The 71,150-nt window shown below is 38.4% G+C and overlaps 6 protein-coding genes across 10 annotated transcripts in view; 3 read left to right on the forward strand and 3 right to left on the reverse strand.

Moving 5' to 3' along the window:
- Positions 1-1,145: 1,145 nt before the first annotated feature.
- Positions 1,146-10,286, forward strand: prdx5 (peroxiredoxin 5). The gene is made up of 6 exons (XM_053477968.1): positions 1,146-1,248; positions 3,464-3,598; positions 3,808-3,939; positions 5,412-5,450; positions 5,658-5,722; positions 9,903-10,286. Exons 1-6 carry the CDS (start codon positions 1,237-1,239, stop codon positions 10,009-10,011), a joined length of 492 nt encoding a protein of 163 aa, XP_053333943.1. The 5' UTR covers positions 1,146-1,236; the 3' UTR covers positions 10,012-10,286.
- Positions 10,287-10,337: 51 nt separating this feature from the next.
- nxf1b (nuclear RNA export factor 1b) lies at positions 10,338-27,133 on the reverse strand. The gene is made up of 21 exons (XM_053477967.1): positions 26,901-27,133; positions 22,917-23,130; positions 22,656-22,827; positions 22,088-22,171; positions 21,859-21,963; positions 21,628-21,708; positions 21,434-21,503; positions 19,379-19,467; positions 19,178-19,285; positions 18,965-19,074; positions 15,504-15,540; positions 13,921-13,992; positions 13,506-13,561; positions 13,317-13,424; positions 13,058-13,116; positions 12,200-12,315; positions 12,076-12,118; positions 11,903-11,975; positions 11,621-11,803; positions 10,738-10,798; positions 10,338-10,626 (listed from the first exon to the last, which is right to left on the reverse strand). The coding sequence occupies exons 1-21, from the start codon at positions 26,932-26,934 to the stop codon at positions 10,588-10,590; spliced, it is 1,914 nt and encodes a 637-aa protein (XP_053333942.1). The 5' UTR covers positions 26,935-27,133; the 3' UTR covers positions 10,338-10,587.
- A 7,938-nt stretch (positions 27,134-35,071) lies between these two features.
- Positions 35,072-37,738, forward strand: plvapa (plasmalemma vesicle associated protein a). Of its 2 annotated transcripts, XM_053477955.1 has the most exons (6): positions 35,072-35,244; positions 35,335-35,598; positions 35,872-35,938; positions 36,100-36,806; positions 36,912-37,170; positions 37,268-37,738. In XM_053477955.1, exons 1-6 carry the CDS (start codon positions 35,200-35,202, stop codon positions 37,312-37,314), a joined length of 1,389 nt encoding a protein of 462 aa, XP_053333930.1. In that variant the 5' UTR covers positions 35,072-35,199; the 3' UTR covers positions 37,315-37,738. The 2 variants fall into 2 exon arrangements, with proteins under 2 accessions (XP_053333930.1, XP_053333929.1); XM_053477954.1 differs by having other exon boundaries at positions 35,072-35,598.
- Positions 37,739-44,817: 7,079 nt separating this feature from the next.
- Positions 44,818-53,905, reverse strand: bscl2 (BSCL2 lipid droplet biogenesis associated, seipin). 2 transcript variants are annotated; one of them, XM_053477818.1, is made up of 11 exons: positions 53,809-53,905; positions 51,840-52,287; positions 50,316-50,397; positions 49,981-50,124; positions 49,130-49,264; positions 48,851-48,948; positions 48,067-48,196; positions 47,096-47,177; positions 46,661-46,726; positions 46,397-46,459; positions 44,818-46,296 (listed from the first exon to the last, which is right to left on the reverse strand). In XM_053477818.1, the coding sequence occupies exons 2-11, from the start codon at positions 52,037-52,039 to the stop codon at positions 46,181-46,183; spliced, it is 1,116 nt and encodes a 371-aa protein (XP_053333793.1). In that variant the 5' UTR covers positions 52,040-52,287; positions 53,809-53,905; the 3' UTR covers positions 44,818-46,180. The 2 variants fall into 2 exon arrangements, with proteins under 2 accessions (XP_053333793.1, XP_053333792.1); XM_053477817.1 differs by having other exon boundaries at positions 48,055-48,196.
- Positions 53,906-62,533: 8,628 nt separating this feature from the next.
- gng3 (guanine nucleotide binding protein (G protein), gamma 3) lies at positions 62,534-69,010 on the forward strand. Its single transcript, XM_053478687.1, has 3 exons — positions 62,534-62,728; positions 63,735-63,834; positions 66,689-69,010. Exons 2-3 carry the CDS (start codon positions 63,736-63,738, stop codon positions 66,815-66,817), a joined length of 228 nt encoding a protein of 75 aa, XP_053334662.1. The 5' UTR covers positions 62,534-62,728; position 63,735; the 3' UTR covers positions 66,818-69,010.
- A 133-nt stretch (positions 69,011-69,143) lies between these two features.
- banf1 (BAF nuclear assembly factor 1) overlaps positions 69,144-71,150 on the reverse strand; it is a 4,811-nt gene continuing 2,804 nt past the window's right edge. For all 3 annotated transcript variants that reach the window (XM_053478685.1, XM_053478684.1, XM_053478686.1), the window contains exon 3: positions 69,144-69,760. In XM_053478685.1, the coding sequence (XP_053334660.1) occupies positions 69,614-69,760 (147 nt within the window). In that variant the 3' untranslated portion in view covers positions 69,144-69,613. The remainder of the gene's footprint in view (positions 69,761-71,150) is intronic.

The following is a 71,150-nucleotide window of genomic DNA, read 5'->3' on the forward strand; positions in this document are numbered from 1 at the left end:
GTTGATCTTTCTTCCTCCTTCCTGGTGGACAAATCTTCCTTATTCATTGCAGGTCCATCCCAAGTATATTTCCTGTCCCAAGGATACTCCTGCACTTTATTTCCCTCAAGCATAACCACACAGCATAAATTGTGTCCAAAAGCGTTTTTTGGCAAACACCTTCTAAATAAATCTCATAAAAGGATCTTACGAGGACGTACTCACAGTGTAGTTGGGAGGAGATGTTCTCATATGACATTGGCGTCCAATCTTCTCCAGAAAGGGTCTGTGTGTGTGTGTGTGTGTGCAGGTCTTTCTTTCAACCAGGCAGAGGCCACATCTGATAATCACTGAAAGCCAAAACCAACTAATTAAAAAGGTGTGGCTTCTGTTTGACCAGAATGAAAACTTATGTGCAGATGTGAACCTGTTACAACAGGTTATATTGTGGTGTGAGCAAAAATGGATATCTCACTTGTGGTTTGCACAAAAGAAGAGGTGCATGCAGTGACAATTTTTTTTTTTTTGTGATCTGAGGTAGCTGGTGCCGAATCAAAATTTTGACCAACACTCCAAGAAAGGTGAAAGTTTCTTATAGAGAATTGTTACTGGTGATGATATATGGATTCATCACTACGAGCCTGAGAGTAAATGGCAGAGTATGGAACGGAAACATCCTAAATAGCCGACCGAGTTCAAAAGTCAATCGTCAGCTGAAAAATTCATCAATTCTTACAGTTTTCTGGGCCAGTATTGAAACATTATCAGGAAAAATGTTCAACAATCAACAGTGCTCGATGCTTATTTAAGAGCTGAAGCCTAAACTTCGGATTAAACACGGACGACTGCTATCCAAGGGTTGTGATCTTGCATGCACACACCTACTTATCAGGCTCCATCACTTGTTTGGTTGCCTGAAATCAGCCCTGTGAGGATGAAGATTCACCTCTGATGAAGAAGTGAAGACAGTGGTGCATTTAAGACTCACAGCTAGGCGTAAAACAATTTTTAATCAGGGATACGAAAGCTTGTTGTATTAAAAAGCAAAGAGATTTGTTTGAGATTTGTGCTTTATTTGTCTTTTCTAAAATGAATTAAAACAAATTCTACAGCCAGGGTTGTGTAAATCAGTGTGTGTGTGTGTGTGTGTGTGAGGGGGGCGGGGCCTTTGCTTCCTCTTATATAAAACCCACGTCAGGTTCAGAAAAGTTATTCTCATTTTAGACTCCACCATTTCACACCACCGCCTCAGCAAACATGCCCATTAAGGTGAGAAGCTCATTTATCCGTGCTATTGCTGTTGTTATTACTTAACTTACAATCATTTCCGGTTTATTTACAGTAATATCCGTTCCAGCGCGCGCTGACTGTAGCTCTCACTTTCTATTACCTTTCCTTATATAACTCCTTATTCGTAGTTAATTCAGAGTGTTACCGTGACCGTTCTAAACTTTATTTAGTCCAACTTTCTTATCTGACTTGACCAGGTATATTTTCCCGTCGAATGTTTTAATATTACATTACGAACTCATTATCTGTTTATCTGTTTTTTTTTCTGTTTTTCTGCTCAAAATAAGGACTGCACATGCGCGTTGTCAGTAGCAACGCATGTGTCGTCTGTAACAGCTGATCCCCGGAGGTCCTCCTCCACGTGACCTGTCAGGTCCTCATAAGGAAATCAAGAACTAATGCAGAAACAGTTAAAGGGTTAAAGCTAAAATTAAGATGATCATTGTTTAATTTAATCAGTGATATTATTGTAATTTCAGGTTGAAGCCCATGTGTACAAATCTGCCTGCAACAAAGATGAAGTCCTTAATTTTTTAAAACTGTTATTTCACAATTATATTTTGGTTTATTATATGGTGTTGGTTTTTCACAGTATTGGTGGCTAAATATTATGAAATTGTACAAAATTGACCTAGTGCTCGGCACGATTTCGAATTTTATCTTATTACAGTCAATGTGAAAAAGAGGATATGGTCACAAAGTATGTGGTTACCAAACACTCCCTGTTTACCATCAGAGAGTGAATCACAGATGAGAAAGTGGAACAGATAAAGGGGTGTCACGGTGGCTTAGTGGTGTTCCGGGGTCTGGGTTTGATTCCCATTTCTGTGTGCGTGGAATTTGCATGTTTCCTAGGTAGGTTTCCTCAACCCACAACGGTTTTCTCCCACAGTACCAAGACATGCAGATTAGTCTAATTGGCGTCCCCAAATTTGTTACAGGATAAAGCTGTATAGATGATGAATGAGTGAGTGAGATTGGATAAAGATCAAGTTTAGTCCTAAAATGACTCCAGCATGTTAAAAATCATTTATATATATATGTAACTTTACCAATGAAAATATGAACTAATCCCAGTAAAAAATATTCAGTTTAGCTTTTCTAATTAATATCTGTTGGCACAGGTGTTTGTTTTTGCGTTGAGCAAGTAGATTATTAGCAGCTTATAAGCAGATAATACACACAACTGTTCATAACATTGCTTTTACTCAACATTTTGATTTCACTTATGGATCAGGTTGAACTTGAGTCAGATATCTAAATATTGCAAAAGTATTATCCAGCCAGTTTTGTGTGATGCTGTGACATAATCTGGCTGGACAGACATACAGACAAAATTTTTAAAGACTGGATCGGGTTCTATTGAAAGAGCGAGTTCTGACCAATGTGCAGAAAAAAAACTTTTTTTATTTGTATTGATGTGGATGCAGTGCTGGTTTCAAGTCAGGATAAAAGGGGAGGGTTATGTGAGAAAGGGCATCCGGTATAAAACCTCTGCAGAACTATTATCCAATACTAGTGAGTAGGGGTCTGTAGCTAACCCATACAGCCAGACCTAACACCATTTAACTTTAGTGGTCAGTAGTTTGTTGGAATCAGTCCAGAATAATCGCTTCTCTAAAAAAGGAAATCATGTCTGCATGTAACATTATCAGGTTATTTATTCATTCATCGTCTATACCTGTACAGGGACACAGAAAGCCTGGAGTGTATCTCAGAAGACTTTGGGGCAGGAGGCGGGGTACACCCTGGACAGGGTGCCAATTCATCACAGGACACACACTAACATACCCACACACTCATTTATACACTATGGACATGACATAAGCCTACTGTGCATGTCTTTAAAATGTGGGAGGAAACCAGAGTACCTAGAGGAAACCAACCAAGCGCGCACACAGACCTGAGCCGGGAATCGAACCATCATCAGTTCTGTTGTTTTTGTATTCAGTGTATTCACAAGTTAAAGGCAGTAAATTTAATAATTTCCAATAAATTATACTTTTTAATTATTATTTTTTTTGTCTATGGATTCAGACTTTCGCACTATCCCATATAGACTGGAAGGAAATGTAACTATTAAAGCTCACTCTCATCATATTAAACCTAAATATTGACTTTGACCATGTCTGCTAGACCAAAAAAACCCTATTCTAAAATTGACAGGGCATTGAAGAATATCATTCTTTCCTAGGTTGGAGACAGTCTGCCAGCTGTGGAGGTCCAGGAAGGCGAGCCAGGAAACAAAATCTCCATCTCCCAACTCTTCAAAGGGAAAAAGGGTGTATTGTTTGCAGTGCCAGGGGCTTTTACACCTGGATGCTCCAAGGTAGCTTACACACACACATACAATGCACGCATGATAGACCATCCAGCACAATACAAATAGTTAAGTTGATCTAATTACTTGGTTAACTACGGTCCACCTGCTGCTCAAAGCACTAGCACTGTTAAGAATTTTGTTGTAGTTCATGGATTGTAAAATGTAATATATTCAGCATGTGCACACACTTATGGGGCTGTTTTTGTGTGTCTCAGACGCATCTCCCGAGCTTTGTGGCTGGTGTTGAGAAGCTGAGGAGCAAAGGTGTGCAGGAGGTGGCCTGCGTGTCGGTGAACGATGTGTTCGTCATGGCCGCGTGGGGAAAGGCACATGGCGCGGATGGCAAGGTGATCAGTGAACTCTTAGTGTATTACTACAACCTCTTATACAAGTCCGGATCCTTTTAACGCTGGTTTCTTCCTTAGGGACTGTTGGTTTGTTTCCCCCTAATTCTAAATCTGTATCAAGGTTTCTACAAAACTGCATCATGGCAATGTTTATTGTTAAAAGCGCTCTAGAGATCAAATCACACAATTGAATTTTGCTGCATCAGTCGCTAAGCACCATCAAGGCTGTAATTAGACGTCCCGTCCCAAGACGCCGTTTATCAGAACACTTTGATGCTTTGATCGGAATAGGACGGTGTCAGAAATGTGATCTTCAGCCATATAAAAGATGCTGAACTGGTTGTTCTGCGTATTGTTCCATGGAAAATGGTTAAACAATACAACGAGTCATCAACCGTAAGTTTTTGGAAACTGACTTCCTTATGAATTCCCTCAGCCAGCCCTGAGATTAGAAGCAGGTTAAGAATAGGATATAAGGAAGTCACAAGGCCATGTGTACGTTTAACAGGTTTGGCAGGATACGGTTTAATCAAGCATTGTTTTGTTGGGTCGTTTTATGGCTGTTTTTTTAGAAATTTTACTTCCTTGTAAATTCCCGTTTCTGAGCATTCAACAGGATATAGATCTTATTTAACCATTTCGAGGTAGTATGCAAGATCAGCAGGGAAAATGAAGCATTTGTAACCTTACAGTGGATTTTTCCAAATCGAAGGCATTTGAACAACAGCATGATTTGAAGAGATGTTGCCGCTGACAAAAACACAGGAAGCAGCGTTGAAAGTGGAAGAGCTGAAGATGCTGCCATTTCAAGATTCGAAATGAGTATGTAGGAGGGACAGGGCAAGTAGAGATTTGGGGGTTTGGGGACAACGTTAGAGAGGCCAGATTAAGATTAAGGTGGTTTGGACATGTGCAGAGGAGACATGAAGGGTATATCAGGAGGAGAACGTTAGAGATGGAGCTGCCAGGCAGGAGGAGATGAGGAAGGCCCAAGGGGTTTATGGACGTGGTAGGGGAGGATGTGCAGGAAGTTGGAATAACAAAGGAAGACATGGTAGACAGAGTTAGATGGAGACAAATGGTCCGTTGTGGGCACCCCTTTAAAGGGAGCAGCCGAAAGAAGAAGATTGAACAGCAAGGGGCGATCAACACTCTCTCACCTCCCTTTTTCTAATCTACACCTGGATGTATCTCTGGATTCGTTAAGCGCTTGGACGTTAGCGCTGTGTACTGTATGTGGAAGCCATGAGGATGGTAACAGTAAGGGAAAGATGAAAAGTAACACCACTAACACCTCATGGGAGTAAACTTGTGTAAAGGCTATTCATTGATCACTAGTGAGGTTTCCTCTCTTGGTCAGCACAAAGGTAACTCGATGCACGTGGGCCGCTTCAACAGAGCTCATTAAATATTAAGTGTTGTAATTTGTTTAGCGCCACACCGATACCTGAAACCTTTCCGTTTCATTCTAGGTGCGAATGCTGGCCGATCCCACAGGAGCCTTCACCGCGGTAAGGTTTGTTTTGTTTTTGATAAACCTGCCGTTCTCATTAACAATGCAGACGACAGGAAATTGTATGGAAATCTCTATGCAAACGTGTCTCGCCGCTACCTGTCTGAGCCGTGGGCCGCGGTTTGCAACGTCCATGCCGCCCCTGCTTCCTGCTTTAATGTGTGAACGTGATGTAAGTACAGATGTCTTTTTTTTCTTTTTTTAGGCAGTGGATCTCTTTCTGGACAGTGATGAACTTTTAAAGGTGCTCGGTAACAAGAGATCCAAGAGGTAAGGGTTATTTTTTGGGGGGATATTTCTGCTTGTCTAATTATAAATTGTTACCAGGCAACATTTAAGCTCTTTTAAGCTGCTAAATGATTCGGAAGGGAATAGTTGTTTATTTAATTCTTTATGCAAAGTGGGCACATAGGAAATCGGCACAGCTTAAAGGTTCATGAGTAGGTTAAAAAGTTTTCAGAAACCCTAAAAAATCTTCTTTACTCACAGCTTACACCAGAAAGTAAGGCTGTGTTCAAGTTACCAACCTGAAGTGACTCGAAATCCGATTATTTTACCCTAATGTGACACGAATCAGATTTCTTTTTTAATGGCTGTCTGAACATACAAATCTGATGTTTTTCAGATTGGATCTCATTTACTTCCTTATGTGGTCCTAGATAAGATACATATCTGTTGCACGGTCATGTGACTTGAATAAGAACGGTCAGATTGGAAGTCATGTGACATTTCATAGCAGTAGCTGCATGAACGTGAACTGTCATGACATGCAAATCTAATATGTCTGAAAAAAATATGAATTGTGCGATGTGGCTTGTATAAGGAAGCAAAATAGTCTCATTAATAATTCACACAAAAGACACGAATTGAGATACGCATGTGTGCACCGTGTCTTTTGTGTAAATTATTGAGACCATTTTGCTTCCATACTTGTAATGTGAACGCAGCCCAAATGTCTCATGTGGGACTCAAACGTGCAGCCTTTAAACAGCAACTTTGAGACTAGAATTCGAATTTACTCTAGCACAGAGCCGAAAAATATGTTTTGCAACACTAAATCAAAGCCAAAAGAGGACTAAATGATCTGAAAGAAATGAGTGTGCTGGGGTTCAAACCCAGTATCTCCTGTTTGCTAGGCAATCGTTGTAATAGCTTTGCCTAGACTACAGCGTTTAGAATTCATAACGATGCTTCTCAGATGGTCTGTCTCCAGCACGGGGGAGTCTTTTTTTTTTTTAAAGAGGGAAATATTGCGAGTGCATAGACTGCAAAACAGTCACTCTATCTGATTTGCTTCTTTCTATTAAATCGTAAGGGCAAATCCGAGTATTAGACGCGACATCATTACTGCATTACTGAACATAAAAGCTCATCAGGGTTCAATGTGCAAACCCAAGGGAAACTTTGTAGGGGGGGAGGCATATACAGGTCCTTCTCAAAAAATTTGCATATTGTGATAAAGTTCATTATTTTCTGTAATGTACTGATAAACATTAGACTTTCATATATTTTAGATTCATTACACACAACTGAAGTAGTTCAAGCCTTTTATTGTTTTAATATTGGTGATTTTGGCATACAGCTCATGAAAATCCAAAATTCCTATCTCAAAAAATTAGCATATTTCATCCGACCAATAAAAGAAAAGTGTTTTTAATACAAAAAAAGTCAACCTTCAAATAATTATGTTCAGTTATGCACTCAATACTTGGTTGAGAATCCTTTTGCAGAAATGACTGCTTCAAGGCGGCATGGCATGGAGGCAATCAGCCTGTGGCATTGCTGAGGTGTGAGGCCCAGGATGCTTCGATAGCGGCCTTAAAGGGGTCATACAGGCCTACATGCCCTTTTTTAAGCTGTTTGGACTGAACTGTGTGTTAGAAGAGTGCGTACACAACCACTCTACGATGATAAAGAGCCGCCTAGTGGTTTTCTTTTCATTGATTACAATAACATGCCCCTTCTGAAATCAGGCCAATTGCAAATGCCTGTCACTGTGACGCCACACCACAAGAGGCAGCTTCTACACTAGTTGATTGACACTGGTGTTTTAGCAAAGACCGAGTGAGAAGAAGCTGTCGGCCATTGTTTTTCGCCGCTGGAGCAAAATGTCGCCTAAGCGAGTGTTGTGTACAGTTGTTGGGTGTAATAGCGAACACAGCAGTGGTCATTCACTACCGACATCTGAGCCGCTGAGGACGCAGTGGCTGAATTTAGTTTTTAAAGCTAACGTCCCCGCCGATCTACCTAAATGCGTTCATGTTTGCACTAATCATTTTTCACCAGACTGTAATTCCTTTTTCTATGAATCTTTGCAGATCGCCTTTTTTAATAATCACGATGAATGCGAAGTGTAAGTAAACTTATACTCTCATAGAACATGGTTATGTAGTCTTCTTTATGTACATCTGTCCCTATATAATCCCTAATCGCCCGTTTATAATAAACAATGCATTAAGGTGATTGTCTAGTTGCAAACTGTGTACGTAGTCGGAAAACTATATTATGCTTACCTTTGTTACGTTAGATGGTTTATAACGATGTCTGTCGAAGATTAAGAAGTCATGTAAACACATCAGTAAACACATCGCGTCCGTATCTCTCTCAGTAAGCTTCTCTGCTTTTGTTGTTGTTGCTCGCGGCAGCGTAACAGCCCGTTAATTCATGCCCATGCAGTGATGAGAAAGACAAATCAAGTCGATGCATGTCCATTCTTTTAATTTCTGCGTTGTCAGGCGATATTACAAACTTCCGCGTAGGTTCCGTACTTAAATCAAACCAAAAACTACTTAAGAAAACAGGCTCAGGCTCTATATTCCAGCGTTTTTCAGTTTGGACTGCATTACCCACAAAGCATTACCCGTGTGGGCAATGCTTTGTGGGTAATGCAGTCCAAAGCATTGCCCGCACTGGACTACACTCCCGTGGCTATACCCCACGTGTGTTGTGAAGACACGCCCCACAGAACTGGGAACATGCACCGAAATAGGTTGCTGAGAACAGAGCTAGTTTTTACCAGTTAAAAGTAGTGTTTTTTTTACACAACCATTGAGAATTTTTAATTAAATATATTACAAACTTTTCATTAGGACCCTAAAGATCATTAACATTTAATGAAAAATGTTTCTGGATAACCCCTTTAAGCTCATCCAGAGTGTTGGGTCTTGCGTCTCTCAACTTTCTTTTCACAATATCCCACAGATTCTCTATGTGGTTCAGGTCAGGAGAGTTGGCAGGCCAACTGAGCACAGTAATACCATGGTCAGTAAACCATTTACCAGTGGCTTTAGCACTGTGAGCAGGTGCCAGGTTGTGCTGAAAAATGAAATCTTCATTTCCATAAAGCTTTTTAGCAGATGGAAGCATGAAGTGCTCCCAAATCTCCTGATAGCTAGCTGCATTGACCCTGCCCTTGATAAAACAGTGGACCAACACCAGCAGCTGACATGGCACCCCAGACCATCACTGACTGTGGGTACTTGACACAGGACTTCAGGCATTTTGGCATTTCCCTCTCCCCAGTCTTCCTCCAGACTCTGGCACCTTAATTTCCGACTGACATGTAAAATTTGCTTTCATCCGAAAAAAGTACTTTGGACCACTGAGCAACAGTCCAGTGCTGCTTCTCTGTAGCCCAGTTCAGGCTCTTCTGCTGCTGTTTCTGGTTCAAAAGTGGCTTGACCTTGGGAATGCGGCACCTGTAGCCCATTTCCTGCACAGACCTGTACACGGTGGCTCTGGATGTTTCTACTCCAGACTCAGTCCACTGCTTCCGCAGGTCCCCCAAGGTCTGGAATCGGTCCTTCTCCACAGTCTTCCTCAGGGTCCGGTCACCTCTTCTCGTTGTGCAGCGTTTTCTGCCACACTTTTTCTTTCCCACAGAGGTGCCTTGATACAGCACTCTGGGAACAGCCTATTCGTTCAGAAATTTCTTTCAGTGTCTTACCCTCTTGCTTGAGGGTGTCAATGATGGCCTTCTGGACAGCAGTCAGGTCAGCAGTCTTACCCATGATTGCGGTTTTGAGGAATGAACCAAGCTGGGAGTTTTTAAAAGCCTCAGGAATCTGAGGTTAAGTTAATTAGTTGATTTAGATGATTAAGTTTAAAGAACCTTTTCATGAGATGCTAATTTTTTGAGATAGGAATTTTGGGTTTTTATGAGCTGTATGCCAAAAGCATCAATATTAAAACAATAAAAGGCTTTTACTACTTAGTTGTGTGTAATGAATCTAAAATATATGAAAGTCTAATGTTTATCAGTACATTACAGAAAATAATGAACTTTATCACAATATGCTATTTTATTTTTTAGAAGGACCTGTATTTTGGAGCATTTAATAAAAATGTGAGATTCCACATTATAAAATGTAATTTTTAACCATGCTCTTCATGTCAAGTTCAGTACCGTTAGGAGATGATGGTTTCAGTAAAACTTCTCTGTATTGTGTAGATACGTGATGGTCGTCAAAGACGGCGTGGTGAAGAAGCTCAGCGTGGAGCCTGATGGTACCGGTCTCACCTGCAGCTTAGCCTCCAACGTCCTTTCTGCCCTGCTCTAAAAGCACCAACTTCAACAGCCATGGGGATGGGGACTTCTCCCTCATTACTCCCTTAGCTCTGGTCAATATTTTCAGCTCTTGCATCAATAAAATTAAAATGCAACTTCAGCTAGAAAGCACAGTGGTACTGTATTAGAGGTTATATGGTTTAGTTAGATATATACGCACAACGTGACCCTTGTACGCACATTAATCTGAAATGCTGTACTGCACAATACTGTTTGTTACCTTTATCATGAATTTGTTAAAAATAAACAAACTTGCAGTCTGGTGAATGTTTTCTCAGCTTCATTATGAACGTATTAATGCAACCAAGACATCAGGACTGACTTCAAAAAATATTTAATCAAAACAACATTTAGGAAGAAAGTATACAACAGAAGAAAATATGCATAGTCTACATTTTTGTACAGAATAGGTAGCTGGTAAATATTGTAGTGAATCGACATCAATAACCATGTAACTGAGTATTTAAATCAGCAATAATTACAACAGCTACAAACACAAATCTAAGCCTTGTTCTGAAGCTCATCAGACAAAACATTGTTTAAAAAAAAAAAGAAGGAAAAAAAAAGTTCACTTTATGAAAGCGACATCTGGGATCTTTCCTTGGGCCTGAAAACAGAAGTATGATTAGTGAATATCATGAACAATTAATTATTGTCCTGCAATATTTTCACATTTGTCTATTCTACAAATAAACAAATATATAACATGACTGATTACCTTAAGGTCTGTAAAAATCTGCCCGGCCCGCTCAAAATTCCAGTCGTTGTCTTGCAGGCACCTGCAAAAAAAAAGAAAAAAAGATGTACCCATGTTACAAATGTATGTGTGTTTTGGTGAAATTAACAATCTGTACAAATCAGTAAAAAAAAGAAAAGAAAAAAAAAAGCCTTTTCTGATTTCCTAAATTAGTATTCCAAGACAACAATTCCTACAGGATAATATCTGTAGGCCAGAAAAGAAAGCAGCATATTATGTAAAAGACTCTTAAGACAAAAAAATAAAAAAAATAAAAAAATTTAAAACAACTACATTTGTGACACTTTTCACAGCGAGCAGAACCACTTTGAGCATGTAGAAAAAGTGAATCTGTTTAAGTGCATTAAACATAAAAATGCTCATCCAAACGGATCAGAGGCAAGTGATTTCATTCAAAGTAAACAGTTATTGTCTAACATGGTTTGAGAAAAAGTTACAGGTGGATCTTGGACTGCTCCTCAATGCAGAACACACTCATCACTCACTCATCTTCTATACCGATTTCAGGGTCCCTGGATAGGCTTCAGGTCCTTAGGGCACGAGACAAGGTGCCAATCGATCGCAGGGCACACACGCGCAACGGGCAATTTGGGAACGCCAGTTAGCCTAACCTGCATATCTTTGGAATGTGGGAGGAAACCAGAGTACCTGGAGGAAACCCACCAAGCATGGGGAGAACATGCAAACTCCATGCACACAGAGATGGGAATCGAGCCTGGCCAGGAATCAAACCTGGACCCTGGAGGTGCAAGGCGACAGTGCTAACCACTACACCACCATATGCCGCCCCATGCAGAACAATATCCTAATACTGTGTTCTAAATTAAATCTTCTAAAATCTTACTTCTGAGACCACTCCAGATTCATGCCTGACTGCTGGGAGAAAGCAGAGAGCATTTCCTGTTGAGTGGCAGACAGCGTGGGCACAGGGCTACTGGAGGGTGTCGGGGCAGGAGCTACAAACGCTCGCCGAATCTCCTCTGTTGTGGCGTTACGGATAAACATCTCATCGTTCACAATGCACATCCTGAGGTCCAGGGGGGGAAAAAAAAAAGCATACATTAGTAATGGTATACGGTAGCTGTGTTCTTTAGATCATTTAAACGTTTTGAGAGAAGGGCCTTACATTCCATTTCCAGGGGACACTGTGATAAACACCCGAGAGAAAGCTCTGAACAAGTCACGGGAGCTGCCATCCGCTGGAGGAAACATGACAAAATAAAATCAGGTTGTAACAGAATTGCCTGTAATACTTCAGCATTTTTAAATGAATTTCTAAATTATGTAAGGAATTCATACCTTCTTTAAACACTCCACTGACCGTAAAAGACAGCAACGTGCTCTGGGGAAAAAAAGTAGAAAAGCAAGTTAAAGAGCTGCTAAGTGAAGTGAGGCTATCTGTGGATCTGTGGAGTTCACTCACTGTGTAAGTGTTGACGTCGACATTAAACGAGGCGATGTCATGCTGAGTTTTGGGAAGCTCGTTCAGAAAAGCAACGACGTTCAACCGGGTGTGCTTCAGCAAGCGAAACCTTGTAGCTGGCAGACCAAAACAATAAAGTATTACCTTATAATGGATTAAGAGCAAGTTAAAGGTCACAGGTTAAAGGCTGATTGGGCTTCTCCTTCAAGTCCAGTACAGACCATCTACCCCACAGAATAGCACGCGCACCTCCCCAGAAACGGTAACTACAGATTGCGGCGACGCAGACTCCAGGATTAATATTCGGTTTAAATTGAGGGCATGGTTACTTAATTCATGCCCTCACGCAGATCTTTGATTTAATATTGGTTTATTTTTTTAACTGGGACTGAGACATGTGGATATGCATTTGGTTTTTGACTGGTAAACAAAACTTTGTCTTTCAGATGCTTTAAATGTGTCCAATATTCAAAATCTCGTATGCCAGAAAAAGACGGACTTGACACTTATTCACTTTTTTTTAGATGTAATGTAAAAACCTAATATAATTTTTTTTTTAATGGCAGTTGAAAAAAGAAAGGCAGTTAAAAGTACAAAAATACTTGTTTATTGCAGTTTGGTTTGAGAGAATATAGTCTGGTGAAGTTCAGCATGTCTGCATTTCAAAATAACCTCACCAGAGTGTGGCTCAGCACAGTGGCATAAAAACCACCTAGTGGTTTAGCGGTGTAATTACAGAGCAACACTAACGCAGAAGTATAAACCACTTGTGTAGATTCCGTGTTGACTTGACGCAGAAGCATAAATCAGACTCAATTTAAAATTTGCCATTTAACAATAATAATCCAATATTCTTACTAGCATCCTTCACACGCTTAATGTTCCGACTGTCCTTCTGGTACTCTCCCAAACCGCCTCTACAAGAGCAATAAAACAAAATTATAATCTTCAGTACAACAGAACGAGTGGTTTTAAATATTAATACAAAAAATATTTACACAAATGCTCACTATTGACCAGATAACTAAACCCTTTTCCTCACACCTGATTTAGAAAGGACAGCACGTAAATGCACTAGTGTATTAACACAAAGCCAGATAGGAAACTGATATTTTACCTGGAGGGATTCTGTGTGGAGGATGGGATAATGAGGGAGAACGTTGCTCCATCGTGATAAGCGTCAAGCAGAGGTTGTCTGTCCGCCGAGTCATATATAGCGTAATACCTTAGACAAAAGAAACTCACTTAGCTCCAGTCATGCTTCATATCTATAAAGGTAAACTTAAAAGTTGCTGTAGTAACGTACTGTTGCAGGAAGCACGTGATGAGGCCCTTCAGTTCTTCTGAGCCAAAGTGACCAGGCTGGATTAAAAAGGATTCTAGTTAGCTCACATTTAAACAATATACATGCTAACACAAGTTGAATAAATGGTTCACAGGCTGGGAAAGGTTCTAAATCCTGGCCACTAATTACATTTCAAAATCCATGTTGTAAATCTGTTTCATTGACAAACTCAACAAACTTTGATGTTAAAATTGGCACATTTTTCAACATTTAAAAACGTTTACAGAAGGTGTGAATACTTATTACTTACATGAACCATATTTATTGCGTTTAATATTTTTAAGAAATACTAAAAATAACAAATGACACCACAAAATAAGCCTGACACCCGTGTTTAAAAAACAAAAAAAAACGAGCATAACATTAACAGGGTTACCTTGCAGGGAGGAAGCACGGCAGGAGCAACCTCTAGGTCAAAGCCTATGGGAGGAGGAAGATCGTGTCCATCCTGTGGCAGAGAGACGAAACAGTAAAACGGCCTACATTTAGATGTTCATTACAAAACTGAAGTGCATTACAAAAATGAGTCGTGTCGAGGTCTTATCTTAGAAGGTGCATTTCCACTGAAATTCAGGAACTTTCTGGAACTGTCAAGAATAAAGTCTAACCGATGCACAAGAACTTTAACATATCATTGCTGTTTAACAGTTTTGCACAAGGATGAGTTACATATGATGCGCATGCGCAAATTCAGTCTTTTTACGCAAAGCGCATATGCAAATTAGGCATTAGTTGACCCACTGCTTGCATTTGAAACATTCCACTGTGTCAGCTGAGCTTTAATGCTTCTAATACAACACACACCTGTGCTCCATTTGACTTAAACGTACAACCTCCTACCTGGGAAAAACCAAATCAGAACAGCCACTTTTACAGCACTTCTTTACTTCTGAAGCTACCTGCTTTAGACCAGCTAACATGCCGACATATTACCTTGGTAAATCTGGAACAATGACTACATATTTAACTTCTGAGCAGGTAAAGATAAATCAATCACTCATATTAGTTCTGCATTCAACTTAGTTGTAAATTTGGAATTGCCAGCCCCTCAAATAAAATTCATACATTCCTGAGAGCGCAGGATATTCAAGCAACCAGAGTCATTTTACATTCATTTACTGCACAGCAGTGTGCAAATGAAAATTCACTAAAAATTGATTAAAGATTGGTGTTTGTATTCCATACAAATACAAGGAAATGTACACAGCCATTAAAGTTCAAACTGTCCACATGTTTAACAAAGTTACTGAAAATTATCAATAAATATTATTGAAATGCTGTGGAAATTTGTTATTTAAAATTAAAGTTTGCTTTTTTACAGACTTACAATAACTCCATATATAGAGATCTAAATTCTAACACCAACATGAAATTCAGACCACAGTTCGAAAAAACATTTATTGATTGGACCTTCTTACATTTGTATATAGTATCCCCCCGGCATACATCACCACAGAAACAAATTAGCACTTTATTCGCATTAGAATGTAAATGCCTATATTTATATTTAATATAGAATCAACCAAAAGACAGACAGATAGGGTCACTTTATAAAAATTTTTTACCCTTGACTATACTGTCCACTGTTTGAGGAATGAGAAAACATACATGACTATGACAGTTAGCTAGCTTCCATAATTTGTTTGACTTTGTAGAGTGCACGGATATCAAAACTGTCCCATCTTTAAACTAACACTTAGGAGGTGAGTCAAATGCAGCATTAGAGGAATTAATTATCTATGGATATAGGTCATAAATGAGATAAAAAGAAAAAATTGACAGATTTTAAAATTAAGTAAGTTGATGTGAAGCTTGCATCTGGCCAATCTGTACATAAACAAGTTTTTTAAAGCAGATAGGTTTCATGAACCAGTTCCAAAAAAGGTACCTGTGGCGGAAATGCACCCAAGGTTTTTATCACTGATACACCTAATTAAAGCAGTAGTGTGCAGAGCCTACCAGTTTGAGCAGCCTGGGGAACCTCTCCCGTACGGCACTGTCCAACAACCACAAAGACAGAAGACAAGAGAAAGTCACCGTTATTGAAGGAAAAAAACAAAAACAAAAAAACAACAACAAAAAAAAAACTAAACAGAAGATATTTCCTCCAGCTGGCCGCATACACCACTGGCACAGTCACGCTGAAGACTCGAAGCGGGACCATTTCATCACTGAGCGTACAAAATTAAACAAGGGTTTATTTACTTCAATAAAACATAAAATACTTTACAAAATGCATGACTTGCACCTGAGGTGAGATGCTTACTTATGCAATCTGTTTTTTTTTTGCTAAATATATTTACCGCAGACAAACACTCTTCAAATAATTGTGAATGTCTTGTTATGGTCTGAGCATCAGTCACGAAGACATAGCAAAGCTCTAAGCCACAGGTCAATAGTAATAACAGTATTCATAGTGCTGGTATGTTCCCCCACCCCAACAGGAATGTAGTACTTACCCCTCCTCAATACTCACCATCAGCCCCCTACGCGCCGGAACACACTGACAAGCAGGCTCTGAGGGGTGGGGGTGAGGGAAGGGGAGTGTGTGGGGTAGAGGTGGTGGACACGATCAGTACTTTCAGGCACATAGCGAGTGGACTGAGGTCTCTCGGGGGCCGTGGTGAGTTCAAGTCAACATGTCATTACTACATAAGCGTTTTGAGTCAAATGTGAACCAGCTGCATGTAGGACAACGGTATTCTCGGTTGACATAACTATTAATATGTTAGTCTCTGTGAAGTGACTAAAATTTGGGAAAGGATCTAGGATTTTCCAATATACATAGCAGCAAGAACTACTGTGAGTGTGTTTTCTTTTTAATGAATATTTCTGCAATCAGATTTATAAGCAGACTGCCTTTGAGCAGGTCAGGTTTAATATTTAAGTAATATAATTTTTTTATTATTTAATATTTTAAAAATACTTGCATTTAAAAATTTATTCTAATGAGCACACTATCCTTCTTGATGGATGCCATTAAAAACAAGCTGAGAGAAAAAGTGACTTGAAGAGAAGAAATTTTATGGGACAAAAACAAATACAACAGTACGGAAAGTATAAAAGAAAAATAGCAGCAATGAAGTTAACCTTTGAACCTTTATAGGGAGTACTGCTATTGCTCACAATTCTGGCGCGGCAAACTATAAAAAGATATTTTGGCCTAAATCGTATATCCTAACATTTTTGGACCCAACCACAGCATTTAAAAATGGCCGGGTTCTCTTTCAAGATAACAAAAAGAATTGGAGCTAAATTTTGAACGCCCTAGTCAGTTACGTCTAATTTTTATCATACTGTGTCTTCACAATATGTTATTTATTATAAACATGATGCTTCGTCGAAACTTGATAAGAATATGGCCACAAAACCCACATTCCAGTGTTCCTCATTTTTGTAACAGCCAAGAGAGCATTCGATTTGTTTAATTGTCCACTTTACTGTCCGTGCACCATAGATGTGGAACGTCCAGTTTTGAGCCTCAAACCCCTCATTGGAGTTTTAAGGGTCCCAGCATTGCTGAGAAACACTTGGCTTGAAGGCTTTTCTTAAATCCCCCCACTCTCTTTCCTCCTCCACCCGAAAGCTTTCCTCAGTGCAGTTTTCGCAACCCAAATCTCTATCTTCTTCTTTCCTAGGGATCTTCATCATTTTTATGTTGGGTTCTGTGGCCAGCTTTGCGACTGTGCCTGCCTTAGGTTGTCCCGAGTTTATGGTGGGATCTTACCCGTCTTTGGCTAACCAGCCTTCGTCACTGGCCACACTTAGCAATCTTGGGTCGAGACCTAAGCTCGACCCCTATATGAAGGGTGGAGGGGATGGAGGTGGCACCATTACGAAGTAGTTGAGAAATCAAGCGCACTTCATCGTGCATAAAACTTTCCGCACATGCATTTTTCCCCCCCTTCTCTTAGGGTTAGGTCGGCTTAGGGCCCGATGCTCCCGCAGGGTTAAGAGGCATTGGGCGTCGAGTGGTTGGATGGCTCAGCTTTTCAAATTAGCTAAAAATAAGCAAAGTTAAAGCTATACATCTGGTATCTAATGTCTTACACTAAACTGTCTACTTCTACTAATAATATAAATATTACAGCATAAGCAGTAACCTATAAAGTCCAACACAGTCAACTGCACTGTAAAAAAGATAAAGAAAAATATAGTACAGAGAACTGAAATGGCAAACAGGCTGAGAGCATATGAAACAAGGGTAACAGATAAGCAAGCAGCTTTTATCCTTTATACTTTACAACATACGTCTACAAATAATTTATAATATGTAGAACTACTCTAAACCTGCAGTAAATGCCTGAATTTGGTGTTTTGATAGCTTGGTTTTAGATTTCATGACAGAAAATGGTTAAAACCAAGTCATGTGTGCATTAAGTTCTGTTTTCAAGCGATATGATCATTGTTCTTGCATTAATGATGGGCGAGTGGACAAAAACATCCCTTACCCATAGACATGTTTAGGATAGACTGTGTGTATTTCGTTGCCTTGGTTTACTTTTTAAAGATTTGCTAAGAACACAATGAATTGACAATTGTAAAACACAAGGTATAGTAGGAACAGGCAACAGTATTGGTATAATGGGCGAACACCCAGTCAGCTGCTTGTTACTCTAAACAGACTTTTTTGTCAGTGTATTGTTCATCAATAACAAAATCCACCAAATGTCCAAAATGCAGATTATCACCTTATACCACAGCACTGTCGAATTCTTGAATCTTATTTATTTTCTATAGAGAGCTTGTACCAGGCACTATATACTGGGTACCACAGTTGTTGTTTTTTGTTTGTTTGTTTTTTAATGAGAATGAAGAGAAAAAAAAAAAACTGGAAAGCATACCACTGGTTACAGCTGCTGTAAGGGTGAGGTATAACAGAAACTAACTTACCTTCCAGAACATTAAGCGTAACATTAAACTGATAGTATCACACAACATTCTTTAGTAAATGATATATAAAATCATATATGAAAGCATTATAACAAAAAACTGAATACTAACAATGTGTCTTGTTAAAGAAACATTTTCAAACAATGTAATTAAGCGGACAAAGATAACCTCAGTGTTTCCTATAAAAGCACACCATGTCATGTTTTATTTCTTACACTTACAGAATAAAGATAACATATTTTGTCATATCCCCCATTGCTCCCCCACACATGGTGCACTAATCTTCCATAAGCCAGCCCTACTGAAAAGGCATATTTCCTCCATTTCCTCCACTGGATGTCTACACGAGCCTTCTTTGCTTCCGTTTGGCTCAGCCTGAAAGGGTTCATTGACCTCCAGGGAGAAGATGTGTATGATGTACACACACATGCACATATACAGACACACGAGAATGGCCACTCATCAAAAATACACCCATTCAACCTTTTCCACGTCTCTCATCACTACAGGTGAGAAGAAGAACTGACCTAATGTAGTCGGCCTGGTCGCTAAAGTGATCGCAGAGGGGGTTCCGCTGGAGCGACAACTCCACCAGTCTCAGTCCCTTAAGCTTGTCCAACTCTCTCTCCGATCTTATCTGCAATACACAGAGGAATAACTTTTTGAAGAAAAAAAAACAAAAAACAAAAACAAAGCTACTCTTAATGCAATAATAATAATAAGCAGAAGGACCCCTGTACCTCGTTGTGTGAGAGATTGAGAATCTTCAGATTTGGCACTTTGCCGATGAGGTCAGCGAGATCATCGAGCCTGTACAGTCTGTTGTTGCTTAGGTTTAAACACACCAGCTGGGAAGAGAATGAAGGACAACAGTAAAGGTTTTTTTCTATCTGATCGTTGTCTTCCAGTTCCTGCTACGAATGCAAGATCCTTCTGTGTACCTCAGGGATGTTTTCCTCGATGATCTTGATGACTGCCTGCATGGAGTTTTTCCTGCCGAGAGCCACCTCAATGTTTAAGGAAACCAAATCTGTGACAGACAGAACAACAACACAACATTAGATAAATATGTTTTCTACTATTTCAACTACAATATTTAACAGCTAGACATTTCAAAGAAACTAGTCTGGGTTTTTCCTCATAGGAAGATTTCACACTTGGCTTGAGCCTTAAATGCTTAATTTTGCACTCAAGACTCATACTTGGCTCATAGGTGTTTGCTTTCACGCATCACTTGCACACTCAGGTTAGCAATATGACAAAGGTTTATCTGTCAACACTCAAAACAGTTGAAACACTGTCTTAATGTGTGGAATGACAACAGTAGCAACAATGAGATTTTATTATACACGATAAAGTGTTCCTTATATGCTGCTCTCAGCTTAAGCACATGAACCACAAAGGTGAGCCAATTATAGTGGTCGACTCCTTTTCATTCATCATTTTCCTGTACAGGGTCGAGGGGACTTGAAGCCTATCTCAGACGAAATTGCGGACAAGCCGAGATACACTCTGGACTAGTGCTGCACGATTAATGATATCGCAATCGCGATGTCAGCCTATGCGATTACATTACAGCAAATGTTGCGATTATATTAAATAAACAAATGCGTTCGCGGACGTAACAAGACATTCATTCTAAGAGCTGCATGGCCATTTCTTATGTCAAAAATAAAAAATAACCAGTCAGACTCGTGTAGCGCGCGTGCTGGTGGTCACGTGACTTTCCGCAGCGCAGTGTGGAGACGGAAGAAAATGGATACAGAAGAGACCGACGCTGAACTTGTGCCCAGAAAAAATGCAAGCTCTGTTATTTAGCGATATTTTGGTTTCAGGATATCGGACACTAAGCAGAAAGAGGTACTGCGCAAAATTGGCAAAACTAAAGTCGCTACATCAGGTGGCAACACGACAAAATTATATCAGCACCTGAAGCAACACAAAAAAGTATGATAAATGCATGGCGGTAAAAGCCAAAAGTAGTAAAGAGACCGAAAAAAAAGCAGAACCCAGTGCATGGGACGTCTGTAAGGATGGTTTGGTCGCAGTCGCAACAGACAATGGCACGAACATCGCCAAAGCGGTGGCGCTTAATTACTGGACTAGGTTCCAGTGCTTCAGGCATAGACTTCATTTGGCCATCGGTAAGTTAAATTAATTTAATCTTTTCATATTTAAAGCTACCCAACTGTATATTATACTATTTAAGAATAAATGGAAATACGGTGTATGAGAGTGTATGACTCTAAAATTAATATGTTTAAAGGACACTTTTCTTTCCTTTAATCTCTTCTTCATCATTAGATTAAAAATGGTAAGTGATTTAATAAGAATACCAATAAAGTATATGTTACATCCTCCTTAAATGTCCCTGTTTTGGGACAAAATGTAAAAAATAAAAAAAATAAATTTAAATGGGTATTTGTTTTATTTATCTGTACTTTTTACTTTTTAAGTTTTTAAGTTAATTTAATGTAATTTAATTCAATAATATAAAGAGGTTACTGTTATTTAAATTTGTACAATTTTGTTTTAATTAGAAAACATTGTTCATTTGTTCATAGTTGCTAGATTGCACTGTACACCATATCTCAGTTGAGAAATTTAAATTTCTGCATTATTAGTAATGTGGGTGGATTTTCCTTGATAACAAGCAAGTTGAGCAATACCACTTGTTTATCGTATCGCAATCGTAAATCGCAATTTTGACCTTAATAATCGCAATATGACATTTTTCCCAAATCGTGCAGCCCTACTCTGGATAGGGTGCCAATCCACTGCAGGGCGCGCGCGCACACACACAACGGGCAATTTGGGAACACCAATTAGCCTAGTCTGTAAGGCCTTGGACTGTGGGAGAAAAGGTGCGAGGGGACAGTGCTAATCGTGACGCCATCATGCCACTTGCTCCAGTCGGTTAGGCTGTCTTTACATAATCCTATAGGTTTGAGAGTTTAATTATTACATGAATGACGACATGTTAGAAATAAACTTACCTGGGTCAACTCTGATGTTGTTCAAATCAAGGGCCTGTTGAGAACCGTCAAATCGCTTGGACATGCATTGCTGTAATAAATAAATGATAAAGTGGGAAGAGTTCGTCACGACACTCTTCACTTCTACATCACAGTTACGTTAAAGATATTAACGAATTGTGTTAAAGCGGCTGCACCTCTCAAGTGTCGCTCACCTTCAAATGCTCAAGATCCTCTAGCTTCAGGTCCTGTTGGGGTAAGCTTGGAGCCTGGCACTGATTCAGCAACACTGCCACCTGTCAGACCCAAAGCAAAAAAAAACATTGGATTATAATGAAGGTGGGGTAAATAAACAAGTTAAACAATGTGGTAAATAAATTTTCATTAAATTTTAGCTAAACTCCCACAGGTATTTGAGAGCATCCATGTGTTTTATAACACTGAACCTTAAATCCATCCTTGTCTGTGATTCTTCTGGACACTTTGGACAAAGCATACGCTGTAGTAGAATCTTCAATGTAGAACTGTGCTCGGTTTCCTTCTGTGTGGTACTGCAAAGGTGAAAAAATGTTTAGTCTAATTCACACAAACATTCACCGTTATACGACACCTTCTGGACAATGATAATTTAACAATACATTGGCTCAATTATTTATTAATTTCATATACACTTGCCTGTATGGCACAGAAAGGCATTGTGCAGATGTTCCGTAAAGACGACAGAAGCCACTGCTTTTCATATTTTTTCCCATGGGGAATCTAAGGAGACAACACAAATAATTAGATTAGTACAGTGGCAAGTAAAAGTATCTGAACCTTTTGTAATTTTATGGTTTTCTGCATAAAATGTGATTTGATCTTCATCTCAAGTCAAGGGTATTGACAAATACAATGTGCCTAAAATAATAAAAAATTTAACCGTTCATGTCTTTGATTGAGAACCATAAAAAAAGCCTCATAGTTCTAGTGAAAAAGGTATGCGATTTCTTGAGTTAATGACCTAAAAAAAAAAAAAAAAAAAAGCTAACTGGAGTGAGGTGTTGGCATTCCTGGAGTCTTGTGAAGAAAATGAGTTGGGAGGTGTGAACCAAAGCTACTTCAATTAAAAACCACTCAAACATTCTGAGCTTACTCCGCACAAGAAGAAAACACTTGTGAGCCATACCACTGAAAAAAACAAAAACATATTTGCTTCTTTTCAAGTTATGCTCTTTATGATAAAAGGAGCTCATAAAACACCCACTGTAATCTTGAACCAATTCTTGCGACCTCCGACTGCGTCAGCGGTGTCTGCGCCACCGCCGCTGCCTCCTCCACCTCTATTCCCTCTGCCCCCCTGGTTGCCTCCATCACCTCTTGTATCTTTTCCTCCTCTTCGACCGTTACGTCGATTTTGGGGACGCCCGTAAGGATTACTGCAAAGGTACAAAAACAATTGTAATCTGGATGCAACACTTGTTGTAAAAGAATAACGCAAGCCTTTAAACAAGATCTGCAATCTCACAATCTCCGCTGCAATCCCCCATCGTGAACGTCATCAGTCATTGTGACATCACCATCATCGTCCTCAAACCTCGATCTGGGACCAGCCCCTCCACCTCCACCTCCCCCATGGCCTCCACGATGTCTCTGCTTTGACATCTGCTCGCTGTAAAGAGGCGCTCTGAAAGGTCCCCTGCCCTTCCTGCGACGTCTGGGTCCGACACGATCGTCATGTTCTGAAAGCCAAAAACAAAAATCTCACAACACAGTCATTCCCAATAACCAGTTTCTGATCTACATCGTTCCTAGATTTAATTGTGCTACTTTAACAGCAAGTGAATTTAAGAGAAGAAATCACATATCCTCTGGGAAAATGAAGAAAGACATGTAGACACTGGGGTCGAGCTCTCTGTGTCTACAGGTCTTTCATTTTCCCAGAGGATTAAATCTGGACTAGAAGAAGGAAAAGAGGATTTAATGAAAGAAAGATGAGGGAGATGAAGGCCAGAAGGTGGCAGTAATGCAACATAGTGGGTGCCAACCGCCAGTAAACACCAAGAAGACAAGACAGTTAATGCATTAGTATTAAAATCAAATGTTTTCCACTGGTATCGCATTAACTGCTGGCATTACAATAACAGTTACCACTGTGAGAAAGGCATCACATTTCATAAGTGAGTAAAATATTAGTGAAAAAGTCACCAGTAGATAGCCATTAGTCAGTCTCTAGTACAGATTTGCAGACAATAAATAAAATTAAATAAAAAAAAAACTTTCCAGGAACACACTGGACAGACTGGGTAAAAATATTCAGCTGGCAGCCCATTGCGGTTGTAATTTTGTACCTTTAATAGCTAGATCTCAGGGCTATGATAGTGCCTTATCATGTTTAAACATCTGCTTTGCATAATTATTTATGTTACTTATAACAAAATAACATTATTTGAAACTTATATAACATTTAAGATTTACATTATTTACAATTAACATTATTTAAAGATGTTCAGTAAAGCTCTAGCCAATCATAGTTGAGACCAAAGTAAGCATAACAAAGAAGGCTGTTTGCTTGTATATACTATTCTGGAATGAGCCCAAAGCTGTCAAGTGTAATGTGAAACACTTCCATATTTTTAAATGTGTTTCAAATAAATTAAAAACCGCTGATTGGTCTCAAACTTTGGTGGCCCCGATGATCGCATAAATACCCTAGGAGGAGCCAATCAAATTCTGCTGGCTGCGTTTTGCAAACCACCCTAAATAACTGACTTCCTGTGGAGTAAAGCTCATAATAAGCAGGTCTAAGCACCTGGCACCATAAAGTCAGTGGGCACTTATGCACTTAAAGGGGACATACTAATACCATTATGATAAAATTTTAGAGTGGAAGTATTTTATGTCAGGACATTCAAAAAGCCCCATATGCTGCAGAAAATAAAGAAACATCACACTATGATGTCATTCAATGTGACATCACTGAACATGATCTCTCTTAATATGTTAGTTATTAAGTACTTTTCAGTTACTGGACAACAAGAACAGGTCAGTCGTGACAATGCTATAAACTTATGGCGAAAAGTGCTTAACAACTAAAATGACCTAATTCTGTATGTGTTATTTAATAGTTTTGAAATCATAATTTTGAATAATTGTTTTATACTGTAGAAAATACATTATAAAACAATTTTTAAAAAGTTGAATAAGAAAGTGCGTCTAAACCTTTGACTAGTGCTGTGTATTTATTTATTTCTAATTATTGTATTAGTGTTAGACCTTCAATGCATTCATGGATGATCAGTGAGTGTGATCATCCATCATGCAAACATTTAAATTAAGTTATATTGTGTGAGAAGGAGGTCACACCCTCTAAACTGGAACCTGTAAGTAGTGTTAAACAACAGGATACCAGTTTAATGATATAAATCTGTAAACAGGGTGGTATCCTTTTGTGGTTAACGATTGTACCAAGTCAAGTGTTTATTCCCCCCCCCTTCATCTTTGCCAGATATGAAGTATGGTGTTGTAAATTACCTATTGTCATGTGTTTGTGCAATGTTGTTGCAGTAGAAAATAAACCCAAACTTGTGTCAAATATTTTGACTGGTACTATACCTAATGGCGATAGACAGACGTTTACTGATCCAGAAAAAAATTCTAAATATTGGATTGGAATTTAAGATGGTCTGGTCAATAAAATGTTCTGCGAGTCAAGGTCTGAATTCATGTTTATTTCAATTTAAATTTTATTTAGCATTTCAATGATATTTGTTAATTTTAAGTAACTACCTTATACACATGGACAGTCTGAACCTTGATGGCTTTGTACATTTCCTTGAAATTCTATGTAATACTCTGTAATACTGATATTTTTACTTTATTTAAAAAAAATGTGTTTTTATCTTATAGTGGCGATTCATCTCACTGTTCTCAATTAGCGTGTTTCCATGGTTTCAGAATGTAAAGTTCCTGCTGGAAAAATAAACATATATTAGTCTGTCCATATTTGAATGTTTAGTTTTCATGGTCTACTCCCTTTCTTGAAGTAAGCCATGCTCTGACGAGTTTTCATTTATGCTTCTTCGGCACACTGCCCATACTGTAAACTATTACGCTGATTGATGCTGCTGAGTACATTACAGGTATATGAATTATTCTCATTTATCAAAAAAAAAAAAAAAAAAAAAGTATGAGTGTTTGGATTAAATTGACACTGTCCAATTTGGACTGCGGTCTGCCATTTAGTGATGCTCGCTCTAAAGCATGGCAACATAACTTTTAACATAAATGTAATTTTAAATGAATAAATTGTTGGCAGTCTTTCGGCTGCTCCCGTCAAAGGGTCCCCACAGCGGACCACCTGATCCACACAACTTCACATAACATTCCTATTGTATCCAGGCCTGGGACCAGCACTGCACCCAGTGGCTGGGGTTTGGGCATTGAACGAGAAATCTACCGTGACAAATTAAGAACCATAAAGGCTAAATATCTATACACGCAATAAAGAAAAACAATGGAACAAGATGTTACTGTAGAATTTCAATGCAAGTGCTTTTCAAAAGCTTGACCTTCCGCATAGCGCAAGTGACGTCATAGAGTAAAATCCGGATAAAGATTTAAGCAGATAAATAGGAAACAGAGATATGAAGGTACATAGATAGATCTTCATTGGTACTGCGTAGTCTCAGGTACTTGGAAAAACGAAATGCAGCTTTGTCTGATGCCCCTTAAGCCCCTTATCAAAAAAGAATCTGGCAACACTGGATTTGCGCAGTCTGTCGTTGATTTAGATTCTACTAATGCTGAACATTTTTTATTGTATTGCTTAGGGTAAATGAATGCAATCTAATTTCAACCTGAATATGCAAAAATAAATAAATAAATCAGATTTGGGCTGGCAGTATGAACCAGGCCTCACTGAACTTCTGATGAAGTCCCTGGTTTAACAAATGTCCTTGTATCATGTTCGACATATCCTCCAAGTTATTATTTTAAAGAACGAAAAATAAAAATAAAATTAATTTAAACAATACAATGCTGCACATTTGGGTGATTTACCAAGAAATCAGTCGGATGCACATTATTATTATCTCGTCAGTAGCGATAACAATGCTAAACAACAGACGCATTGTTTTTGTTTAAAAAACACACAAAAGACGTAAGCTAAATAAATAGCTGAAAATTATGACTTCGGATAACCAAAATATAATCACATCAATATATCAACGTTATAAACATGGCGGTTATTAGTTAGCTCGTTAGGCGCGTGTGCATTGACTGACCATCGCGTGCAGCTAACAATCAGGTCACGCTTTAAAGCTAACAGCCTTAGCTTCGATAAACACACAGCCTAATAATTTTAGTTTGGGGACCATTATAAAGCAGAAATTTGTTTAAAAAAAGTAAAAAGACCCTCATAAAGCGTCCCTTTTCTGAGAGAGAGGGGATTGTGTAACACACGGGCGATGCTAGGCTAATTAGCAATGAGAAGCTCGCGCTCTTCACTCACCACTGTAGAATCGGGAGTCGTCCGTTGTCGCCATTTTGCGTTTCCTTTCCAACCCAACTCAGCAAACAGCTGCCTTGTGACGTTTACGTTTTCAGTGTTCAAATGTGATCTCAATAGACAACAGAATTAAAAAGCTAAACCTTGTATAAGGTCAGCTACAGAAATAACACGGGCCTCTGCTCTGTTTTCTACTATTTCCTTTTCAACGCAACGGTAGTTGTGCTGCGCATGCGCAGGTTTAAGGCTTTTTTTTTTTTTTTACATGTCACTAATGGTGTTTAATGCAAACACATGGTTAGCGCCCTCTGCTGATAGCATAGGCACACTGCGACACAATTATTTGCAACATTATTTATTATTCGCTCACTCACTCCCTCGCTCACTCACTCATCTTCTATACCGTTTTATCCTGTATTCATGGTTGCAGGGACCTGGGGCCTATCCCCAGAGCACACCTTGTGCCAAAATATTACAATATTACATTATTATTACAATTAAAATTGAAATAAAAACAATATTTAAAACAATATTTTAAATTTATATAAATATTTTATTATTTTGGTGTGTAAACATTATATGACTATAACTTAATAGGTTCTGTAAGTCATGAATCATATGTTTAAATATATATATAATCCTATATACATAATCCTGATATATATATATATATATATATATATATATATATATATATATATATATATATATATATATATATATATAAGATTATTAGAAACACCATACTAATAAGGTGTTTGACCCTCTTTCGCCCTTAGAACTGCCTTAATTCTACGTGGCATTGATTCAACAAGGTGCTGAAAGCATTCTTTAGTTGGCCCATATTGATAGGATAGCATCTTGCAGTTGATGGAGATTTGTGGGAAGCACATCCAGGGCACGAAGATCCCGTTTCACCCCATCCCAAAGATGCTCTATTGGGTTGAGATCTGGTGACTGTGGGGGCCATTTTAGTACAGTGAACTCATTGTCACGTTTAAGAAACCAATTTGAAATGATTTGAGCTTTGTGACATGGTGCATTATGCTGGAAATAGCCATCAGAGGATGGGTACATGGTGGTTATAAAGGGATTGACATGGTCAGAAACAATGCTCAGGTAGCCCGTGGCATTTAAACGATGCCCAATTAGCAGTAAGGGGCCTAAAGTGTGCCAAGAAAAAATCCCCCACACCATTACACCACCACCACCAGCCTGCACAGTGGTAACAAGGCATGATGGATCCATGTTCTCATTCTGTTTACACCAAATTCTGACTCTACCATTTGAATGTCTCAACAGAAATCAAGACTTATCAGACCAGGCAACATTTTTCCAGTCTTCAACTGTCCAATTTTGGTGAGCTCGTGCAAATTGTAGCCTCTTTTTCCTATTTGAAGTGGAGATGAGTGGTACCCGGTGGGGTCTTTTGCTGTTGTAGCCCATCCGCCTCAAGGTTGTGCGTGTTGTGGCTTCACAAATGCTTTGCTGCATACCTCAGTTGTAACGAGTGGATATTTCAGGCAAAGTTGCTCTTCTATTAGCTTGAATCATTCTGCCCATTCTCCTCTGACCTCTAGCATCAACAAGGCATTTTCGCCCACTCACGCATACTGGATGTTTTTCCCTTTTCACACCATTCTTTGTAAACCCTAGAAATGGTTGTGTGTGAAAATCCCAGTAACTGAGCAGATTGTGAAATACTCAGACCACAGCATCTTAATCAGATTTAAGTCGGAACTTAATTTTTTCCTTTTTATTTTAGATATTCAGAGGTGGACTTGCGGGGGGGTTTTAAATCATTGCCATGCTGCATAACCTAAGTGCCCTTATGCTTGAAGTCATGAACCGATGGCTGGACATTCTACTTCTGGATTTTCTGGTAGAGCACTGAATTCATGGTTCTGTCAATTATACGAAGTCATTAAGGTCCTGAAGCTACAAAACAGCCCCAGAACATCACACTACCTCCACCATGTTTGACTGTTGGTATGATGTTCTTTTTCATGAAATGTATGACTTTATATTCCTGCCACAATTCTAAGCGCGGGGTTTGACATTTTGAGAGCAGACAAAGCACTCGATGCGCGTGCAGTGTCTCCACTGCGCACTCAACAGCTCGATTCTGCTGATAGAGAAGGAACAGCCAATCAGAAGTAGTGTGTGGATGTCTGTGATTGGCCAGTTTTGTGGCAATATTGTAACACTGGACAATGCTGAGTGAGCGTACAGGCAAAGTCGAGCGCGCACAAAAAAATAAATGTTGCACGCGCATGCAGGCAGAGTCGAGCGCGCACAGAATCGAGAAGTCGCACGTGCGCGGAGAACATGTGGAGCGAGCAGGGAAGACGCTGCACGTGCAGAATCGAGCTGTTAAGCGCGCAGTGGGGACACTGCACGCGCGTCGAGTGCTTTGTCTGCTCTTAAAATGTCAAACCCCGCGCTCAGAATTGTGGCGGGAATATAATAATAATAATAATAACTTATGTCTCATCAGTCTACAGAATATTTGCCCAAAGTCTTGAGAATAATTAAGATGTTTATTGGCAAATCAGAGATGAGCTCTTGTGTTCTTTTTTTTGTCAGCAGTGGCTTTCAGCTTAGAACTCATCCAAGTATGCAATTTTCTGCCCAGACTCTTTCTTATTGTAAAATCATGAACACTCACCTAAACTGAGGCAAGTGAGGCCTGCCTTTTTTAGAAGCTCCTATATGAGTTGTCTTTGTGCTCTTGGAGTAATTTTGGTAGGCTGGCCACTTCAGGGAGCTTCACCACTGTTCAAAGTTTTCTCCATTTGTGAATAAATGCCTCTCACTATGGTCCGCTGAAGTCCCAAAGTTTTAGAAAAACATTGGTACCCCTTTCCAGAATAACAAGTCATTTATGTTGTTTCTCATGACATTTTAGTGTGCTTTACTTTGTTAGACAGGTTCTAATTAAGTGACTTATTGATTCAACACGCCTGGCAGTAATCAAACTTGGGTGTGGCAAGTGAAATTTAACTTACAAAAATGTGATTACAGTTTATTCATGATTTAGCAAGAGGGGATATTACAATATCTTTGTGTTAAGTTAAAAATGGTTTGATGATTTAAATCCTTTATGTGTGACAAATATACTAAAAAAAAAAAAGGGGGGGGGACAAATATTTTTAAATGGCACGTTAAGTGTCAGCCAATACTGACCATATGGAACATATGGAAAAAGCCCATGCAGATAAAAGTCCAGAGCTTCAGTTAGTGCTTATTGAAGATCGAAATGTTGGAATTGTAATTTCAGTGATAATAGCATGGTTTGAAACTACTGAGTTTTCACAGAATGGTGCAAAAAACATCCAGTAAAAGGTTGTTTCCTGGGTAGAACCATCTTCTTGATGAGAAAGATCTGGAAACAATGGCTCGACTTGTTACTCAGTTAACCACACTACTACTGTTGTGAGCAGAAAAGCATACACCTGAACCTGCTAAACATTGAGGGATCATTGAGAAACACTTATAAACAACATTCTTAGTAAATATAATAAAGTTTCCATGCAAATATTAATATTCGTAATATTAGTTGTCCAAAGACATGCAGAGTAGGCTAATTGGTGTTCGCAAATTCCCCTAGCGTGTGAGTGAGTGTGTGTGTGCTTGTGTGTCCTGGCACCCCATCCAGGGTGTGAGTCCTCTGGCGTCTCGTGACCCTGTACATGATAAGCGTTAAAGAGAATGAGTGGGAATGAGAGAGTTGTCCAAATCCGTGACGAAATTGGCGCTCGGTTTGCTTACATGAACCAAGGTTTCAAGATGTTCCTTGGCGGTAAAAACACTTCACTGAGACAGTAGATCTTTAGGATGTTTACTTTTACATTTCCGTCCTTTCAGCTTACCGGCATGTGAGATTTACATCCATCCATTTTGTGTACAAGCTCTTTGGATACGTGTGTCCTGAGCACGATGAACTGATGTCATGATGTATAAACAAATGTGTGAACAATAGATTGATTTATTCTTTAAAAAAAGTATTAAGAAATTGCCTGTATCAGTGGATATACCATTACAGTAACGGCATGTATAATGAACGAGATGTTTTGATAGTTATATTATGTCCAGTAGTGCAGTAGCGAAATAGGGCTCAACACACAAATCAATTCACTTCAGTTTTATTTATAAGACAATTTTTATAATAGCTTTTGTCTCAAAGCATCCCAAAAAAAAAATCTATATAAATCATAATGATCAGATTGTCCACCGCGTTTATTCCATACAATTCCAAACAAGCCTTGTTGTTTCATTGTTCCTCTTATCTTCACAAACACACACACCTTAATACACACCTTAATACACACCTTACACTTATATTCTCTTTGGACTTGTTGCATGTTATCATCTTGTATTCTGCATTCCTTTTTTTTCTTTAGCATAAAATCACAACAACTTATATAAGCTAATAAAGAAAGTCTTGGTTTTAAACGTCTTTGAATTAGCACGTTGGAGCCAAAACAGTTCCAAACCCAAAGCTTTAAATCATCCTGGTTGTATTCTTATGAGGCAAAGGAAGTGGTTGCCATGGTTTCGACAAAACAGATAAGATATTATTGTAACGCTCAGGAAGTAAAACAACCACTTCATGGGACAAAAATTCACTTTCACCCGCGGCTTTTCACACATTGCTGTATTATTACGATGCTTTTCTCTAAGCATAAGCAGGTGTATATTGTATTGTAAACATGGGAGTGCTGCTGGAGACTGGAGCTCTCCTTCTGGTTGCCGGGATTATTTTAATGCCCTTGTTCTAATATGTTATTGTTTCCATAGTAACAAAAATACATTAACATTTAATTATTTGTCAGATGAACTTTACAGGACTGTGAAATCTATATATAGTTTTTGCATATCCCGAATAAGGGGCTGCGATTAGACATGATACAGCCCCCCATGGGCAGATAGGTATAAGGACTTTGCTTATTTTGGAGGTGTTGGAGCTTGAACCCCAACCTTCCAATTCTGATTAGAAACCTAGAGCCTTAACCGTCTGTGCCATCACTGCCCCCCAAAAAATATGTTGGAATGATTGTGCCAAACATTGATAAAGTGAGATTTTCTGCACTTAGATTTTTATTTAGGATTTTGTTTTTAAAGGAGTCCCTAGTGTCAGTGTAATATAACACTCCAAGGTCAAGCTGTAACACACAGAGGTCATCAGGATTAAATATTCTACACATCGTGGTTTCTTGGAAACCACATTGGGAAAAAAAGTTGGTTTATTATGAAACAGAAAGTAAATTTTTTTAGCCAACTCATTCCCACAAGCATTCAAACGGCACAATGCATACAAACGAATAGCAGCTAAACCAGACTTCATTTTTCCTTTCACTTTTTTGATTGGTCATCTGTAACCTCTAATTTCTCTTCTTGACAGAAATGATTTAAACCAGATCCGCTCACAAAACCCCAAGATTAAAAATGTCATGTATTCTGAGAAGCTTTCCCGCCCATCACGTTTGTAAAGAGGGCTTATTTGGTTTGACATAGCTTTTCCACCTGACTTTTTTAAACCACTTTTGATCCATTTTAGCAAGAAGGCATCTCCAGCCACTCACTAAATGTATTTTGTTAACTCTACAGTAGATACTTTGTGGACAATTCCTAGAGATTCCTAAAGCCATTTCTAAAACACTAAAATACAACCTGACTGTCTGGCACCGTCTGATGTTTGAGTCACACATGAGCTGAAGCTCTTGCTCTGTATCTGCAGGACTTTAAACACTGCCTGTCAGAAAGGTCTAATGTTTTGGTTGATACAAGCAAACAAAGCAACTTAGGAAAATTAAAATTATTGGAACTGGGTGAAGTGAAGAAACTATTGAACACATTCTCAAAACCTGGAAGGATGTCTAAACCGTCAACTTTATGGAAAAAATGTCATTGAGAAGAAAAAAAAAATCCTGAATGGGGATCACTTAAAGGTGGTGAAGTTGCATAGTAAAAAAATCAACAGTAGGATGGAAACGGAGATAAAATCTGTCAAAAACCTTTCTGTCTCTGCACATCCCCTCAATTAAATCATTCAATAATTCAGTTATTAGGCATACCTTGAGAGTATGGGCTCAGTTCAGAAAGCACAGCGGTCTCCTGGGCTTTTCTCTTTCCAGTCCTATCATCTCTAACCATCTCTTCCACCCTTCTTTACATGATTCAGTGTTTCAGGAATGGTACAATAAGTGTATTAAGCTTTGGAAAGATCTGTTTGTTGACCATAGTTTTGCATCGTTTGAACAGATTTCTGAAAGGTTTAACTTACCCCAATTTTATTTTTTTCAGATATCTGCAAGTAAGATACTTCATTTGCTCTTCAATACCAAATTTCCCTGAGGCTCCTGATGCAAATATTATAGATAATGTCCCCAGTTTGTCTCCGCTGCGTAAAGGCCTAATATCAACTATTCATGGTGGATTGATGGGTTTGAGTCACACCCCTTTGTGTAAAATCAAAACTGCTTGGGAGAAGACCTAACTTTTTAGGATTCTTAAACTTGTCAACTCAACCTCCTTATGTGCCCGCCACTCTTTATTACAGTTTAATGTTGTACACAGGGCTCATTTCTCCAAACTTAAGCTTTCCCGTTTCTACCCAGACGTCAATCCTTGCTGTGCTAAAATGTAAAACCGGAGAAGTGTCTCTTTTTTATATGTACTGGACATTCCCGTGTTTGGAAAAATTCTTGAGGGATGTTTTTAAAACCATGTCGTACATAATAAAATGCAGCCTTAAACCAGAACCTCTGATTGCTCTTTTTGGTGTCACTGGAGAGGGAGATAGGTGTCTAACTCCAGCTAAATCGCATTTATTGTCTTTTGCAACACTCCTGGCCAGGTGTTCTCTTTTATTCAAGTGAGAGGATGCCACGTCACCCACTTACGCTCAGTGGCTCAGAGATATTATGTCCTATTTGTCCCTAAAGAAGATTCACTACTCAATCTGGTAATCAGACTTGAAAGTTCAACAGGTGTGGGGACCTTCCTTCGCTTTTTTCATATACAATTATAGTTTGACTCCCTTCTTATTTAATTGTTTGTTTGTTTGTTCCCCCACCCCTTTTTTTGCACCAAAAAACTTCCAGCTCCATGTTATTTTTTCTGTTCCTCGTCTAGCCTTTTTTATCCATGTAAAGCTGGCTTGGAGTCAGGGAGGGGCAGGGAGGGTTCTATAGGAGGTTATAAGGGGTTTATAAAATTTGTATTGAAACAATATATGTTTACCCTGTTATAACCCTGTTTAAAATCAATAAAAATATTGTTGAAAAAAAAACACAACAACAGTAGACACCAGAGCTATGTTTATTAGTGAAAGTAAGAGCATTTCCATACACACACAATATAATAAGAACTCACAGGACTGGGACTAAACAGCTGTGTGGCCTTAAGAAAACAGATTGTTAGTGAGATTAGTCAGAAAACAAAGCTTTAATTTGTTAGGGAGCATAAAGATGGACTTTGGAGTAATGAAAAAAGTCATGTGGTCTGATAAGTGAAGTGATCCCATTACTGAGTGATGTGCGCATTAGGGTAAGAAGTAAAGTGCATGAAGCGAAGCATCCATCATGCATAGAGGCCACTGTACAAGTTATGATCTGGGGTTGCTTCAGTTGATCAGGTCTAGACTCAGCAACGTTGTATGGCAATAAAATGAAATCAGCTGACGACTTTTTAATGTGCTGAATGACCAGGTTATTGCATCAGTGGAGTTTTTCTTCCTTCATGGCAAAGGCATATTCCAGGAACATGAGGAATCATTTTAACACAAAAACTAGCCACCACATTGCACGCTATAATCAAAGCTAAAAGTGACTGAATGAAATCTTAAAATGTGTGACTTTTTTTGGGGGTGGGGCAAAAGATGTATATTGCGCTACTGGTTAGTTGATAGTTGCATAAATAAACAGTTTTTCTGATTACAGTTTCCTGTGAATGTATAATGTATAATGCATTTTGATTTTGTCATTTAGATAAATGCAAAGGCAATTACTTATACAAACTAAACAAAAACTGTGAAGTTTGTATGACTGTTATAAAGGCTGCCTCTTGTAATTGTTACTAGACATAAATTAAAAGGGAGGTGGCAAGGGAAGTCTGAAAGAACCCAAAGGAAAAGGGAGGTGGAGATGTCCCAAACTTAAAAGTGTGTCACTGCGACACACACACTCAGTAGTGCTATGACTGGAGGTGGATTTCGGACACATATTTGGACAGCAGCTCTGTTACACCTAAGTTAGAAGTGTCTCAGCCTGAATATTCTACTGTATAGCGCAGCGTAAAGATGTATAAAGGCAACTATAAAGGCGGCTATTCAGATTCCAAACTGGTATGGTCAGCCAAGAAAATGCACAAACCAGAGGAAAAAGGTTGTGGTTACTACATGAAGATAATCTTCTTCTTTTCCTCACTGATCCAGTCGCTCATCATTGTCAGCCTGGTGCTTTTTCTGGTTTATGGACAGCCCGAGCAGACGGCAGAGGAGAAGAGGGTGCTGGAATTGGAGCAAAGTTTTAATAAGCTGAGGATGGAGAAAGCAGCTCTTCAAGAGAAAGAGAAGAACCTCACCAAGGAACTGAATATCACCATGACTGCAAAGAAGGCTGTTGAAAAAGATATGAACACGTTGCGAGAACTGGCGAAAAATTCAAGCATGAGTATAACTTACTTGCAAACGAGATGGGTGAGAATTTATCACTTAATCACAAGTCCTTAAATACTGTAATATTTATTCTCTAATTTTATCTATCATGACAAATTACAACAAGGAATGTGATAGTAATTTAATTTATAATGTTTCATTTTTAAATACTTAAAAATTATAGACTAATATTTAGGAAAAGCATAGTTTTCTGTGTATTGAATTAGATGCCTAAATGTATTGTTTAAATGCTTCGTTATATGTTAAATATTGTTTGCATAGTAATTATCACTGTATATGTGTTTAAATTTGCAGCGATTCTGTGAGACAGAAAAAAGGTCAGTTTTGCCTCCAGTTTGTCCTCAGAACCCATATACAGACAGTAAGCCATTTTCATTCTTCATGAATATTTTGTAAATCAATTTTTTTAAGAAAATGACTTGCACCTGAACAGCACAAAGTAAAAAAAACCATGGTTTATCTGGATACACAGATGCAATCTAAATTCCAAATGTTTTTTTTTTTCTTCTTTTTTTATCGTAGCCCGAGGCTGTATGTATGCGCTTCAGAAATCGGATGAAATGCTAAAACTTGTCAACGCAAACTTCACCGAACAAATGGCTACGATGAGAATGAACTTGGAAAACGCCAACAAGGACAAACTGCAGTATCACCTGCAAGCGATCGAGCTGCGGCGAAGCAAGGCCTTCCTCGAAGAAAGGATTCAAAAGTATGAGAAATCGTGTAAGGAGGATTTCGTTAAGTCCTTACAGGGAATCCCTAATGTCACCAGGGAGTTTCTTAAAAAAGTCGACGATCTCTTCACGAAGCACGAATCCTTCCAGCTAACGTGTGAGAAACAAAGCACGAAACTCGAAGACATTCGAGCCAACTGCAGCAGCTTGTCGAAAGAGGTGGAGAACAAGCTTCAGCTCTATCTGGACAAAGTAGGGAGTCAGGTCTCGTCCATTCTAGGAGCGAATGCCAAATATGAAACTGAAAACAAGCGGCTGACGGTGGATGCAGCTTGGTGCAAGGGGAACCTCAGTGCCACTGTGGAGCAGAACCAACAGGCTCTCAAGCAAGGCCAGCTTAAGTATGACCAAGAAACGGAGAAGCTCCTGCTGCAGGTCCGACAGTTGACTGAAAGCGGCAAACTTAAAGAAAAGCTATTGTCCGTGAAAGAAATTGATATTAAAATCCTCACTGAAAATATTAAGGCAGTTAATGCATCATTGATTCTTTGTAAGGTGGGTTTTTATTTAAAAAAAAATAATAAATAAAGAAAGAAATATCTTTATAAATCTAAAGAAAACTAGTGAATTATTTTTAATTGTTCATTGTTTTCCTTACAGGCAACACAAAAACCTTTAGGACCACTTCCACCTGTAAGGTCTTTCCCGTGGTCAGGTTCTCTCGGGCCACAAATCCCTGGATTAAGCAGCACTGGGCACGGAACGACAGGACTGGGCAACGGCGCATCAAACGGTATAAATGTACTGGGTCGAACAGGCAGTAGTTTATCAACAGGGTTAAATTCTGCAGGGTCAAGTAGTACGTCTTTGGTCAAACCACTTGGAACAGGATCCATTGTGACCGACCAACAGGTGTCAGGTAAGAAAGAATGGACCAACTGCACACCTTTTGTTGTAATAACCAGTGTGGTGAAAATATCACATTCATAATGCTTCTGTTTTGTTTTTGTCCCCAGCACAAATCACTCAGCACTTGCGAGAGCTTCAGCGGTTTACCAAATAAAGGGAGCAGACCACAGTGTGAAGATCAACCTTGTATATAGAATATATGTATTATAATAGTTTTTGTTTTGCTATGGACGTCTCCAATCTGATCGGTCAGAAAGTGATGGTTACTTTTCTATAACAGGATAATTCCATTATATTGTTCACTAAATAACTGAAAAACCATATTCTCTTCTATAAAAGGAATTAAACACTTTTGGAAAGTGCTGTTCGCGCGACGAGGGACATGATTGACTTCACTGTAGTAAAGACGTCCCAGGGATTTTGTACAACAGCACAGCCTGTCGTGTTTTATTCCTAATCTACAGTACAGTTGCACTATTATTCTTATGATGTTAATAAACTGTATTTTGCTTGCATGACAGGACGCATGGAATTGTTTATCATGAGCTTATAAAAATCTAATAAAGACTATCAGACCACTTGCGATCTTGCGCTTCTTTGGCGGGGTCATCAAGTTCTACCTGAAAACACACCGATAATAAAAGGCACGAATGAAAAACATGTTTTTTTTCTCGTGTCATGAAAAGCATGGAGGTTTAGATCTGTTATTGTGAGAAACACATTCACAGAGAGCACATGGCAAGAATCCAACTTGTGTAGGTCAAAGAAATGTGGCAGTAAACAACAGTGCTTGGTTTAGGGGCCCTGACTACTCCAGCATGATGGTCCACCCCAGTAGGAATGATTGTTTGCCTGTCAGACTGTTTATGCCCTCGAATAGGAAGGGTGGATAAAACAATGACTCACCCATGCTCCAAAAGTCAGGTGCATGCTATCAATATTATTAAAAAGTTACTCATCTCTTAACACCCCTTAAATAACTCTGGCCGGCCATAGCCTATTGTGATGAGTTTTTTTTTTTTTCTGCGTCAATGGGAAGGATGAAAAAGTAAAAAATATCTCCAATCATCGGAAATCTATGTCATTTGAAGCCAAAGTTGACCTATAATTCATCCCTGATGACAGCAAAGTAAAAAAAAAAGAAAAAAAGTCCAAACACTTGGATATGTCAATACGTTTGCATGGATGCGCACCTTCTAAAAAAACTAACTAAGAATGAAAACAGGTAGAGAATAAATGATAAAACAAACACACCTTAAACATCCAGGATATACCCACTAAGAGGACACATTGTCTTTCCTAAAGGCAATGTCCACAGAGACAAATTGGCACTGATAAGCAAAACTGCATGTGCAGAATGTAAAACAATTAGAACACAGCTTCCCATGCTGACTTGCTTCCTGTAAGATGCAATGCCAGAAGTATTGAGAAAAAAAAAAGAGAGAGAGAGAAGCTTAAGCAGAACAGAAACAAGGCGCCAATTAATAAATAATGCAGTTGCATAATGGAAGCCGCAGTTCTGCTTTAAAGGATATCCTTTGTTTAGCATAAGTGACTTCCAGGTAGGCCTGCTTGGTCCGAGAGGCGCTCTTAACGTTAGCATCGGTGACATCCAAACAATAAGTCCTTTGACAAAATGTTGTGTTTATTTACTGCTGTTAAAGATTTCAGGAATCGGGAAATGTGCTGCCATTGTCAGGGATTGCGATCAAGCACGAAGATCTAGCACAAGCGCTTGTTGTTGAGAGGGAATACATTTTATATTATATTTTATACATATATGCATTATGCCATATACAGTATAGGAAGCTTAAACAGAGCCTGAGAGCACAAGGCCTGCAAAAAGGTAATTGTTGTAAAATGTCTTCTCAGTATTTTACAGGAAGGGATGGGTGCTTATTATTTAAAACCTCCTTCCTTGTCTAATTGGTTACGAAACACTGAGCACTGTTATTCATACTCTAGCTCCTCTGTACGCTAATTGCACTTCCTACATTGTTGGACCATTAGGACCCTATGGTAAAGCCATTAAAAGGTCAAAACCTTTTGTTCATCTCCCAAAATAAAGTCAGCCAAGACTTTATAAATAAACGTATCTCCATGCCTCATAAATATCTTTCACACCACTAGAATGAGGCGGCTGCTGCTACTTCTGTTTCTACTACGACTACTCACGTTGGGTATTTAACCCATAAATGAACCAACGCTAATAAACCAACATTGTGCGGTTGGTTTATTAGCTCTATATCTACAGTGAGTTAAGGCTGTCCAAGTCAGCTGCACATCTAAGGATGTTTCTATTAAATTTCCCAAACTCAGGAACTGGAAAAGACATAAATAAAGCTTGAGCTGAATTGTGTGTAAATCCCTTACGAAAAATTTAAACATAGTGAAAATACAGTGCAAAACGTGGTATTGTGGTGGCAGCAATAAACACTAATTATATGACAGTTAGGTCAGACCGAGTAACCTGATTGGACAGAAGCCATTTCATAGGTGGTGATAACAGACAGTAACAGCACTTGGACATTTAACTATATGTACAGTATCATTCCATGTCACAGGTGTCCCAATCACCTTTAATTACACTAACTGTGAGTTGCAGCATGGGTAAAAGTAGACCGGGACGAAGGAAAGAGCAACTGTGACCTGACAAAACCAATATTCAAAACTAGTCACGGAAGTACGTTTAGCAAGAAAACATATCTGATAATGTTGTGTCATCTTAAACAACACTTTCTGTCTTTATTAATTGCTTCTAAGTTATTCTGAATTAACTCACTGTTGTTGTATTTGCACATATAGTGAGCTACAAAGCTAACTAGCATCTAACACAAGGCTAAATAAAAAAATCCCGCTCTAACCCCTGATCACGGACACTACTTGGTGTGTGGAACAAGGGATTGTGCTCCCTACATAGTGCACTAGCTTTTCAATTAACACTATTTGGGATTTAACCCCAGAACCCAGAGCCCAAAAGTTACTGGAGCTGTATACTGTAAGTGGCAACTTATTCAAGAATTACAAAGATTTACAAAAGTAACCTCCATGGTTTATTCTTCTCACCTTTTGGTTCTATAGTACAAGTCTACAAACAATACACCATAATGACAATGTGAAAGAAGTTTGTTTGAAATCTTTGCAAATTTGTTAAAAATTACAAAACAAAGATAAAAAAAAATCACATGTACATAAGTATTCACACCCTTTGCCATGACACTCAAAATTGAGCTCAGGTGCATTCTCTTTCCGCTGATCATCCTTGAGATGTTTCTAAAACTTGATTGGAGTCCACCTGTGTTAAATTCAGTTGATTGGACATGATTTGGAAAGGCACACACCTGTCTATATAAGGTCTGACAGTTAACAGCGCATGTCAGAGCACAAACCAAGCCATGAAGTCCAAGGAATTGTCTGTAGACCTCCGAGGCAAGATTGTATTAAGGCACAGATCTGTAAAAGGGTACAGACAAAATTCTACAGTACTAAAGTACTGTGAACACTGAGGCCTTCATCATTTAGTAAATGAAAGAAGTTTTTAACCACTAGGACATTTCCTAGTGCTGGTCGCCTGTCCAAATTGAGCGATCCCTTAGTCAGGAAGGTGACCAAGAATCCGATGGTCACTTTGAAAGAGCTCCAGCAATTCCCTGCGGAGAGAGAAAAACCTTCCAGAAGAAAAACAATCTTGTAGCATCATACTCAAACAGACCTGAGACTGTAATTGCTGCCAAAGGTGCTTCAACAACAAAAAATGTTTTTGATGGTCTGAGAGTCCTCCAGGTGCCTTTTGGCAAAATCCAGACGAGCTGTCATGTGCCTTTTACTGGTGATGGTAGTTCTTTTGGAAAGTTCTCCTTTCTCCACTTGAGCTTTTTCAAAAGTTTGCTCAGTTTGGCTCAAACTTCTTCCATTTATGTATGATTGAGGCCACTGTATTCATTGAGATCTTCAATGCTGATACATGTCTGTACCTTACCCCAGACTTGTGCCTCAATACAATCATGTCTAGGAGGCCTACAGACAATCCCTTGGATTTCATGGCTTGGTTTGTGCTCTGACATGCACTCTTAACTGTGGGACCGTCTGAATTTACTGAATTTACCACAGCTGTAGAAAGAGAATGCACCTGAGCTCAATTTCGAGTCTCATGGCAAAGGGTGTGAATACTTATGTAAATGTGATTTATTTATTTATTTTACAAATTTGCAAAGATTTTAAATAAACTTAATTCACCTTGTCATGTTATGGCGTATTTTTTGTAGCAATTAGAGAAAAATAATCAATTTAATCCATTTTGGAAAAAGGCTGTAACTGAATACTTTCTGGATCCACTGCATAAAAGCAATATCACAATATGATAAAGTATTGTGCTGGCTGTGAATAACCTCATTACAGGCATGCTGATATACAGCACAACAGCATTCACTCGTATGTGATATTGATTAATAGACATTCATAAAAGTCAAAGAGAAAATCAGATTCATACTAAAACTTATGTAATTCACTGTTCAAACTTAAAATCCAAAGCAGTACTCATAAAATTCTGAAAATTGGTAAGTCGGCAAGTTAAGCCACACCTGCCTCAAGGATCAACGTTGTGTTATCCAGAGTCACAGAAGCTTTCTTTTTAGCTCCAACCTGTCTGTACCCATCTCCTCTGACCTCTATTATCAACAACTATTTCCGCCTGTTGAAGTGCCTTTTACTGGATATTTTTTTTCATTCTGGGTTAAACTCTAGAGACTGCTTAAAAATTCCAGGAAATCAGCCTGTCTGGCTCCAACCGCCATGCCACAGTCAAAGTTTTGAAGATTGCATTATTCTCCTGGTATGATGTTTGTGAACATTAAAAGGAGCACTTCATGTCATGTGAATGATTTGACGATAATAATATACTGTGTAGCCTAATCCAAAAGAACAGTGTGAGCCAGCCAAGTCCACATTAGTCAGAGTAACACAAATCAAAACCAATAAGTCTAAGACTGCGTTGAGTCTTATAAGCTATATGCATATACTGTATTATATAAAGTAGAAAAATAATATAAAGAAGAAGTGTAAAAAACAGTTAAAGTAGGTGAAAAGAGCACTGATGTGTATTAAAGTTAAGGTTTAGGAACCTGGTATGCATCTAAACTGGTCTTCTGCCAAGCAGTCCCTTAGCCAACGCCTGGTCAGTGCTAAAAATGATGCATCGATGAAAGAGGTGAAAGGAGACTGACACAATATGCGGAAATGAACAGACAGCCAACACTAGTGCCAAAAGATCAACAGAAAAAAGGAAAACCTTATAACACTTTGACATGAATGAGTCTTTGGTAGCAGACAGCCTAACAAAGGTTTGTTTTTGTTTATTTAGTCAAAAAGACAAAAAGAAATGGATAACTCATAATACAAATAAATGCCTGTTTAATGGACAGCACTACATAGACAAATGTAACTTTTTAAAATTTGTGTTTAAAATGTTGTGTCTCCAAGGACATAATCTAATTATACTAATACCTAAATATAATTTTAGAATTTTACACAAATTGCATTTTGGAGACAGGAAGTCCCCTGAAGGTTGCTTCCACGGCTGCCTGTGAGGGCGGATCTTCTCAACAACCTCCGAAAGGAAAAAGCCATAATCATCATTCTCATGAGGCAAAAACAGACGGAAAGAGTGGAAAAAGGAAAAATACAGCCGCAACACCTTCTCGAACAATATCAGTGACAGAAATAAAAATTGCAAACGTCATAAGGAAATGAGACTTGCATTTGTTTTTGGTGGTTTTGTCTTATTTTTAAAAAATAATGGCCAATTATTTTTGGCTCACCAATATAACCTATGAGCTTGCCAAGTGCTCATAAAGCTTCATTTCCTCCATCACTTTTATGTTAAACATCTTTGGAAATTCTAAGAATTTCAAGCAGACTACATGTCTGAGATGCTGGGAAGCATCGAGTATAAGAGCTGGACTGGGGGCTGTCAGGAAGATGCTGAACAAATGTTGCGCTAAGACTTATATTATAATAGTACAAAATAGTATGAAAAAACATTTTTGTCTGCAATGTGTATTTTATTCCATTTTACTTTCCAGCACCACGCATCTAACCTGTTGTCTATGAAATATTTGGAATATTCCCCAAGTCACATGTTCAGCAGGACATTGCATCAGCCAAATTTCATGATCACAAGAAGAAAAATGTTCATTACTTCGTCCATGATAAAGTCACTCTGCATTAGGTGTCTTTTTTTTTTAACTCAACACTCTTCGATCAATTAATCGATATATATTTTATTGATCCTAAAGGAAAATCCAGACATCCAGCAGCAATAGAAACATTAACACAGGACAGGTTTTAGATGTGATTGCACACAGAATATTTTATACATAGTCAGTATACAAATGCTTATGTGAGACTGTGAAATAATGAGTTACTAGTGAAATGCTAAGTACGGGAAAACTACAAGATATACAAGAAGCATATAAATAAAGCATACAGTATAAATCACAACTAGAAACTAATAAGTGGAATAAAGCTCATTGCAGTGCAACCTGATGTGCAGTTTTATTTGTGGCAAAGTGACAACGGGGCAACGAACTCAGAAAGAGTAACTGAGCAGATTCTAAAGCCAATAGAGAGTTATTTGGGTAGCAGAGGGATGTATATACAGCACGTGGCATATATGTAGCAGAAGAGCCTTTAGTCTAGATCCAGTCCACTTTCACATGCCCCTGTTAGAGCCGAATGGCTCTGGGGACAAAGGATTCCCTGAGTCGGTCAGTCGAGCAGCTTTAGTCTTACATTTCTGAAAAGATGCGAGATTGTTGCTAGACAATACAGTTAATACGGTAAACTTTTAATTGTTAAACACAAGCTTTCTAAGATTCAGTGTGGAACAATTATGAGGGTGAGTCAAAAATTATCATATTAAAACTTGACTTATCAGCACCTATATTTTAAGGCTCCTGTCTCCCCAGTCACTGCTGTGCAGGTGTAAAGATGTTACATCAGTTAATTTCTAACTGCAGTGCAGGCAAAAATAGATTGAAGAGCTGAAGCCTAAACTTTGGATTAATCGTGGAGGACTGCTATCCAAGGGCGTTGACAATGAACATCCGCACACCGCAGACTTTATGAGGTGTTAAAGCACCTCTGTATAGTCCTGATCTTGCATTCACATGATTAGTCCCCTGAAAGCAGCCCGAAGAGGATGTAGATTCACCTCTGATGAAGAAGTGAAGACAGTGGTGCGTTTATGGCTCACAGCACAGCCCTTATTTTTTTAATGAGAGATTATGAAAGGTTGTTTATGGATTGAAAAATTGAAAAGCAAGATCATGTCGAAAAATAATGTATTGATCTTTTCTAAAGGATAATTAAAACAATTTGTACAGCCACAACGCAGATCACTTTTGACTTTCCACTCATATTATAAACCCTACTGACTAAAAAAATGAAAAAACATGAGGGTATAATATATATATTTTTTTAACATTATTGTAGTTGTTTTTTTCCTTGAAAATTGTTACCTTATGATAGTTTTATGTTACATATATGTGCACATTTATATATTTAGGATTTTTTATTAATTAACTGTAATACATCCTATAATAAAGTCTTATTGCCACCCCCCCCTTCCATTTAGATTTGAAAGACATCACAAAGAGCATGCAGTACAATGAAACAATATTTTATTAAATAAATAAAATAAAAACAAAATACTATACATGTCAACACTTGTTTCATACCAAGCCAATAAAATTTACTACATTTAAAAATAAGTCATGTGATATAAAACTGAATACAGACCACATGGTCATGTTTTTCCAGGTCACCACATACACTGCCCAGCCAAAGGAAAAATTGCACACTTCAAGATTTCATTGAGTGCCTTTAGCTTTGATTACGGTGAAAAAAAGTTTGGGGGACACAATTGTCTTTGGCCATCTCTGATTGGTAGTAGTAATAGTCTTGATGTGGGAGCCAACTAGTGATGGGTCGGAATTGGATGCAACTAAATTAGGGGGAAAATCTGGGAAAAATCCACAAAAAAAAAGGAAAGCGAATTCTGTGTTGCACCCCTAGTGGCCACTGTACAAGCCTTTAAAGGCAATGTTATGATCTGAGGTTGCTTCAGAAGGTCAAGTCTACGCTCAGCAATAAACAAAAGTCAGCTAACAACATGAATGACCAGGTTATTACATTTGTGGGTAAAACCAGTCCAGTAACATCAAACCACTTAAGTTGTTCTCTTTGCTTGATGCAGCTCAATAATTTGACAATTCTACAAATGGTGACTTTTTTTTTTGGCCGGGCAGTGTACATTTCTAACATTCTTGAACACTTGATACACTTGTCATAGTATAGCGTTCTTTAAGTGTTTTATAGACTACCTAAATCATGTATTATGTTCTTAAGGAAAACTTATTACCCACAGTACCGAATGGTCCATGGTGTCAACAGTAACATTTTACTAACAGGTTTTTTTTTTTATTAAGTTTGTTGACTTTTTTATATCTGTATTTGACATATCTGAAATATATAATAAATTATATAATATATATATAATCCAAAAACTGTGTTTGTTTTCTAGCAGTGGTGTTGCATGCGCACACAATACATTATTTTTGACCTATATAAACCAATAACCTAAAGCTATAAAATAATGTAACACAAGACTCTGTTTAACCCTGACCTCAAAGCAGGATTTAAAGTCTATAAAAACAATTTGTGAGTAGAATCTGCAGTTAAAACTTTCATTACAAGTGAAATAAATGCACATACAGTAGGAGCAAAGGAGTGTACTTAAAGCAAACAACAATAAGCGATGGCTAAAAATAAATACATCTGAGGTTTGCATTAACATTACTGTGAAAGGCTACTCAGAGTGTGAGCATCAGGCACAGCTGGAGAGCTGAGGGGAATGAGAAAGCTCAGTGAGGTACCTGTACAACAAGCATACAACAGCGACACTTCCACTGGTGCACACATTAAATCAGTCGTGATCCGGAAATGTTTTCCTAAAAGGGGACTCACAGGCGCATCCAGGGCCCGTGTCTCTGCCGTAAGCTTGTGTCCTCCGTAGTTTTCATTTCAAGCTCAGTGTCGTCACTCGTGTTGATCTCTGGGGGATGTGGAACATTAAGATCTGGTGCAGCAAGACACAATGCATAAGATTACCAACCTTGGCATGGCATGCACATAAGCATGTAAATGCAATTTTTATGTTTTTTTTTTTTTTAACTTACCATTCTCTTCATTTAGTGAAGGTTCACCAAGAAAATTAATCGCACCAAGTGTGTCTAGATCACCTGCAAAAAAGTGATATACACATAAATAATGTGTTTTAGAGTGTTTTTCCAACTTCAGCGTCTACTATAATTTGGCTACAATACATGCACAAGCAGGGTCGCAAACTGTACCACAGCCAGCCACTAGAGGGCCTCAGAGACATTTCAGCTTCCCTAAAGCAAATACGTACTATATACATTCACTGATTCCGCAGCACTCACCTTTAGTTTTCTCAGCCTCTGCTGGTTGGTCTGAAGGTGCATCCTGGCCCTTCTCATACTTCAGATCTACCAAACATATGCATAAATCTATGAACTAAACAACACAGACGTAGTATAATCATTAACCACAGAAGGGGGCCCACCCTGTGTACTGATTTATATCATTATACTGATATCCTGTTATTTAACTGTAATCGCCAGTCCCAGTGTAGAGGGTGTGACTTCCCACTCACGTAATATAACAGAATTTAAATGTTCGCATGATAGTGGATCACCCTGTGTTCCAAGGATCAAACCACGCCCACTGTTCAACCATGAATGCACTAAATGTTTTAACAACAAAACTTGCATTTAATCACTCACTGTATTTTGATAATGTATCGCCCCGCAATGGAAATACTAGAAGAATGTACTTAGGGTACTTCAGGTTCTTACTTGGTGCGCTAGCGGTGGTGTGCATGCGTCTCCTAGCTTCATCTTTTCTCTTTTGTAGACGTGTTGTGTCTCCCATCATTACCTGCACATAAATAATAATAATCTGAACAAATAAACCACCATATACAGGCAGCTCCAGAAATATTAGCACCACTGATACAGACACAATATAATCCATAAACAATACCAGTCAAAAAGTTTGGACACACCTAACTCTAGTTCAGTGTTTTCTACCTTCTATAACAATCCTGGAGATTTTAAAACCATGAAACAACCCATCTGGAATTAGGAAACTAGGTAATAACAACAACAGTCATTTTGTGACACGAAGGTCAGCTGTTCTGGGAAATGTTCTTGCAAGAACAATGTTGCCAAATGCATTTGCAAAACCCATCAAGCACCATGATGAACCTGGCAAGACCAAAACTTAGTTACCAAAATTAGTTACCGCCTCAAAAATCACCAAATCACCAACAGCACCTCAGATTAGAGTTGTTATGAAGACTTTACAGATGCCTTCAGCATTGTTTTTCAATATAGAAAGAAAGAAATATCAGAAAAGAAAATTAAATTAGCAGGTGTGTCCACACTTTTGACTGGTATTGTACGTGTAATATTGCTAAGCTTTATTGGCAACCCTGCTTTTAATGACTTTCCTCTGTTAGTTTAACAATGCGTCTTTTACTATAACACTTAAAGGCAAACAATCTAAGAGTTTTACAGAATTGCTGAAGATCTGACAAGGTTTTAGGTCCTTTCTTCTAAATTCTTCTAATTCGAGTGGAAAACAATCTTTTATATTCTATGGCTTAACATTTATATTCTCAATTTGGGTTTAACTTAATTAACCGCAAAACATTTTTAATAACCTTTTCAGTCAACATCAATAAGCCTTGAACACTCTGAGGCAATAACATTTGGATCGGTGGGGTATTTGTAGAAAAGTGTGCATGTTGTACCTTGACTCTAACCTGCTCTGGGGGCCACAATCCTCCCCAAATAAACTGCAGGTAACTGAAGAGCATAATCACACTGAGGAACGTGAAGTTACTGGCAACTCCTAGGACTGCAGAGGTTAGTGGGAAATTATACAAGAGGTATCTGTAAAAAGAGAGAACAGTTTTATTAGCCAAGATTAGTAACATTTAGAGATAGTATAATATAACCTGCAAAGACTAATATTATTATTTATTATTTAATATATGTAATATATAATTTAAAAAGAATTCTGCTTTATATTACTTCTGCCCACCACAAATGACTACTTAATGTCAGTTAGACAGAAAGTACAGTGTATGGTAAATAGTGTAGTTACACCAGTAAAAGTATAAGTCCTCCATTTACTGAAATAAAAGTACAGAAGCGCTCACCCATTAAATTTATTTAAGTATTACAAGTACAGGTCTTATGCAAGCTTAAAGTAGCCTTTTCCACAGTAAAAATCTTTCTCTCTCTCTCTCTCTCTCTATGAAGGAGGTGAATTTCCTGCTTCAAATACTACACACCACTGTGGTTAAGTAACACAATGCCATGTGGAAATGTAGTGAAATAAAAGTACAGATATTTGCTGCAATTTTAATCGGAGTAAAAGTAAAAGGTATCTACTAAGAAAACTACTCAAGTAAAGTACAGATATGGGAAAGGTGTACTCAAGAACAGTAACGAAGTACATGTACCCAGTTACCTCCCACCTGGTCAAGGTAAAAGAGTGACGCTTTCAACAGTAGCTGGATCTGTAAAATTTGTGGTACACACCTGATTCCAGTGAAGTGGGCGTGGATCCTAAGCTGGGCAGAGTAGATCTGCACATGCCGAGACTGAATCTCTATTACAGCCCCAATAGTGGGGTGATACTTTAAAGCAAAAGAGAAAACAATAAATAATCATAAGGCTAAACAGATTTGACTACTTAAAACAAACTAAATTAAACAGGTTTGGCACATTCTGCCAGCATTAAGTGAATTCATCAATGATAATGTTGGACATTATACTGTAGCCACGTCTCTGTATTTATTAAATTTTTATTGTACTCACAGAGTCCGACTTATAGTCTGAGAAGAGCTCCACCTCTATAAGCTGCTTCTGCTCTGACAAACCTGAGAGCAGCACTGGGGAGAACACCAAGGTGCTGAGGGTCTGCAGAAGACTGGAACGATAATGCAGCATGGCCTGATGAAAAAACGCACAGTCGCATTTATAATCCTGATTCCAGGGTTCAAATAGCAAGCGTTGGCAAATTCATGCAAGACAAAAAGTGTTCAATGGTCATGATATGGTTTATATAATAGAAGGACTGTTGTAGGAATATAAGCAGAGTCTGGACAAATGTGTTATTTTTCTTATCTGACTTTATTAAGGTGATGCATTATGAGGTAGGCTTGGTAAAAAAGTTATTGCATGTTAAATTAGTATTATATTTATGGTAGAAGGAAATGTGTATGAGTTTATGAGATATTTTTTCATTTGATTTTCCCTTTTTTTTACTTCCGTAAATCTTTGCTAATATTACAGTACATCCGTCAAGGCTTGGGGCCTTTAATAAAATTAAAGTGCTGCATAACGCCATCCTGCTACTATATTCATAAACCCAGGACCCTTTTTGAGACTCAAAAAATCCATCAGAAATGCTGCAATGGTGATATTTTTAGACTAATCTACTTACAAATCTAAAAATTTGTGTACACTAAAGAAAAAGGCGCCCTCTTGTGGGCATCATCAGGTTATTATTTTGATTCCTTTATAATCTATATGTATATGTTCCTTATTTCATGACCCAAATATGCAACACATTTAAGACACCAGCCACAACGTGTCCTAGTTCACAGAAGAATGAAAACGCAGCGGAAAACAAAACATGTCAACATGAGCTTAAGCCCTTAACTCACAGAGCGTGTCACGGTGGACATGGTTTTTCCTTCTTTGGTGTAGCAGGACATTTTGACCAAGAACATGCCAAGCTGCTCGTTGACAGGCGATTCCGGCATCTCCAGCTCAAGTGATACCCGATAAGGCTGACCGTACATCAGCACCTACAGACAGCAGAGATAGAATTTCTTGACACTTTTTGAACTGAATTGTCTTTCAAGAAATATTTGTGTTCTGGACATGTGTGGGATCTACATAATTTCATGCAATGCACTAAGTAAACGTAGGTACAAAGATTATGTCAACATATCATTTCTATAAGCAAGAATAATCAGGAAACATGTGAGGATCTTACCTGCTCTTTGCCATTTTTTAGGAGAGAGACATTCGCCACTGGGAAGGAACAGAGAACAGAGCTGGCAGACTCACAATCGCTTCTGAAACAAAATGTATAGATATACTTCACAAGATATACTACACTGTATATAAAACAAATTACAGTATATGATATATTTTACATGATCAATACATATACACAGTCCCCTCCAAAAGTATTGGAACATCAAACCCACCATTCTTTTTTGGGGGGATGGAATATTTGGGTACATTTCTCTGTACCAAAAAGTCAGCTTTTATTTCCTGTTTTTTTTTCCCTAGATGTGTTCAACAACTTTGTATCAATGTTTATGTAAGCAAAAGTATTGGAACACAGTCAAATATACTTGAAAAATTATACCTGAATTATAATAATTACTTGACATCACAGAACTGTGGATGTCTTTCTGGGCTCGTAGTGCAGCTTCTTTTCGTTGCTGATCGCCTTCCATGCTCTATTTCAGGAGGTGAAACGCATGTTTGATAAGGTTACGGTCGGGTGATTTACTTGGCCAGTCTAAAAAACCCCACTGATATGAAGGAGCTTCATCATGCAGCAAGACAATGATCTAGAACACACTGGCAAGAAAACAAAGGAGATAATCTCTTAATGAGAACCAATGACCAACTCCTTTGTTTTCTTGACAGTGTGTTCTAGTTTACTGTCTTGCTTCATGATGAGACTCCTTTATATCAGATTGTCTGCATTTCTCGGTAAACTGGTATTAATTACTGGAATTAATTCAGCTGCTACCATTATGACTTACATCAACAGGAAATATTAGCAAGAAAGTTCCAGAAGCAGCCATGTATGCTCAAGCAAATGCCACAACCTTTATTGTACTAAACCAATGAGCTCATATGTTTTGGATCATGAGTCGATTTATTAATTATTTACACTTTGGCCTTTCTGTCACCCTGATAAACAAATCGAAACTTCAACATTTCTGACTCATATCTGTAGTTTTTGCAAATTCCCATCTTGCCTTTTGATTCTTACTGCTCTGTGAGTGTTCTTTAAATGAAGGATTGTAAAACCTTTACCACTGGCTGGGTACTTGTAATGTCACTGGGTAATATTTTTACGGTTTTCGTCACCGCTCTCACAATCTTTCCGCCATCAAATGCTGTTGTTTTTCTTGGTCAACCAGTTTGACGTTTAAGTTTATGGTTTATTTCTTTTTCAGGACTTTTAACAAATCATGTTGGTCTATCAAAACCTAAAGCTTAAACTTAAGATAGATATTAATAGCTATTGATTGTTTAAAAACAGTCACACCTCTCAGTCTAGTGTTCCAATATTTTTGATCACTTTAAAAATAAGTATTTAAACAAGTACATAAACAAAATTTCTTAACATACGGTTGCTGTTATAAATAAAAAATAATTGCACAACAGCTAACATATATATATTAAAGACCTAAAACAAACAATAAAGCAGGGCAAAACCCCAATTTATATAACTCTCTATTTATAACCCCAAGACATAGTACAACATCAGTACCTGTAGTGGTAATTCACGGGTGTGGAAAAGCTCACGGTGGGCATGTAGGAGTAGTAGAAGCTGCCATACAAAAAGATTGACACCCAAAGCAGCAGCACTAACACACAGAAGAAGATGGCGGCCCGCAACAGAGTACGCTGAGCCCTCAACAGAGTCACAGCTGCCACGTCCTGGAGCCAAACCAAAACAGGACCCATCATCGAAGCTATCTGATTTAGTTCTCAGCCGTCTAATAAGCATTCAGGCCCCCCTGTCTGAATGTCCTAAACTTCCCATACAAACCCAGTCACAAACATATAGACTTTTTTGCTTTCTGATTGTTGTCTTCAGCAGAAAGTCAGCAGTGCACAATCTTAAATGCAAAATCTAAATGAGGACTCATTTTGAGTGTAGGCCAGCTAACCGGTGTCTTCTTATCTGAATTCTGATTGATGTCATCACTGAGGACCTGAGGAGAGAGAAAAATAAACATAAATATTAACATAAAATACCCAACACCAAAAGAAATACTATTAACAAGGGAGGGATACACTAGTCCTAAATGGCGTCAGGGGTGAGGGGTCGTTCAGTGGTTAAGGACTAGATTTCGGAAGGTCCCAGGTTCAAATACCATGAACACCAAGTTGTCCCTGTTGGGCCCTTGAGGAAGGCCCTGACATTAAGAGTACGGTAAACTTCCTTCTCGCAAGAAAGAGAAGATCAGTCTGAACTTGCCAGTAAAATCCGACTGGAAAACAGGTTCAACCGCTCTTTTCAGTTTGACTTTGAAGATAGTCAGATGTAAGATCAGTAGTAAGTGAATTCCAGAGCTTAGGAGCTGCCACTGAGAAAGCCCGGTCTTGCATGTCTTTGCATCTGTGGGAGGAAACCAGATTACTACACACACAGACCTGAGGCAGGTTTCAAACCGTCCTCCACCATGCCGCCCATTTTATTAGCTATATGAACTATTCATTTTAAGGCTATGTATAATGTCAAATTTAAAATTATTATTATTTAAAATAAAATGTAAAATTTTTATTAAATGTTTGATTCCGACCAGGGTTTTGTTTGTGCGTGAAGAATAAATATTCTAACCTATGCTTATTCGGTTTCCTCCGGGTACTCTGGTATCCTCACATGGTCCAAAGACATGCAGACAAAGCTGAATGGCATTCCCAAATTACACATAGTGTGTATGTGTGCTCTGTAAAGGATTGGCACCCTGTCCCCCCTAACCCGTGCCCAAAGTCTCCTGAGATAGGATCCAGGCCAAAATGACCCTGTATCAGGATAAGTGCTATAGATGACGAATGAATGAATTAATAATTTGTCGCAGTTTCTGTAGTGTAGTGATTATAACGTTCGCCAAAGACGTGAAAGATCCCCGGTTTGAAACCAGACGGAAACAATCACTTTGGAGGGCAGTGGTGACTCAAATGGTTAATAATCAGGATTATTCTTTAGAAGGTTGGGGGGGTCAAGCCCCTGCACCACCATGCTGTCACTGTTGAGCCCTTGAGTCAGGCCCTTAACCCTATCAGCTCCAGAGATGTACATGTGATTATACATCATTATTGCTATTATTATTAATTTCTAAATGAGTGAGGATGTGAAGCAGCAAGTGTAAGTGTGTACCTACAGTGTGCTTATGTGTGTATAAGAACCTGACAGGTGTGTCACCTCAATAAACACTGACAGTTAAAACACTGAGGTAAAGGCACACATGAGCGGGTACACAGCGTTCTTCTCATGAGATAAATCAAACCACAACACAACAATTTTACCACAAAATATTGAACATAAATTACACCCATTTAACTACACTTTTTATGTAAGGCTTCACACCATCATCTGGATGGGAACTAGCTAACGTTTCTGGATTTCTCGTTAGCTACCTAGCTTCTTCACAAATACATGAATAAATAAATCATTTATCCGAAAAACGACAAGGTAGGAATGCTGAGTAAAAAAATATAGTCATACATACTTTGTGTAACACTTAACATCACCCAGCGCTGAAGAGGAAGAGATAGTGATGGATAACAAAACTGCTAGCATTGCGGCTAAACTTCACGTACGGAAAGTGTGGAGGGACAAAAAGTACCGGCGCGCGCCGTATTTCAGCTACCACTGAAATGAGAATGACAGGAAAAGCACAGAATAAGAGAAAAAGATTGAACTGAAAAAGAAAAATAGCTAATAAATAAGTAAATAAATATCCTGTGAGACAGTTTATTGCTACACATACTGATCAGCCATAACATTATAACCATCCGCCTAATATTGAGTAGGTTCGGCCTGTGCCACCATAACAGTGATGCACTGTGTATTCTGACACAACCAGCATTAATCTTTTCCTCAATTTCAGATACAGTAGTGCTTGCATTGGATCTGACTACACGGACCAGCTTTTACCCCCCATGTGCATCAGTGAGTCCCACAAGACCTGCTGTTGCGGAGTTGCTCTGACCCAGTCGTCTAGCCGTCTCAATTTGGCACACGATTTCTCACAGTAGCTACCTTTTCAATATCTCATTACAGTGGCTGGAAGTGGGTGGGATATATTAGGCAGCAAGTGAATCTTTTTTTCCTGAAGTTGATGTGTTGGAAGGCGAAAAAATGGGCAAGAATAAGGATTTGAGTGACTCTGACGAGGGCCAGATTGTGATCAGAGCAACTCCAAAACTACAGCTCTTGCGGAATGTTCCCAAGCTGCAGTGGTCAGGACCTGCAAAAAGTAATCCAAGGAAGGAAAACTGGTGCCAGGGTCATGGGTGGCTAAGTCTCACTGATGCACATGGGAAGGGAAGGTTGGCCCATGTTGGTCGATCCATATTTTAATTGCGAATCGAGTATGTATACATTTGTATATGTATATATATATTTTTTACAATTTACATCACCTTATTATTTATCATTTTGTTTGTATCTTTGCATGTATGGCATTTGATTTGCTAGCCGTATTCCCTTCTGTTGAGAGCAACTAACAAGTTGTTATCTGCCCTGGTTTAAAAGGGAGAAGGTTTAACTCGGGGCAAAGAGGGCGGAAGTACAGTGTAACAATTAGAGTAACTGAAACTGAGTTGTTTGGATGTGATAAGCTAAAAAGTTGGTTGTGTACTGTACTCAAGTTGGAATGGTTTAGTCTTGACTCTTATTTGGTGGTGGGTAAAATCCCAAGTCCAATCAGGTTGTGTTTTTGTCTCTGGAGTAGTCCACCATCAGATCAATCGGACCTCTTCGAGAATTATAATTTTTTGGTAAAAAAAAAAGGAAACAATTAGTAGACATAATAATGGCAAAAGAATTAAGTGCATATATTTAATCATACAACTGTAGGGGTCTGTTTGCTTCTTGTATGTCTGTGCTTATCTTTTCTGTTTACATATTTATTACACTTTATTCATATTCTATTTATTTTAATGTAGTTAAAACTCTCTAATTCATTTCTTAATGCTTGATATACTGTGCAAATTGAATGAAAAATGTGTATGGGTATGTTAGTAAGGAATCTTCCCAAAACTAATACAGAATTTCCTTTAATTTCATTTTAATTTCCTATAAACTTATACAAATAAATAAGAATAAACTTAAAAAAAATTTAATATAGCATTTTGTTTCTTTTTATGCAATAATGTATTAATAATTTTAAATGGATGTATTGTTTTCAGGCGGCACAGTGGTGTAGTGGTTAGCACTGTCGCCTTGCATCTCCAGGGTCCGGGTTCAATTCCTGACTCAGTGTTCATGGAGATTACATGTTCTCCCTGTGCTTGGCGGGTTTCCTTCCACAGGCAGTGTAGTCTAATCAGCATTCCAAAATTGCCCATAGTGTGTGTATCTGTGTGTGCCCTGCGATGGATTGGCACCCTGTCCAGGGTCAACCCTGCCTTGTGCCCCAAGTCCACTGGCATAAGCTCCAGGCCCCCCATGATCCTGAATACAGAACAAAGCGGTATAGACAATAAGTGAGTGAGTGAGAGTGAGAGTGTATTGTTACATACTTTTATTGATATTATATTGGGGGCCAGGGGTAGCTCAGTGGTTAAGGCATTTGACTACGGTTAGGAAGATCCCAGGTTCAAACCTCACAACCACCAAGTTGCCACTGTTGGGCCCTTGAGCAAGGCCCTTAACCCCTCAACTGCTCAGATGTGTAATGAGATAAAAAATGTAAGTCGCTTTGGATAAGTGCGTCTGCCAAATGCCTAAATGTATATTTCAGACATACTTTCATGGAGATTTTCCTTGTCACTCTCGCCTCTCTTGCTCAGTAGAAATCTAAACATGAATCTAGTTCTGGATTTCTGCTTTGTGGCAGTGTCTGTTGTTAAAAATGGAACTTAATATTAATAGCAACTAGTTTTTATATCTCACACTATTTGGCTTCGCCTTTTTCTGCGCTTTTTGGAGAACGCGCGAGTTTCTTTTTCTAAAAACAACAAACGGAATTCAGCTCCAAACAACTACAACTCCGACTCAGGTACGTTATCATGTCCAATATTCAGCTTGTTCAGTGTGTAGAGTGCAGGATGTTTAGACATTCTTCCTCCGTCGTTAGCGGTAATTTTATTTGTGATAGGTGTGTGTTAGTGAGCACTCTGACGGAGAAGATATCAGCGTTAGAGGAGCGCATCCAGACTTTAGAGAGGGTTAGAGAGCGCGAGAGCAGTGTTATTTCTGTAGCGGACAGTCTGGGTGCCACAGGCGGAGATAACCAGCCCCCGACTCCGGCATTAGAGCCCTCACAGCGGGGCGAGTGGGTGACGACTCGGCGGCATACTCGTTCAGCCAAAGCTAACGCTAAGGCTAGCCCACCGGAGCACACCTCTTCTGCGCTTCACGTGTCCAACAGGTTTGCTCTCCTCAGTGATGCACCCACTGAGAAACCTGAAAGAGCTCTGGTTATAGGAGACTCTATAATGAGACACGTGAAATTAGCTAGACCTTTAGGGGCGCCAGCGGCAGTGGTTAGGTGTATCCCGGGAGCCAGAGCACCGGACATAGCAGGTAATCTTAGGGCTCTAGGACAGCACAGGTTCTCCAAGATAGTAGTACATGCTGGAGCTAACGATATACGCCTTCGTCAGTCAGAGATTAGTAAGAGTAACTTTATAGAGGTGTTTAAATTAGCGAAGGCGATGTCCGATGGAGTAGTATGCTCTGGTCCCATCCCAATGAGACGTGGTGACATAACTTACAGCAGGTTATGGTCGCTGAACCGCTGGATGTCCAGGTGGTGCTCCGAAAACAACGTGGGCTTTATTGATAATTGGAAGACCTTTGAGGGCAAAGCTGGCCTGTTAGGGCGGGACGGTGTCCATCCCACTCGGGAAGGTGCTGCTCTCATTTCTTGTAGTATAGCTCATAGTCTTAGAAGAGGCCTAGTTAATCGGTGACAATCCAGAGCCCAGGCCAGGGAGCAGACAGACAGGCTAAACCAACCGTCTGCTAGCTGCATAGAGTCGTCACTCAGGGTTCACTCTATTGAGACTGTGTCTGTTCCCCGAGCTAAAATCAAATTTAGAAAGACTCAGAAAGTCTGTTTTAGTAATTTAATTAGCATAAAGACCACAAACTTGGATCAGACTGAATGCGCAGCCGGCACCTCTGATCTGAAGCTAGGACTGTTAAATATTAGATCTCTCGCATCTAAAGCAGTTATAGTTAATGAAATTATCACAGATCAGGAGTTTGATATACTCTGTTTAACAGAAACCTGGATTAAACAGGACGAGTATGTAGCTCTAAATGAAGCTAGTCCTCCTGGATACAGCTACATACACCAGCCTCGGTTAACTGGTAGAGGAGGAGGCGTCGCAGTTATTCACAATGATAATTTGACTATTGTACAAAAACACGGACACAAATTTAATTCATTTGAAATTCTTTATAGTAACATAAGTGTATTTAACTATATTAAGTCAGCTCAGTCGATCCCGCTAATTGTCATTTACAGACCTCCAGGGCCGTACTCGGAATTTCTTAGTGAATTTGCAGATTTCCTCTCAAACCTAGTCGTTTCTGTAGACAAAGTGTTAATTGCTGGAGATTTTAATATTCATTTTGAAAACCCAGAAGACCCTCTGAGAACTGCATTTATGTCTATACTGGACTTGGTAGGAGTAAATCAGTGTGTAGTAGGACCCACTCATAAAGCAGGTCACACTTTAGATTTAATAATATTATTTGGATTAAGTATAAGAAATTTATTCACAATACCACTATCTGAAGTTATCTCAGATCACTATCTTGTCTCAATTCAAGTGTGTCACAGTAATAATGTACACACAGCGCCGCGCTACCGTATGAAACGTACATTCACATCAACTACCAAACAGAGTTTTATCAGTAATCTCCCAGAGTTCCCAACTTCGATTAGATCACCGTCTGACCCCACAGAACTCGATCAGGCGACTGAATATTTAGAGTCGACATTTCGCTATACCCTAGATAATGTAGCTCCAGTCAAAAGAAAAATTATTAGAGATAAAAAACTTGCTCCCTGGTATAACGATCACACGCGCACTTTAAAACAGACCGCTCGGAAATTAGAACGTAAATGGCGTCAAACTAAATTACTAGTATTTCGAATAGCATGGAAGGAGAGCATCCTGAACTATAGAAAAGCTCTTAGTGTAGCTAGATCAACATATCTCTCCACTCTTATAGAAAATAACAAAAATAATCCTAGATTCTTATTTAATGCTGTAGCCAAATTAACCACAAATAAGACCACTGCAGAAATCTCCACAACAACATCATGCAATAGTGAGGACTTCATGAACTTTTTTAATAATAAAATTGTAAATATTAGGCATAAAATTGAGGTTTTGAAACCGAACAATGTAATTGATGCAGATGTTAATCTAGCCATGTCAGACCAGAACCTAGAATACTTTACTCCCCTTGAAGAGAATGAACTAATTTCACTCATCTCTTCTTCAAATTCATCAACCTGTATATTAGATCCTGTACCGACACATTTTCTTAAACAGATAGTACCAGCAATAATAGAACCCCTGTTGAGAATAATTAATTCTTCACTCAGCATTGGATATGTTCCAAAATCTTTTAAATTAGCAGTTATCAAACCAATAATTAAGAAACCTGACCTCGACCCCTGTCAGCTGTCCAGTTACAGACCAATATCAAACCTCCCCTTTATCTCTAAAATCCTGGAAAAGATAGTAGCGGAGCAGCTATGCTCATATATACATAGAAATGGCATACATGAACTGTATCAGTCAGGTTTTAGGCCTCATCACAGTACAGAGACAGCGCTCGTTAAAGTAGTAAATGACATTCTATTGGCCTCTGATCAGGGTTGTGTAACTATGCTTGTATTACTTGACCTCAGTGCAGCTTTTGACACTGTTGATCACGCTATTCTTCTTCACAGATTAGAAAATGTAGTGGGAATTAAGGGTACAGCCCTCTCCTGGCTCAGATCCTATCTGACCCATCGTTATCAGTATGTAGACTTAAATGGTGATTATTCTGCATGTTCTCTAGTGGAGTTTGGCGTTCCGCAGGGTTCAGTTTTAGGTCCACTGCTTTTTTCCCTTTACATGCTTCCTCTGGGCAACATAATCCGTAAGCATGGTATTAGTTTTCATTGTTATGCTGACGATACACAGTTATATGTCTCAGCAAAACCTGATGAGAAAAAACAGCTTACTAAAATTGATCAATGTGTGCAGGACATAAGAAATTGGATGCTAATTAACTTCCTTCTGCTAAATCCGGATAAGACAGAAGTTCTAGTCATAGGACCGCATACAGCTAGGAGTAAAATTTTAGATCACACCGTAACTTTAGATGGCCTTTCTGTTCCATCAAATGCAACAGTGAAAGACCTTGGTGTGATTATTGATTCCAGCCTTTCATTTGAAGCACATGTAGATAATATTACCAGGATAGCATTCTTTCACCTCAGAAATATTGCCAGAATAAGAAATTTATTGTCGCTAAACGACGCAGAAAAACTAGTTCATGCTTTTATCACCTCTAGGTTGGACTATTGTAATGCCTTACTGTCTGGTTGTTCAGCTAGATGCATAAATAAGCTTCAGCTAGTCCAGAATGCAGCAGCGAGAGTCCTCACCAGAACCAGAAGATATGAGCACATCACCCCTATCTTATCTTCACTCCATTGGCTCCCTGTGAAATTTCGCATTGATTTTAAAATACTACTCTTGACATATAAAGCATTAAATGGTCTCGCCCCGCAGTACCTGAGCGAACTGCTAGTGTCTTACAATCCGCCACGCCTACTTCGATCAAAGGATGCAGGCTGCTTGTCAGTACCGCGTATTATGAAAAATACAGCTGGGGGCAGAGCTTTTTCTTACAAAGCCCCAAAGTTATGGAATAGTCTTCCAAATAGTGTTCGGGACTCAGACACAGTCTCAGTGTTTAAGTCCAGGCTAAAAACCTATTTATTTAGCCAAGCATTTTTATAAATAGATTTGCCATAGGTAAAGGAGCAGATCTGGGGGACTCATGGACGTAGAGTATTATGGTGAACTGGTATGTTTGGATGCTGTCTTCCTCACTCTCATTGATCACTCAGGTTTGCTGACGGTGAGGTGATTGTTTGCTTTACATGTCAGGAAGCCCTCATGTTTGTGTTTCCTTCTGGCTCTCCCTTTTAGTTATGCTGTCATAGTTAGTTCTGCCGGAGTCTCTGCTTGCACTCTACAGTTAATATACATTCACATTATACATTGTGTGACTGTGACCATACCTAACTTGCCATCTCTCCTCTTCTTCTCTTTCCCCCCTCTTTCTTTTTCCTCTCTCCTCCTGTCCCCCCTTTCACTCTTTCTCTCTCTCTCTCTGTCGAGCTACACATGTCGTTCCTGAGCTGCCAGTGATCCAGACTCCCTCTGCCCTCCGGACCTGTCTGACCCATCCTGGTGCCCCGCTTCTGGCTGAAGATCTCGTCACATGGATGCCCCGTGTGTCTCTCTGGGATGCGTCTGGTGTCTGGGAATGATTCTCTCTATCTAGAAAATGGTTCTGGCCTTGACTGGGGTTGGCAACTGTTTCTCTGGGGACTTGACAGTTCGATAGTTCATGACTGGAACTTCTTACAAGTCTACCTGGGTCTTCAATAACTACCTGGACTCCATATTAACATCAATTAACATCAGCTATTATAGCTGAACTGCCTCCCACCCTACACACTGTAATAATGCAGATCATTTACTGCTTTCTGTTTCACCCAAATGAGGATGGGTTCCCTGTTGAGTCTGGTTCCTCTCAAGGTTTCTTCCTATTACCATCTCAGGGAGTTTTTCCTTGCCACTGTCGCCCTCGGCTTGCTCACCAGGGACAAACTGACCATTTTGATTCATACAAATTCACATTTCATACAAACCTAAATAATTCTTTTGACTGTGTAAAGCTGCTTTGCGGCAATGAAAATTGCTAAAAGCGCTATACAAATAAAATTGAATTGAATTGAATTGAATTAATTGAATTATACTGAATTTTTTTTTCATGTGTGAATAAGGTGGAGAAACAATGATTATAAAATAGACAAACTTGACCTAATTAAACAAATGAGAAGGTTTTATGTAAATGAAATATACACAAATATCAGCATATGTATTTCACAAATGCATTTAGATAGGTTTAACAATTGATTTCAATTAACCTAGCAATTTACAAGTATAAATTGACAAATAAAACAAAAGTATAGCTGGGGTTAATACAAGATTTCATATATCAACTTTAGAACTGTAAACTTTCTAAAAAAAAACATTGTAAAAATATATAGTCTATTAATATAATTAAAATATAATTCTTTATTAATTATTAATATATAAAAAATACAAAGAAATTAAATTAAACAATATTTCAAATAGCAAAACTGCAAGTAAAAGTGTGTGTTGGATAAAATCTATGAAGAATCTGTCTACTTTCGGTTTCAGTTACTATGTTTAATATTTAACTACAATATTTATTTGTTTTCCTTTTTTAAATGGAGGAATTAATTGTAGTATTGTAATTGTAAAGCTATGAATTATTTATTGTGAATTATATATGATAATAAAAATGTGAAGAAGTTGTTAATAAATTCTAAATAAATAGTTTGCTAATCTTTGTTAATAATATGCATTAATGAGTCCTTTCACTTTTATAGTTCATAAAGCTATAACATTCTCTATATAAGCAGTGAATTATAGTGCAGCTTGTCATTTGCCTGTGAGCTTGGAGGCATTTCCACTTACACAGTCTCAGCATAAAGTAGTGTTCATAAATGTAACATGAGCTGGAATGGATGATGGGAGGGAGGAGAATAGGCAGGGATGTTAATGTGACCATATGGAGATGGAGCGAGCTGTAGTATCTGTATCTGAGTGGGAGAGACCACTGAGGCAAAATGGAGCCACAGATTCACACAAAGAGGCTGAGACTGCAGCAGTTCCCATGGTAACGGCAACCACGAGATGATGGATTAACCAGCGCACAAAAATACACACCCCAAACACTGGCGCTCTTAAAGCACTTTGGTTTCGTGCCAAATATAACATGCCTATTTTTTATACAGTTTGTCTTCGTTCTGTGTGTTCATCCAAACACACATCTCCTCCCCCTCATTCTACCTAATTGGAGCAGAAATGGTACAGACCATCCTGCAGAATAGTAAAGCCCCCCCAGGCTCTCACTGGCTTGTTCCACTCACTGCAGAGGGGCGTTTTTTTATGCATCCATCAGGAGCAGCTTGGTGCTCAGTGTAGCAGAATTGCAGTGCACTTGACTGGACAGGACCGGGAAGCATCCATACTGTCAGTGAGGGTGGGGTCCGGCTGCACCGAGAGGCAAAACACACACAGAGGGAAAAAGGAATAAGCAAAGAAGAGGAGGGCAAGCACCAGAAGAGGAACACAACAAGGGTAGGATAGAGAAGAAAAATGGGGAAATGGGGAAAATAAGAAGGCCTTACACTGGGGGAAACACACCTCAAGTGGTCTTTTTTTCCCTCCATTTCTGCCTCCATCTCTCATCCATGCTTATTTAGGTCTGCATCTGCTTCTGAAATCAGAAAGATGCTCACAATTCTCATACTACAATATGCTTTTAATGTAATGTTTAATGTTGGGTTCGGTTCGGTTTACATTCAGGTAATTTATTAAATCAGATTTGGAATTGGACTCAGTTGATAATGGACGACTGGCCGTTTTTGCCATGTACTCGTCTGGCCCAGTTCCTTACCTGATGCCAGTCTGTAATATATGGCCTGGAAAGAAAGCTGTTGATTGTATTTATTGGGAGATTACTGAAAAATATCCTGCAAAAATATGATGATGTAATTGTTTATTAGTCTATAAACATTATAAAGACAGCATTCTGATGGTGATTAACGAAACTTACTGCATATTTCGAGAAAATATTATATGCCCGATTTGTTTCCTGCATTAAAGAAAACTAAAATTATTTTGGCTGTAAATATAAAATATAAATAACTGCAAATTTAAAAATTTGCTCTGAATGTACGGTTTATGGTGATCAGAATAAATTTGGCTGTTCTCCACTATCTTGTGATCTTCTGTGTTCAGATTGTCATTTCTCAAGGTGAGGTTTAGGTTTTCCAGGGCAGGCTGGCAGTTTTCGAAAGGAAGCAGTAATTGATGCCGGAGGGGTTGAGTCTCTTGAGAACAGGACAAGTGAAAAAAGACATGAGAGATGTACTGTCATGAAGCTTTATGAGATGCTGGCCTTCCATTTGCATCTAAACATTAACACTGGGTATAATAATTAATGAAGCAATAGGGATTTGCTGAAGCGTTTCCCTGTGGCAATTAAGATTCACACAAGTCATGTAACAGTTATTCCTATTCTAATGCTGGTTGCTTGGTTATTCGCTGTTTTTTCCAATGCATGGATTTGTGTATACGGCAGGATGAAAGGTGACACCCCTGTGAACAGCACCATGAGTGTCGGCCAGGCAAGGAAGCTGGTGGAACAACTGAAGATCGAAGCAAGTTTCTGTCGGATCAAGGTGAGAGAAGGGGATTGTTTTTAAACCTGTTCTCCACTCAGACACGCAGACTATTTAGGACTTACAAATTTGGAATTAGGTTAATAAGTATGGCCTAATTCTAACATCCATTCTGACTAAGCAGGTCACACACACACCCCACAAAACGAAAATGTGCATAAATCTACACAACAGTTTAAATCTCAATTTGTTCATTTTGGGGTTATAAGGCATTCTTTTTTATAGGTGAGAGCATTTAAATTACGCAAATCTAAATAAAACTTTTATGTGTAAAAAATTAAGCTTAATATTTATTACTGATATTATATTTCTAATAGCAATGGCCAAGTCGTTATAAAAATCACATTTACTCTATAACTCTTTAATTCCACAATCATACTCTATCTTGTTCAGCAAGTGACCTGGAAATAGACTGAAGTCTATATTTATATTCTTAGGCATTCTTAAGGAATTCTTAGAAATCATGGAGAGAGGAGATCCAAAATATTTAGAACAAGAATTCACAGGTTTTCTATGCTCAAGGTTGTTGTTTTGTTTGTTTGTTTTTTTGCATGTAGCAAATTACAATAAATGAATAAATAAAATGAAAGAACCACATATATAAAATGTATTAATCCATTCAAGTTCAATAACTTTATCTTCTAGAGGGTCATTGCAAACCCAGAGACTATTGAAACGTCACAAACAAATCAACACAAAATACAAAAGAAACTCAATCAATATGTGAATATTATTATTTTTTGCAATAAAAAAGTCAAATTCTGTTTCATTAGAATCTTATTAACTGTGCAATAATGTTTTCATTAAAGATAATGTAGAGGGTTCTGTATATGCAGAGCCCTTAAACAGCAAATCCATCTGGGAAACATCAGTAAGTAAACTTTAAAGTGACACGTCAGTCATTGATCACAAGATCATCTGTTTCATTTAGTATGCACACCTGGCAGATTAAAGGGAACACCCGCTAAATGGAAAGTATTGTTCTAATAGAAACCTATCCATCAGGTTTCCATGCACTGTGCTTGTAGAGAGTAGAATTTTCTGGCATGGTTATTTCTGTGTCACTAAATACAAATGATAAGCACATGTGCTTCTGTTTAAAACATTCTTCTGTCATTGAGATTGTTGTAATGACCTGTGTTTCAAATGGAAAAGCATGCTCAAATGTACTTAGATCACTTGTTTGATTTAGATTCGTAAGCAAGTCAGATTTTTAGTAAGTTAGTATTCTCCATGTGCGGGAATCCTTTTTTTTTATTTTAATACCATAAAAAAATCTGTTAGTGTTAAAACTAAAAGCTGGAAAAGTATGTTTGGGCACAGCTTTAGTCTATTCAGTCTCCTGATTCGGTGAATTCAATTATTTTACCATAGCTGTAAGGCAGAGACACTGAAATGAGAACAAAAAATTTGGAAGTATTCAAGGAAGATGTACTTACCATATCCACATGTATAAATCTTGAGTATTCCTTTGGATCTTTAAGGGGTTCAATACCTAAGCCTTCGTGTAAAAAAGCTGAGGGAACTTCGGGCACAAGTCAGGGGACACCCCAAATAGGGTGCCAGGCTATTACAGGGCACAAACACACACATGGTTTTGGACTGTGGGGGAAAACCAGGGTTATGGATATGAAATCCACTGGGGAGAGCATTTAAATTACCACAGACAAGAGGTGAAATTCAAGCCCAAGCCGTGCATGTGCAAGGCGAAACTGCTAACATCTAAGCCAACATGCTGCCCCAGTGTGAGTTAGAAGATCTTAACAGAATTTCTATGTTTAAAGGTGATAACCTTATTATTTATTAGTGATATGAGGTTCTAATAGCAACAGCCAAGTCTTTATAAAACTGCTTAAAATGTCATTGCTAATCTATAATAATGAATTATGTAAAAATAATTATAGAAACAAGGAAGCTTCTTCAGAGACTTGAGTTCAATGGGTCAAGTATTTTAGCTATTTTGGCTTTTTCTTCTGGGAAAATGTCTCCTTTTTACACGTAGCAAGTAAAAATATCTTGAATATATCTACAATACCCTAATCTAAGATTTAATCAAACATTCTCGTTATATTGGCAGATAATTTAGCTATTTTTAGGAACTTATTTCTAGAAAGCATTACCTGCCAATAGAAAAAGTTTTTTTCCTAAAACTTTAGCAACATTTGACAACAAATTATCTTAATAATCTTATACAGTATTTGGCTTGTTGTGGTCTTAATTTGGTGGCACTGGTGCTTAGTGGTTAGCACTGTGGCCTTGCACCTCCAGGTCATGGGTTTGATCCCGCGTGGGGTCTGTGTGCATGGAATTTGCAAGTTCCCCCCATGCTTGGCGGGTTTCCTCCCTCAGTCTAAAACATGCAGGTTATGTTGATTGGGGTTGCCAAATTGCCTGTAGTGAATGTGGACTGAAGGGCCTACCATAGTTTTACAAAATTGGAATAAATACAATGGTCATCATTGGCCTCCACGGCCCCTAATTGGTTCCTGAATGGATGGATGTAGTCTTATTTTAAAATAATGAAAAATTTAACTAGATTGAAGAACATTTCAGCTAGAATGTTGTTTCTTTACATGAACAGAGGGTTTTAATCAAAGCCCCTTTAGCAAGTTTAGAAACTTCAACTATCCAAAGCACTTCTAAAGAACCCAAAGTGTGTACAGGATCCTAGAGCAGCATTTTTCAGTCATCAGGGCCCCCTTCAGACATTTTGGTTTTGTCTCAGCTTACAAAACACCGGAAGACATAACCAAAATTAGATCATTGAATATGAGCACTGGTTTTGAAGAACATTGTCCTAGAGATAACAAGTTAAATTTATCGGTGTTCAACGGCTCTTCTCCTGTTTCCTCAGGTATCCAAGGCAGCCGCGGACCTGATGGCGTACTGCGATGCTCACGCCTGCGAGGACCCTCTCATCACCCCCGTGCCCACCTCAGAGAACCCCTTTAGGGAGAAGAAGTTCTTCTGTGCTCTTCTCTGAGCACCAAATCAGCAAGAAATCTCAAATTAGCCTCATTTAGATGATTGATTTGTGTATGCTCATTTTACATACACACACACACAAACATACCTATACACACACACACACACACAAAAAAAAACATCCAAATTTCTGGTTCTGGAATATGATCATTTGACAGTGGTCAAGGCTAAACATCCATAACATGTGAGGACATTTTGTGCTAAGCTGTTTTTTCGTGTTCTGTGAGAGACTTTGAGTCTCGATTTTATTAGGCAGGTGTGCTTTAGATAGAAAGTAATGACTCAAATATAACTGTACTAAATGGTGTACCTGGTGAACACACACACACATTTCACACTCACATATGCAAGCACATGATTTTTCTAAACTAGGAAAAAGAAACAGGATTTGCGGTCGGATGTTTTCTTATTTAAACTATTTTAATTACTACATATTTAAGTAACATGTATTTTGTGTTTATCCCCCAAACGGTATACAATCATGATTTATAAATTCTGTCTCTTTTGAGTTTTTTTTATTAGTTTATTTTTATTCTTTTATTTTTATTTTATGGCTCTGCATGCGTGTGGATTTTGGTAAAGGGTACAATTTTTATTATAATAATATTTATTATTATTTAATTGTTACAAATATACCCAAGTGGTATGCATTGACATACACAATAATTCAAATTAAAAATCATCTAATATATATCCTAAGAGATTTAAAAAATCTAAACGGCTATCAGTGATCGCACACATAGAATGGATTTGGAATAGCACTGTTCAAGCGCCAACTGTAAATTAAAAATTATATGTAATACTACAACAAAAAAAAAACCTTGTGATCCAATCTGGGTTTTTGCAAAAATACTTCAGACAAAATTAAATGAAAAATAAAAATATCACCAAGACAGTTTGTGTTCTTGTAAATCTTCTCATGCTTATGTAAGATGAATATGACCTATGGAAATGTTTCATACTTTATAAACCAGTTATAACACATGCATTACACAGACCAAAGATTTCTTTGTATTTAATTAATCCTACGAGGCTAATGTACTGTATATAACGACTGATTTAATTTTATTGCCACGTAAGGTTGCTGAACCTAATTTTGACCAACTAAAGCCCCAGAGGCTTGTACTGTATAGTGGCCACTATACATGATGGGTGCATCACTTCATGTGCTTCCCTCTTACCCTGATGCATCCATCGCTCTAGAATAGGCTCAATCTGGACTCATCAGACCACATGACCTTCTTTCCATTGCTCCAAAGTCTAATCTTTATGCTTCCTCACAAAGTGTGGGTCTGAATGACAATTTAATTTATGATTATTTCAGTTGTTTCATTATGTCCAGTCACTTTATGTTTCTTAAATTCATGAAGTGCTATTCTGTGATCATAAATGGATAAACATGGTCAGCAACAATACTCAGGTAGGCTGTGGCATTTAAATGATGCTCAATTGGCCCAAAGAGGCCCAAAGTGTGCCAAGAAAATCTCCTCCACACCATTACACCATCAGCTCCAACACCACCAGCCTGAACCGTTGAAATCAGTCAGGATGGATCGATGCCGTCATGACGTTTAAACCAAATTCTGACCCTAGCACCTGACTGTTAATGCAAAAATTAAACCAGGCAGCATCCCACTTCAACTTTCGGGAAGTTAAAAGTTCAGGGATGCTCTTATGCATATTTAAATTGTAATAAGTTTTTTGAGTTACTGTTGCCTTTCGATCAGCTCCATCCAGTCTGGCTTTTCTCCTTTGACCTGGCATCACTCCCACTCACTGGGTATTTTCTTTTTTTTTTTTAGACCATTCTTAGTAAATTCTGGAGATGGCCGTGTGCTCACCCAAACTTCATCTTGATCATGTCTACATGCTTAAATGCATTAAATTGCTGCCATGTGACTGACTGATTAGATACTATTTAGTTTAATTAACAAGCAGTTGAATGGTGTACCTAAAATGAAGTGACTCGTGAGTATTTATGGCTGTATTGTCTGTACATATTTGTGTTATACACCATAATCTACATCAGTGGTTCATAGTATCATTTTATTTAAAAAAAGAAATTAATGACAGAACAAAAATTGTATTCCATTTGTTTTCACTTTCACAGTAAATGCTTGCCAGTGTTTTTATATTTTAACAATGTTTTTACACTTACTTTTAAGTAGTAAAATATATGCTTACTTGTAAACATCATACTAATGCTTGAGTGTAAAACATTTGAAACATGTCAGATAATTAGATTCTTACTTCTTTCTTTCTTTATTAAGGCATTTCTGTTTGAACTAAAAAAAAAGCACTGGGACATAAAAACATAACAGCCGTTCAGTTGAACCACATTTATTTTGAACATTCTCTTAAAACATCTTTGAGTTAATGACTAGACAGCTGTAGCGACTTTTAATTAAAACATGTATGAAAACTTTAACATCGTGTCAGGATGTGGTTGGAAAACAATGTTGTCCGTTCTGTAAAGAAAACCATCAGGAGGTTCCAGGTTTAACTAGCACGAGATGATGAGCATCTGGAGTACTGAATCGAAATGGCTATAAACAGATCTGGTTTCATTAATAAGGAATAAAACAATAAAATGTTGGCAAAAATAATCTGTCTGGTTTCGGTACAATCCAATAAAAACACACAAGCCAGCATAAGCCTCGTGTCTTGGGTCTGGAAATCCTACTCTGGTGCTAAAGCCGTGCTTGCTAACTAGTGATGCATCTTTTTGAAAGAGAAACCCGTGTCTAAAAATAAACAAAACAAATAGAACAGCAACACAAGAACAAGAGCCTAATTACAAGAAGGAGTCACACCATTCTCTAAGGCAGCCATAACAGTCACCCTGCTGTTTGGAGTTCGCCCCACAGGTTTCTTTTAACCACTCCCGGAACAGCTCTTCATCCTTCTTTAGAACCAGGAACTGTCCGAGAACAACATACGCCTGTGAGGAGAACAGAAAGCAGCATTGGGAAAACAAATAATTAACTCTTCTCCACTCACATCCTTTTTAACACATCCATAAACTAGACACACTCTCACAGTGGATTGCAGCAAAACATCTTGTGGAAATAAATTCATATGTACTGACATCAGGTTTGGCCTGCCCTCGTAACAGGGTGCTGCGAGTCTCTCTGGGGTAATGGTGTTTCATTACATTTGTATTTAGCCACAAAGACATCGAAATCTATAATCTGACTAGATAGTAGAGCAGTAGTAGTGCCCACGACATAAAATATGCCCTCATTGTGTTTCTCCAGTAACAGCTTATTGGCAGACACTTCATTTAATCCAAGATGTTGGATTAACAAACATTGAAAAAAAAAAAAAAAAGTATAATCTATAAAACAGTGAAACTTTCGGCAAGGAGAAATTTTATTTAACATTTGTGGATAAAATCTACAGTATGAGTGCCTTTCAAATGTCAGATTGGTTTAAATCATACTAATTCTATAAAACTTATATCAAATGTCCAGAACCATTTGTGTACGCAATGATGCTGATTCTTTTGTGTGTGTGTGTGTGTGTGTGTATATATATATATATATATATATATATATATATATATATATATTAGTGCTGTCAATCGATTAAAAAAAATTAACTAATTAATCGCACAATTTTTTGCAATTAATCGCGATTAATCACAATTAAAACACTGAAACTTTTTGGATATGTAAATGTAAATAATTAATGTAAACCCAAGACAATGAAACTATTTAAATTCAAATATGATTGTTTATTGGAATTTTTGTTTAACTTGTAACACAGATTTTCTCATGTAAACAACATACCTGCAATAAACCATCAATATTCTCCAAATTAACTGTTGGCTTGAAAGCCATATTTATTACAGAAATAAAAACACAGGTATGTGCCATTTGTGTCATTTGAATTTCAAAACAATCAATGCAATTTACATTGGCGAGGCCCTGTAAAGATTGTTTCGGTGGGGTGTTTTGCTTTTAAGTGATATGTCAAAGACGAATTACTTCTCTGGTATTTAAATTCGGCTTTGCAAAATGTACAGATTACTTTTGTTTTATCCACAGAACCATCCGGCAGAGTTTTATACTGAAACTTTCCGTCTAAAAGTCCTTCCTTGGTCTTATCCATACTTCTTTGCACGTTGAACACACGTCGGCCACAACAGGAAATAAAAAAAACTGCAACCGCGTTAATTGCGTTAATTTTTTTTAATGCGTTAAATATTTTAAATTAATCGCATGCGTTAACGCACTAATTTTGACAGCACTAATATATATATATATATATATACACACACACTAGAGTAATGAATCACTGGTTGACTGTTGATTTGATTTTCGATTCGA

Source organism: Clarias gariepinus, chromosome 19 (assembly GCF_024256425.1).
Source record: "Clarias gariepinus isolate MV-2021 ecotype Netherlands chromosome 19, CGAR_prim_01v2, whole genome shotgun sequence".
Lineage (NCBI taxonomy): Eukaryota > Metazoa > Chordata > Actinopteri > Siluriformes > Clariidae > Clarias > Clarias gariepinus.

Excerpts from the sequence above, each read along its gene's own strand:
- gng3 (XM_053478687.1), top strand. The coding sequence starts at position 63,736 with ATGAAAGGTGACACCCCTGTGAACAGCACCATGAGTGTCGGCCAGGCA. Across the intron at positions 63,835-66,688 it reads CAAGTTTCTGTCGGATCAAG|GTATCCAAGGCAGCCGCGGA; the intron begins GTGAGAGAAGGG and ends CTGTTTCCTCAG.
- prdx5 (XM_053477968.1), top strand. Across the intron at positions 3,599-3,807 it reads TTACACCTGGATGCTCCAAG|ACGCATCTCCCGAGCTTTGT; the intron begins GTAGCTTACACA and ends TGTGTGTCTCAG. Across the intron at positions 5,451-5,657 it reads CCACAGGAGCCTTCACCGCG|GCAGTGGATCTCTTTCTGGA; the intron begins GTAAGGTTTGTT and ends TTCTTTTTTTAG.
- nxf1b (XM_053477967.1), bottom strand. The coding sequence starts at position 26,934 with ATGGCGACAACGGACGACTCCCGATTCTACAGTG. Across the intron at positions 23,131-26,900 it reads CGACTCCCGATTCTACAGTG|AACATGACGATCGTGTCGGA; the intron begins GTGAGTGAAGAG and ends TTTGGCTTTCAG. Across the intron at positions 13,117-13,316 it reads TCCACACAGAATCCCTCCAG|AGGCGGTTTGGGAGAGTACC; the intron begins GTAAAATATCAG and ends TTGCTCTTGTAG.
- plvapa (XM_053477954.1), top strand. The coding sequence starts at position 35,200 with ATGTATAAAGGCAACTATAAAGGCGGCTATTCAGATTCCAAACTGGTA. Across the intron at positions 36,807-36,911 it reads CATCATTGATTCTTTGTAAG|GCAACACAAAAACCTTTAGG; the intron begins GTGGGTTTTTAT and ends TTTTCCTTACAG. Across the intron at positions 37,171-37,267 it reads GACCGACCAACAGGTGTCAG|CACAAATCACTCAGCACTTG; the intron begins GTAAGAAAGAAT and ends TTTTGTCCCCAG.
- bscl2 (XM_053477817.1), bottom strand. The coding sequence starts at position 52,039 with ATGATGGGTCCTGTTTTGGTTTGGCTCCAGGACGTGGCAGCTGTGACT. Across the intron at positions 49,265-49,980 it reads TGTCCACCGTGACACGCTCT|GCCATGCTGCATTATCGTTC; the intron begins GTGAGTTAAGGG and ends TTTTTTCATCAG. Across the intron at positions 46,297-46,396 it reads TTCACTAAATGAAGAGAATG|ATCTTAATGTTCCACATCCC; the intron begins GTAAGTTAAAAA and ends TTGCTGCACCAG.